The sequence below is a fragment of the Aphis gossypii genome, chromosome X (genome assembly GCF_020184175.1).
Source record: "Aphis gossypii isolate Hap1 chromosome X, ASM2018417v2, whole genome shotgun sequence".
NCBI classification, from domain to species: domain Eukaryota; kingdom Metazoa; phylum Arthropoda; class Insecta; order Hemiptera; family Aphididae; genus Aphis; species Aphis gossypii.
Genome location: NC_065533.1, coordinates 8,784,929 through 8,857,017, shown reverse-complemented (window position 1 = coordinate 8,857,017; position 72,089 = coordinate 8,784,929). Strand labels below are relative to the sequence as shown.

The following is a 72,089-nucleotide window of genomic DNA, read 5'->3' as shown; positions in this document are numbered from 1 at the left end:
CAGTATATATTATTAATATATATATTTTTAAATATTTGAATCTCCTTCACCTTGAATAATACAATTAAAATAATAAAATAAATTTGTGAATAATTAATTAATATTACACACGAACGTTACGTTCTACCCATATACCAAATTAAATAACTGAATAACTGAATCTACACATAGGTATAAAATTAATATTAATATTTTAAAATGCTTTATTAAGTTTTCATATCGTTTTTTTTTTTTTTTTATGATGATATGATTAAATATATTATATTTATTGATTATTATATTATACTTATTTTTATATTATTTGTTATTATTATTATTATTTTTTTTTTACGAATAATAATGAATTATTAATATTAATATTAATTTAACGTGGTGATGATGGTGCGCTAAATGGTACTTCATCATATATTTCTGAAGCAAAATTTCCCCTTCTTAGTTCTTACATTTCGTATTTGTGATCTATAGTTAGCCAATCTTCTTGGTATATCAATTACTTGGCGATTGCTAACGTATCTACATTTTAATAGTATGTATATGGCTATTATTAATATAATAGATAGTATAGCCAAAATTATTGTAACATACAAAAGATTTGAATGTATGAACTGGTGTTTTTGACTTTGTTCTCTAATAACTTCTTCGTCTATCATTTGCTGAATCTCATCAAGTGATTTTGACACACTGTGCAGATCTGTTAATTGTATTTTTGATGTATTATTCCATACATCGCTCAATTTATTTATGTATATGTTCAGGTATTTTATTAAATATATTTTGTATTTTAGTATTAGGTACAAAATCTTTATAATTTGTACTCGAAATATCCTCTATAGGAGTCAACACTGCGTCACGTGTGAATACTTGACAATTTATGTCTAATATAGTTATTGCACCTGAAACCTTAACTTCTTGAACAAAAGATTCGGGTAAATCTGTGCAACTTATTGTCAAAGTATCATCTCCAGCATGTATCCATGTGTTTTTATTAAGAATTCTGTGGTAAATGTTTCTAAGTAATGAAAATTTGTTGATAGTACATCCCGTTTGAAATGCATCCGGTGCTTTAAATATTTGCATTTCACATGGTGTATTATCATTGTTATCTAACATTGGCTGTGTAGCCTTGCATATTCTGTATATTGCTGTTTCAATGCAATCTTCTATCTCTTTTTCCGTGTAGGTAGTAAATTGTTTTCTATCCTTAGTTATTGCAACGTAAGTATATGTATTTGTGGACATATACCATGAGTCAACTCCATCTTCAATATTTTATTGGTAAAGGTATTATATTATATAATGAAAGTTCTATGTCGACAACCAATGGTATTCTTGTAATAAATACCAATTGTTCATTTTCATAGTATACGCTTATTTTGTTATTTTTAAAAATTCACTTAATTCTGACGCTTCTGTTCCCATAGGTATGGCATATTGTTTTTAATTGTTCGTTCTGCTGTTTTCAATGTTGATGCAAGTTCTTGTGGTGTCATAAGACTTGGATGTATTAACCCCTCTCTTGCAGCTGTTATTATCTGTTCCAACGTTGAGGTTTCATACGCATACTGATTAGTTATTATAGTGTATAGATTATGGACTTCGTCAGCCATTAATAAATCTAATACGTCATCAGTTACATTCTGTAATTGCATCATTCTCTCATGTAATTTTGTTCTTTAGTTGATATTTCTTTATATAGTGCCTCTGTTTGATTTAGTGAACTAGCAATCTTTTTAACTGCTGTTTTTACTACCGTTGTTTGCGATTTCACTATATGTAAAATATTAGCTCCTGTTTCTTCTGTTTGTTTGATTGCTTCTCTAGTTTTTTGCACATTTATCATCACATACACCAAATAATGTATACATTGCGTTACCCACAAAGTTTATTAATCCCCTTTTGTTTCGTTTATTTTCTTGATATACATCGGTTTGATTAACTCTACCTCCTAATGACATATACAATCGTTCTTTTTGATTAGTTATTTCATCATATAAATCAGTTATTACTATTTGATATTTCCCACACAAATCTATATGACGTTTGTCAGTGCATATATTTGTTATATTTTTCATTTTCAAACCTAATAAGTCGTACTTTGTATTATATTCCTTAAGTGAAAAATACGTAACCAGTTTATACTCTGCTCCTATCACCTTAGTGGGGCCTAAATTTTCATAATAAAAAACCTTGGATTGTTCATAGGGTACATATGTATAATATTCCGATGAATTTATTTCATTAGCACTGTTAAGTCCAACCATCATCACCAATCTAAAAGTAAAATTATATCTTCATTATAGTACTACTTAATAACATTAGTTATATGGTTTGTTAGTTTATTACATATCATTAATTATTATTTTTTTTTTTTTACAAACTCCCTTAATCTATTCATTTATACTATATATTTTAATTAATCATTTGCTTTATCATTATAATACCGTTTTACATTATTTTTATGTACGGTAATGCCTCGTCGGCCACGTTGTATAACTATATTTTCATCTCCTATTACTTCAATTACTTCATATGGTCCTAACCATAGTGAATTAAGTTTGTTTTTATGTGCGTTATCTTTTAAAAGTACTAAATCTTTCACGTGTATATTTACAGGATTCTCATTTTTGTCATATCGGTCCTTACTTTTTACTTTGTGTTCTATTAACTTCTCTCTCGCTAATTTATGCGACACTTGCATACTCTGTTTCAAATCATATAAATAATCATCATAATTATATTGTGGCTCTGGCTCGGATTTTAATTTAATTGGTATTTCTAACGTACGCCCATACACTAACGCGTATGGTTGAAAATTAGTTGATGTATGTACCGTTGAATTATATACAAAAAATGCATATGGCAACAAATGATCCCAATTATTTAAATTCTTATCCACATAATGTCTTAAGTACTCGGCCAAAGTTCTATGTGATCTTTCGAGACCTCCATTTGTCTGTGGTCTAAAAGGACTAGTATTAACTTTATTTATTTTTAACAGTTTGCAAACTTCCGTAAATGTTTTGCTAAGGAAATCCGTTCCCTGATCTGTCAATATCGTTCCCGGTATTCCATGTACACACACGAAATGTATAACAAAAGCTTCCGCGACCGTGTTTGCCTGATGATTAGGTATTGGTACTCCTAGCGTGTATTTAGATAAGTCATCTTGCATTGTTAAAATATAATTATTACTAGACAAGGTCGTTGGTAATGGACCTACAATATCTAAAAATATTTTTTCAAATGGTTTTGAACTTGTTGATGTAATAGCCATTGGTTGCTTTACATGCCGATTTGAAATTTTATTTACTTGACACGATGTACAATTTTTTACGTACTTTTTAACATCATCTTTCATACCCTTCCATCTAAATTGCTTCTGTATGCGTTTAATAGTTTTATTAACACCTAAATGACCTCCTAGTTTAGAATCGTGAAACTGCTTTAATATAGTTACTTTCTCTTCTTCCGTATATTCTACGTTCGCACATACCATAATTTCGATCTTAGTATTACGAAATATGTATCTTAACATTGACCTTACTTTTTCCCACTGTAGATCATCATTCATACCTAGTTTATTCATTGCTATTTTATCTAAATTATTTTCCTCACAAAACTGTTTCAAGTTCACTAACGCTATATACATATTCTCGTACGTTGACCTCTGACGATCTTTATTTTTCGTTACTAGAAATATTATATACCGGTCATTCTGTACTACATACGGCGTATCGCCTATCACTTTACTAACTGGTAAAAATGAAGTAATTCCAAACTTACGTTTTATTTCGTAATTTATTCCTGATGTTAAATTATATTGTTTCGCTATTTCTGTCACTATATGATACTCTACTGGCGACTCCAAAAGTGTACCTATAGCTTCTTTTACATTGCTATTAGTAATTAACTGTGTTTCCATTTTCCCAAGAAATTCCTCGTACGACTCGTTTTTAATTTCTTGTATCGAATACATACGACTTAACGCATCTACGTTAGAATTTTGCACCCCAGGTTTATATCGTATCTCATAATCATATTCTTCAAGTTGTATTCGCCAACGTGCTAACTTCGATAATGGATTTTTTAAGTTGAAAAGCCACGTCAAAGGGCGATGATCACTAAGTATTATAAATTTCCTTCCATATAATATGGTCTAAACTGTTTTACCCCAAAAATTATAGCTAGACATTCTAACTCGGTTGTGGAATAATTATTTTCACTTTTATTCAACGTCCGTGACGCATAAGAGATTGGTAAGTCTTGACCTATTTCTCCCTGAGATAATATTGCCCCTAGTGCTTTATTACTCGCGTCCGTAGTTAATATGAAAGTCTTAGTGAAGTCTGGATATTTAAGTATTGGTTCAGAACATAAAGCTGATTTCAATTTATCGAATGATTTTTGACATTCATCACTCCATAAAAATTTAATGTCTTTCTTTAAAAGATTAGTTAAAGGTTTCGCAATTGCACTATATGAATTTATAAATTTCCTATAATACCCACTTAAACCTAAAAATGATTTTATATCTTTTACATTAGTTGTTTTGGAAATTCTAACACAGATTTCACTTTCTTTTCATCAGGTTTAATTCCATTTTCTGATATTACGTGTCCCAAATATACACATTCACGTTTTAAAAATTCACATTTATCTGGTTGTAACTTCAATTGTTAATTTGTAATCGCTCAAATACTTCTACTAACTTCTCATTATGATCATACAAATTTTTCCCGTAAACAATTATGTCGTCTAAATAAACTAAACATTTTATTCCTATTAAACCAGCTAAAGCTGAGTTCATAACTCTTTGAAAAGTTCCAGGACTAGTTTTCATGCCTTGAATCATGCGTTTAAAATGCCAATGACCTTGATTGGTTGAAAAGGCTGTTAATTCTCGTGATTCTTTTTCTAATTTGATTTGATAAAACCCACTAGAAAGATCGAGAACAGAAAATAATTGACATTGTCCTAACTGGTCCAATATTTCTGTAATATTAGGCAGAGGATGGAATTCATTTATGGTGACTTCATTTAATGCTCTAAAGTCTACCACTATTCTAAACTTTTGTTTACCTGAATTGTCAATTTTCTTTCGCACCAGTAAAAGAGGAGAGTTCCAAGGACTCCTTGAACTTTCAATAATATCGTTATCCTCAAGTTTCTTAATTTGCGTATTTATCTCATCTTGTTGTGCATGAGGAAGTCTATAAGGTCTTCGGTATATAGGCGGTTGGTCGTTTTTTAATCTTATTATATGAGTTCCCGCGTTGGTGAAGGTTAGCATGTCCCCTTCCATATGAAATATGTTATTATACTTCTCGCATATTTTATAAATAGATTTTTTCTCATCTCTCATCCATATGATCGGTTCTTATTATTTGTCTCAAACGCGTTATACGTTCATTATAATTATTTTTTGTTTCTACCGTATATATCTCATATTCACTATCATAATTTATCTTATTTATATCGGTTACGTCTATGTCTTTTATCTCCTCAGATATATTCAACATACTAACTATTGCTTTCCCTTTATTCACAGTAGACACCGTACTACTGCAATATACGTCATTTGTAATTTGTTGTTTGTGTATGTATATACTTTTACTTTCCACGACTGGATCAGCTATTGCTATTTCTACGACGGTTTCCGTACGTGGTTGCAATTTAAAAACAACAGAACCGCAATGTTCTTCGTGCAAGGTTGCTTCATCATCTTGAATAATTAACCTATTTTTGGCTACGTCCACCATTACTTTGTTTTTTAGTAAAAATTCATGTCCTAATATACCGTCCTTGGGTATAGGAAATAACATTCCCACTACATAAAATTCTATGTCTATATTCTTGTTATTTATTATAACTGGTATTTTTATCTTGCCTATTGTTTGTATTAACTCCTTATGAATGCCTCTTAAATTAATTTTTTGTGTTTCATCTATATTTAATTGTCCTTGTAAACAATTTATTTTAAGTATATTCACCTGACTACCTGTATCTATTAATAAATTTAACTCGTTTGTTTTGCTCGCAGGTGATATACATGTTATGTGATTGTTTTCTAAAGCAGCGACGATGTGGTAACATTGTGCATTTCCTCCGCGATTATTTGGTTTATCGAACGAGTACCACGGTCCTCGCCCGACACGTTCACGTTTCCCGAATTGTGGTTCCTACTTTCATTATTACGTTTTTTATAACATGCACTTATATCATGGCCACTTCGTTTACAATATGCACATGTGGTTGCGCGTGCGTTATAATTTGTTGGTGGTTGAGTAAAACTATTCCGATTAGATGGACGATTATTATTACTTGCAGGTTTATTTCTACATTGAGCTGCATAGTGATTACCATTACAGTTATAGCATTTAATAGGTGGTCTATTAAAATTATTTTGCTGAGTGTAATTATTTGTCCGTCCTTGATAACTCGGTTTACTAAAGTTATTTGGTTGGAAATTCCTATTACGACTATTCGTATTATTATTTCTTGTATTATTCACACGTTGGAAATTATTATTATTTTGTCGTGAAGCATTATAATTGCCTTTATTAAAATCGTTCCTGTATCCGTTATTTTCTCTTTCTGAATTATATTCTACTTCTTCTGCTTTTGCCAATTGCTTAGCTACCTCTAATGTTTTAGGATTTCGTGCCTTTACAATTGTTCTTATAGGACTTATTAATCCTTTTATAAAAATATTCAGTGTTTGTTCTTTTAAAGTTTCGTGAATTACTTTTGCTTCTGATTCTTCTTTATTAAGTGTACACGCATTACATAATTTATAATACAATTTTTCTACTCTATGACAATAATCATTGACGTCTTCACCATGACGCATCTTAATGGAATTTAATTGTATCTGCAAACTTGAAGCAGTTGTCGTATCTTCAAAAGCATCCGATAAATAACTCTTAATGTATACCCATTTAGCAACATTTTTATATTTTATCATTTCTAATGCTCTACCGGATAACCTAGTTGTTATATATTTAACTAAAGTCGGTGCGCATTTTTCTTCAACCAAATTTACTGCCATATCACATGCATTCATGAACGGATAGATATCGTCTTCTCCCGTACACATAGGTATAAGCTTAAATGCTTCCTCTAATTTTATGGTAACCATTTTCTTTACACGCGGTTTTCTCCCGAACGTTAACTCAGTATGTTCAAAATCGTCCGTAACCTTGCTACGTGTAACCTTTTTATTGTCTAAACTTAAACTTCTCTCTAAGCTGTGTTTTATTTTCGCGCTCTGGCGTTCACTTTGGTTTCTAAATAAACTAGGGCGTTCTTTCGGGCTTTCAATAGGGCTAGGGCTTTTACTAGGGCTAGGGCTTCTACTAGGGCTTCCCAAATCAATCAACTGTTGGGTTTTATTTAATACTTCTAAACTCAAATCTGGAGTTTCTAAAGACGTCTTATTCGATGGATTAGCTACTTCCAAAGGAGATGTACCTGTGTTCTCCATAAATTGCTTTCACACTCATTTGATACGTTTTACAAACAACTATAATAATATAACTCAATAATAATCTCAATAATATATGCCCTTTAATAATTCTTAATATAATCTCAATAATTCAACAATATGCCCTCAAAATAATTCTCAATAATAATCTCAAAAATCAATATGCCCTCAATAATAATTCTCAATAATAATCTCAATAATTCAACAATATGCCCTCAAAATAATATAATAATTCAATAATAACTCAAATAACTCAATATGCCCTCAATAATAATATAATAACTCAATATTTCTCAATAATAATTCAAATAAATCAATTGCCCTTTAATAATCAAAAAAAAAATTCCTAAATAGTTTTTTTTTTACGACCTACTTAAATATATTCAGTTACTTAAATGATATTTCTTAGGTTTTATATTTTTTTAACATATATCCGTGTAATAATTTAATTAACTATTCACTCACAATAATGCGACGTTCGTTGATGTTGTCATCCTGTCTGATACTTTCTGCAAAATTGAATTGAATGGTCTTCTCTTCTGGAGTATCAACGAGGTAGACTGCGCAATCTTCCTTGTTGATGGTAGCCTTTGACGGTTTGCCTCCTTGAAAAGTGAATCCTACCGACTGCGCCAAATTGTTGCGTGCCAGTATCAGATTTGAATCCAAATGGTTAATTTGAATGAAAGTTAAACTTAATAACGTAATATGTTTTATTGCATACAAACAAAATACATGTAACAAATTAAATAAGTGGCTGAGTGACGTGAAAGTGCTCTGTTGTTGATAGCTTTGGTACATCTGCCGTTGCTGGTCTTCGGGCTCCCTTATATATTGTGGTGCGTCTCTTGTTTACGTCGTGTTTTCGCCTTCTGGGTAAAACCAGGTGTCCTTGTTGTTGTTGTTGCAAATTCGGACACGAATTTGAGAATGTGCAATAACATCTCAAATGCATCATTAGTGTACTGTAATTATTGGTGCGCTTACTATCCCGACACGTGTCATGGTCATAGTAGCATCCGCATTACCCTTGACACGAGGCATGGTCATACTAAACTTAGCCTTGTAGTCTCGTAGATATCTTATAGATATCTCGTAGCCCATAACACTGTGCACAAAAGTCATTCGAGGCCAGATTAATTCTACTGAAATTCCTGAGTCATTTAAGGTATGTTTTTAAATTTTTTTTAACCTTTGAATGTAAAATACAGTTAGTTATTTTGTAATTAGTGGGTTAATCAGTTAATTTAAAATTTTTAAATTGAAAGTTAAAAATATTTTTTTTTTTATTTGAGATTTAGCTGAATTTCATATTATCTTAAAGACAGCATGCATTTTATATCTAGACCTCTAGTGTAAAATAATAATTATTTAATTTACTAAATGTAAAGACTAAAAGACTTAATCCAAACCATAGAAAATATAAAGTCGTGTAGAAGATTTTCAAAGGAAAATATTTTGAATTTTAACATTTCATTATTTTTACCTATTACTGGTACTTATTATTTATGTTTTTTTTATAAAAATTACCCAAATCCATCTTAATCTTATATTAATAATTATTTATTTTTATAGTTCAAACATCCATCAATGCTTTCAAAAGTTGAAGATATAATTATATAAAAAACTAAACAAAATATTGAGTCTGTATAGTGTATATACTCCTAAACAAATGACATTGCCTTCATTTAAAAGCAGTATGACAAAAAATCATGTAAGTTAAATTTACTTATTGTATGGGTATATGGGCATACTAAGTCATTAAATGTTTAATATAATAATATGTAATATACTAAAATGTAATATAAAAATAAATATATTTATATTATATCATCTGTGTTGAATACAAGTTATTTTAAATTTCGCGCGGTCATGTCGTAACAATAACGTGCCGTAATGTCACGCCGGAGCGTTGTCCGTAATCCAACCTTTGGACCCCCGATATCGTTGTGACCAAGCTAGCCGTCGCCGGTGCCCCGCCGCCGTCATTTTTGTCGTATTTCTATTTTCTACCGTCAACAGAACTGGTCTACGATCCGGTGTCCCGTCGCCGTTACTCCGCCATTGTTTCTGTTTTGGCCGTCTGAGCTCATCCGAGCTGATCGTCGTTCCGCGCCTTTTCGTATTCGCGATCGTAGTGTTTTTTGGCTCGCTTGCCACCCGACTTATTGTATTTTGTGGCGTCACCCGTCCGTATCTATGCAGCGCGACCCAAGCCGGTCTGCTCACCCACGTGTCCTTTGCCCGTCCGTCTTACGCAGTGCGACCCGTGTAGTGCCCCTTTTTCGCTTTTCACGTATTGTTCGCCTACGACGTCGATTTCGCCACGCGAACACATTAAAACATATTCAGTCATTTTGTCACTTTTGCCGCGGTCTACGCCGTGACAACGGATGCCCACACTCAACGGTTCGTGTCGTCGAGTTCGCGACCGTTATTGCCATCCGAGCGCAGGAGGTGTGCACTCAATAGATACAAAACCATTCCCATACTTATTAGTAATTACTACATACACCGGTAGCGCGTCGTTGATATCATGGAAGAATGTGTATATGAAACTTCAGCTATCCATGACGAATTTGATAAAAATTATTATCATTATTCGTTTATAATCAATAATCATCATTATCAATGAAAATTCAAAATAATAATAAACAACAATAATAACATAGAATAATGATTAATTCATAATATTATTATTCATATTAATTATTATTTAATATTAATATTATGACCATAGAATAAAGATAATGATTTATAATGATTATTACATTCAAAAGTAATAATATTGTATTATCTTTATTCTATGTACTTGTATACCAAATATATGATAAAGATAAGTACCAAAATAAGTTAAATAATTTAATGTATAATTGTGATTTGTGGTATTAAATTATTTTTTTAACTTCATAGGTAATAATGCCTTCCAAAAATTGTGTAGTAAAAGGTTGTAATACTTTAAAAAGAGTTATTATGCATCGCTTTCCGCAAAAGTCTCCAGAGGATTTTAAAATATGGGTAAAACGAACTGGTAATGATGCTCTACTTGGATTGGAACAAGAGAAAATATACCAATCGTTTGTTATATGTGAACAACACTTTGAAATGTCATGTAGAAGTCCAGGAACAAAACGTTTGAAATTCAAATCTCTGCCTACACTAAATTTACCAAGTACCAAAATAAATAAAATAAAAATATTTCATGTTGTATGTACATTAATACTTATATGTTTGTGTTTATATGTTTGTATTTATATGTGATTTTGTGGTAAACACTTGGAATGGAGTTTTCAAGCCAAGTTAACAGAATTTTATATTGAAATTTTTAATCAATTTTGCTAACCTAATGGGTAATTACATATTTCATGATCTAATTAATATAGTTTTTTTTTTTTATTAACAATTAAATATACATACATTAATTTATATACTTTGTTTTGCTTAAATAGCTCTGGGTAATGATGTTGAAACTGACGATGAGAGAACATTAGATACTATTTCAAATTTTGTTGATGAGAAGACTGGCCCAAACAATGTTCTCTATTCAACTGGTAAGTAAATAGTCATATTTTTTTTATTTACAGTTGAATATACATACATTAATAAGTATACTTTGTTTTGCTTAAATAGCTCTGTGTAAAGTTGAAGAAATTGACAATGAGAGAACATTAGATACTATTTCAAATTCTATTGGTGAGAAAACTGGTCCAAACAATGTTCTCCATTCAACTGGTAAGTAAATAGTTGTATATTTTTTTTTTTATTAACATTTGAATACAAATACATTGCATCGGTAAAATAACTTTGGTCGAACTAATAAAAAAATATTGAGTATTGTGATTTATGTTATTTTCCAGTAAACAAAAAATCAAGGTCTCTTTTGAAAATGGCTGGTACAACCAAGCAAAGTGACTTATGTTATCGAGCAAAGAAACTATATGCTGAAGCAAAATTATTGCAAAAAAAATCCCAACGAATAAAAAAACAAAATATAATTTTAAAAAACCGTTTAAAATTAGCAGAAAATTTTACAAAAAGAAAAGATTTTCAACATTTTTCCAAATATTTAAATGCTTCAACAATCAAATTTTTTGAATCACAAGTTAGATGCCAAAAAAGAAAACCCAAAGGTAGAAGATATGATGTAAACGACAAAGTTTTAGCATTGTCGTTGTATAAAACTTCACCAAAAGGCTATAGATTTCTATCAACTTTATTTGCACTACCATCACGAAAAACCTTGTCTGGATTATTAAATAAAGTACCTTTTCATCCAGAAATTAATCCACATATTATTGAAAACCTAAAATGTCAAGTAAGGAATTTAAAAGAAGTTGACAAAACATGTGTTTTATTATTTGACGAAATGGCTCTAGAACCTGGTTTAACATATGATAAAAAACATGACATTATTTTTGGATTTGAAAATTATGATAAAGAAACAACCTCAGCTCAATTCTCAGATCATGTTCTTGTTTTTATGTTAAGGGGAATAAAAAAAAAGTGGAAGCAGCCAATCGCATACTATTTTTGTAACGGTACAACGAAAACTGATCGTTTAGTGTTATATTTAAAACAAGTTATTTCTAACATCTTTACAACTGAGTTAAAAGTAGTTGCTACTGTGTGCGATCAAGGTGCCACAAATGTTGCTGCTATAAATAAACTAAAAGAAGAAACCAATAATTATTGTATGCGTCAACAAATTGAAAATCGGTACTTTGGTTTTCTTATAGAAGATGTTGAAATAGTACCAGTTTTTGATCCGCCACACCTGTTGAAGTGCGTGAGAAATAATCTTATGACAAAAGATGTCACTTTCACTTATCGAGGTGAAAATCATAGAGCTTCATGGAGACATATTAAAACTCTATATGAATTTGACAAAAATAATGAAGTGAATGGCCTAAGATCGTTACCATCGTTAAGGGATGAACATATTTATCCCGAAAAAATGCATAAGATGAAGGTGAAATTGGCGGCTCAAGTATTTAGTCAGCGTGTTGCATCAATACTAAGACTCTTAGTGAATTATAGTAAGAAATCAGTACATTGTATAACTTAATAAAAACCAAATGATTTTGTTACTTTTTTTTTTTTAGTACCAGATAATAGCTTGGGTGATGCCAAAGGAACGTCTGAGATCTTATACTTTATGGACCAGGTATTTGATTCAGTAAATGGATCAACTGTAGTACCTGAAAAAGGAAAAACTTTAAGATGTGCAGTGACAAAGACTTCAGCTCATGTTGAGTTCTGGACTGAAGCAATAAAAGTTTTCAATTCAATGAAATTTGTGTCTAAAGATGGAAAATTAAGCACTCCTCCATGTGTTAAAAACTGGGCTATTACATTACGGTCGTTAAGGTATATTTGGGATAAGCTAAATTAAAATTTTAAATTTTTATCACTTAGGAATATCAACCAAGACCCGCTTGAATGCACATTTGGTGCAATCAGTAGCCATGGAGTACGCAATATAAATCCAACAACTATACAATTTGTAAGTTCGTTTAAAACATTGTTGATCAATAATTTTTCCTCAATTAAATCTTTAGGAAATTGTGAAATTACTGATACTGGTGATGTCTTAGATAATCTAAAACAATTTCTCACAATTAATGAAAAAACCAATTGCAATTTATATTTTAATGACACAAATTAATTTAATTTACCCTTATTTCAAAATATTTCTAAATCAATTATTCAGATTGGTGTTATGACTATTGGGTATGTAATTGGGTATTTGGATTGTTCTATTATGAAAATTGTAAAACATTGTAGGATTTGTAAGAGTAAATTGATTAATGGTGAAAGAACAAATCAATTAATCGCTTACAGAGCAAATACTGTAAAAAGTTTAACCGATCCAACTGAAGAATTTATAAATGCAGTTAAGGATATGCTTAACATATGCACTGACATTTTACCAAAAATATGTTTTCAAAAACTAATCGGACAAAAATTAAATTTTCTATTTGCAACTTATTCTGATTTAAGTAGTTTTAAATGTCCTATACATAATTTAAAAGAAATTATCAAGTTAAAAGTTGCACAATTTGTACTATTTAATTATTGCAAAAAAACAAATAAAATTCTCAGAGGCCTGGATAGAAATTTTGATAAAAGTATTTCCACTAATTGTATACCATATAATTACTATCTGAAGCATAAGGGTAATAAAAACAAAAAATGAATAACTTAGTTTCCCTTTTGTATATTTCTATTTTCCATTTTTACAGGGCTTTGATATATAAATGTACCATGTACCTACCTATTATATATTGGTATGTTTTATATTTATTGGTATTTCTATTTTATAAATATTGATATTTTTGCTATTAAATTTTAAATTGTTTAAATTGTTTTTATTATAAGAAAATTACCATATTTTATCATTGCTCATAATATTGTTTTGTAAATATTTTTTATGTTTTTATATAGTATAATTATTATAATACCATAATTATTAGGAAGTACCTATTGCAGTAATGAGTAAGTATTATTTTTTGATTATCTAACATGCTATTCAAATATATATAATTATTATATTTTAAATAAATAAATAAACATTTAACTGTATTACATTTTATTCATTTTATAATATACCTAACTATGATCTTCCTTTAAATTGTTAATTTCCCATTGTCCGTGTACATCGTACCGTGGCCTGGTGGGATTGTTACGGTGATGGATGTAGAGTATGTCATACCAGTAGACGATTCAAAGCTCTCTACCGCCGATTATAAATTTTGCACTTTTTTACATGCTTAATACTGACGACAAACACCGGGAGCGCTAATGTTACAATAACAATTATTACCAACGAGTGTCTATTCTATCTTATCTTTATTCTATGTCCGAGAGTGCGTCGTCCTGTGGTTTTATGTTTTCCACGCTCGCTCTATTCGAGTGATCTAACGTACACCCGTACACATCGTCGTTGCCCCGTTTTTGTCGTGATCAACATTCGCGCAGTTGTCGCAGCTCCATTCAGCGCCCCCGACGGTTATCATCACAAGAGGATTGAGAGCAAAATTCAGCGACCAATCAGAAACAAGTAAGGATTATTATCATATTATCATATAATTATTATGAAACATATTATATTACCCGCGTATAATATTGATAATGGTTAATGGAGATTTTATATTATACCTACTGTAGTAACCAGTTGTTGGCGCCGCATAAGCATAGACATATTATACGCGCTTTCCGGTTTCGATAGCTGTCACCGATCGACGCACACACACACACACACACACAAACACTCGCATGCCGTCCGCTATATTTGTTTTACTTTTTCTATTGTATTTATGTTATCTTCGTTTGTTAATTATTGTTATATTATTTCGTCGATTGTGAATTATTATATAACATTATAATGTATAGAAATAACGCGATCACGGAATTGTCCGTCGGCTGTATAATATTATAATTAAGTTAGTCTCTCTCCAGCGTTTCCGCAAAACGCGTTTATATCGCCGTGTTGGTTTTTTGTTAACTGTGTTAAAGTCGTGGGCGCGAATCGCCACATTTATATTATATTTTGCTTGGACGCTAATCGTCAACCCTTTTTATTATTATATCATATTACATAGTGTGCGCTAATCGTCACCTTTTATTTATTATTATATTATATTATATATAGTGGCGCAGATCGTCACTAGTTTTATTATTATACTCATTTTTGGTGTGAGCGCTAATCGCCACTGATTTTGCTTATATTATATTTTTATTGGCGCTAATCGTCACATTTATATTATTTTTATTGTTATATAGGTGCTAATCACCTTACTTGTTTATTTATTTTGTGTATTATTTCAAATTATTTCGTGTGTGTGTGTGTGCAATTATTATATAGGTGTTTTTAGGTAGCGGCTGGCCAGCAGTGCACCGACAATTCTGTGAGTTATTATTACTATTATTTTTTATACATCATTGTTACAGCTCTAATAGCTGATTATTATCATTATTTATCATAATCTCATTATACATTATTATTTTATTATTGGTTGTGCCGAACCGGCAATCTTTATATTACATTTTTATACATATTTTTACTTGTTGGGCCAAAAGGGCCGTAAATTTTATTATTATATTATAGCTTTTACCATACCTCTAATTTGAGTTACCATTTATTTATTATTGAGTTACCTATCCGTCTAGCATATTAGTTCATACATACACACAATAATACACACTTACACACACCACTTCACACTAGCACTCTTAGGTCTTGCTCGGCGACCCCGTCCACTTCCTTAGAGTCGCTATACACACCTACACACACATACACAGGTCGGTCGGTGTGCAGCGCGCAGCGCACGAAGTATTTTGGTGACCGGGCGCGCGTATTATCATTATATGCTCCCGGCCCGAACACCAGTGATGGTTGCTGCACGCTTCTTTTACGACGAATGCACGTTCCGTCGTAGGTTGGAGAGATGAGGTATATAAGTTAAACAATAGATTAATAAGATAATTAAGACGTTTATTAACTTGTTAAAACAATAAATGAAAAAGCTTTCGTTAACGTAAGCACAAGTACTTAACTACCGGAAAGCAAGTGACAACACTGACTAAGTCTAACTGACTCTTAACTAACTCTAATTAAATCTATGATGAGGACTCATATTTATATGGAACATCTAATATTTAATTATAAAAAATAGTAAAAAAAAAAATTATTTCTTTTTCGTTTTAAATAGAACCTAATAAAAAATGATTTTATAAACACTTCAACATCGGTAATATTTAAATGTTGTTGAACTAATATGATTACAATTTTAATTAGTTTTCCATTTTATTATTCCAAAATAATTCATCATATTTTATATTCAAATGCGAGTCCATGATTCAGTGTGACATGTCAATGATAAAATAACATACATTTTTACTTACAGCACGCGGCGCGATCGTTTCTAACGCAAGTTACCATCATTTTTTTATTAAAGTCATGTTTACTTAAATATGTAAGTATATTTATAATATACCAATTATATAATGATAAGCGAAAAATTATGATTTTTCGTTAATTATATTACTAAATAAAAATGCATAAGTACAGCTGTTTTATGATTTGCCATAAAACCAAATCTAAATATTATAGTTGAAACAAAAAACAATAGTTTATACTTTATACTCGTATTATTTGAGTGCGATCCATATTAGATCACTATTATTTTAGCTATGATTTATATTATAATGTATGCAATATACATTTCAATTTTTAAAGTTGTTTTCTTATACCTACCTAAATAATTATATTTTCATTCAGTATTATTTCTTTTTTTTAAACCATTAACTTCATATTTTGTTGGGCATGTATTATGTGTATTGGCTCTCTGATATCGGTTATGAGAAGTCTTAATTTTAAAAGTGGATTAACAATTTCCGGCAACATACACTCTAAATAAAATCTGTAAAAAATATAAGTAAAATTTTTTTTGAGATATACTTTTACAAGTATGGATTTAATAATAATGTAGTAATCCGACCATATTACTATTGTATTACTTTATTTTTTATTACCTTTGAGCTGATACTATTTGCAATAATTTCATATATCCAATTTATAGATCTAGTATTATATTCTTGTTATATGAATTCGTAGAATTAAGATACGTATATTATTTATATTGTTTATAGAGCTAGTATATGAAATCTTTAGAAAGCTAATACGCATTTAATAATCGTGTCGTAGTAAACACGAACTTGTGTTCCGGTTTACCATGACACAACTATCCAATGGGTATACAAGGATACTATTCGGGGATAGTCCATGATTAGTTTTTATATAAAAAGGTTGTGGTAGTATTAAGTTTCAGACATAGTTAAGCCTCAAGTACGCATGGACCGGTGGCGTTGTTCTATACTTAACAACACATCGGGCTAGTCTTAATATTTATTTTACTCTGTCTCAGTTAATAATAACTTGATTTTCAAAACTTATAAAAACCGAGTTGTTTATTTACTACAAATTTCTTACGCTTTCCGAAGAAGATAGACGACAAAGTGGACTTCGTCGTAAAATCGTGTTGAGCCATCTACACCAGGACCGGCTCACTACAATAATAAAAATAATAGTTACAGTTTAAGTTTTTCTACCATATTATTAATCCAAAACTCTTCTCATATTTTATTTCTTGAATATAAGTCCAATTTGTAGTGTGAATTACAAAATAGCATATTTTCGACTTGGTAATAGTAATTATGATTTTTTTTAAATTCAATGTTACCCGTTTTGTCATTAATACTACAATAATTCAACTAAATATAATGTATCATTGTTTAGTCATGTAGTTATTAAAAATTCTTTTAAAATTCAATGAATCACGTGACTTACAAGTTTATTTTGCACTGCTTCAGTGGCGCACAATGTATCTTTAACCACGAATGGACATTTAATTTCCAAAATACTGTCTTCACCAACAAGACCATCTAAAAGTAAAAATAAAAATTGTGATTAATATATTTGGTAGAAATTCAGGTCCCTAGATTATAATCAACAACTAATTATAATTTATAATGTGTTACCAGGACTTGCTGCTAAATAAGGAAATTCGTTGTCTGTAAAAAGTCCACATAACTGCACTGTTTTACTAGTTAATTCTTCAAATGAATTTCTGGCTAAAGACTCCGTCTCAACTCATTGACAACATCATTTCTTTTGATAAAAAGTTTGGTTTGTATAATAACGAGTATACTTTTTTCTGACACCTCGTATTTGCTCTTATTTTGCAAATGTCGGCAAAATTAGATGCGTCAGACTTTTTTTCTTTCATTATGCTATTCTTGGTTATGGCCCTGTTCTACAATACGGAGTAGTAACTCATTTCTATCAATTTTGCTTAATTTTTTCAAAAATTCAGTTTTTTTTTCATTTAACTCATCCAAATCATCTTCAATTGGCTCTGACATTCCATAATCCTCGTCGGGTCTATTAAAGCGATTTACACTTGGTTTACTTCGTCTTATGCCATTTTCAAAAAGTTTTCTTCGTCACATTATTGTATTTTTTCGTAGTCTATTTAAATTATTAGAATACCGTTTAGCTTGCATACCTAAAATTAAAAAGATAATAATTTGTAATACAAGATTTGTGAATATTATGCATTAAAATAATATTCACATTTCACGTGCAGTAATTTAAATGCATTAAAGTAAGTTCCTAAATATTATATTTACCTGGGCTAAAGGATATAATTTGTTTTTGTAGGTATTGTCCGTAAATAATTGTTGGAGTTGAAAGCTACTACTAAGCTAACTACTGCAGCCTCAACTCTAGTCTTATAATTATTTTTTTAAGTGAAGTTTATTCTTTTCCCCCTACATGCTTATTTATCAAACTATTAAATTGCTCGCAAGGGTTGTTATCTGCATTTTCAATAAGACTGTAAGCGTTTACAATCAACTGATATATTATATTTGTAATTTCTACCATCTCCACTTTTTTCCTTTCTTTTTTCTGCTTCAAGAACCAATTTGCCGTTCTCCTGTTTTAGGTCCAGTACAAAAATAGGTAGCACAGTTATATGCTGACCTTATATCTATGATACGGACAATTTGCTATATCTTTTTTCAAATCTAAATATAAAATTATGTTTACAATAAATTATACAATTTAGTTGTAATTCAATAAAATAAAATTACCTTTCACTTTTGTTCAACGGATGAATTATTTTTTAAATGATATTTAATCGCTTTTGTAATGTCGGATCGAAAACGTAAAATATTGGTAATTATAAACTTTCTTATAGATATGGGATAGTCTGTTCGTTTAGCAAGTGCTAATAATTTTGTGCAAAAGTTTCTCAACAGATGGTTTCTGCATTCAATTTTTTTAATAATGAAATCGTTACCATATGATTGAACAGCATTTAATCGTCTTGACACACTACTGTCACCATCACCTTTTATATATATATTTATTAATATGCAGCGCCGGATAAGGAATGAAAATTTATACATAATATATAAGTACAGATATTATTTTAATAATAATTTGGTCTTATTACCGATTAATTTATTGTATTTTAAACCATGCATGTATAAACTAATAGAAAATCCTTCCACGACAGCATCAGCCTCCATGGCAGTCGAAGATTTCTTCCAATTTAAAAAACACCTGTGGGTCGGTGGATTTTGGTTTTTTGTGAATGATTATTGACACACTGAACAATATTTATTACTAATCCCAATGAATAAAACTTTTATTGTATTACAATTGTACACATACGACATACAATAATATTCTTTTCTATTAGAATATCAAAAAATAAATTATGTTACATACAGCTCCAAAAAATGCATTAAACTTGGTTTTATAGGACCGTTTTGACCACTGCCCGTGTGCGATTACTGTACACATAGGTATTCCATCTTTATCCACATTGCCGTTTTCTAATGCTATCCTTTGTTCTTCATCGCCGGTTTTTGCCATTTCTTCGATAGCAGTGTCTTGAATTACATCACTTATGTTTGAAAAATTTTTAAGATACGCAGTAGAAGATATCAACGGGACTTCAATTGAAGTTGATAATTGACTGAGTTGAATATGGCTTATGCCTATATATGTCATTTATAATATAACTACAAAAACCAAAATGTGTCAAATTGTTTTGTAGCTAAAAATTTAAAAATAATTATAAACTAAAGTCGAACGTTATTTCGTAAATATTTGTTTAAAACATTTGAAGTTAAAGTTTGTATAAGACTCATCAAAATAATTATGTTAAGAGGACGCTACCAGAGCCCCTCGACTCAGTACAAATAATTGGTTCCAGTCAATTAATAGCGAAGTCAGTCCCCGGGAGCGCTAGTTGTTCAATAAATTGATAAAGAGAAATATAATATGTACTTTTCTATTCATGATAAAAATAATAAATATTTTAAATATTTTGGCTCCAATAATTAATAAAAACCGAAATTATCAAGTCAAAGTCATAACAACTATAAACATTGCTTATTTAGCAATTAGCAAACATAGATAACATAATATATAGCACATAAATAAGCATATTATAAATCAAATAAATTGATAAATAGTATAGTCTTCACAAACTTTTTTTTATATTGTTAACTATTTGTCAATTTTTTAAAATGCCATCCAGTTTGTGCTGTGTCCTTAATTGTAATAGTGGAAAAGGGACTACTAAGCATCACTTTCCTAGGGATGATGCTCTTTTTAAATTATGGGTTGATCGGACAGGGAATAAAAAGCTAGTGTCATTTACCAAATATCACATATTAAAAACATGTTGCATATGTTCACTTCATTTTCATAAATCATGCAATAGTCCAGGACAGTCTTGCCTAAAGAAAGGATCTTTGCCAACTCTTAATTTACCAAGTATTAATTATCATACCAAATTATTATTATTATCTACCTCAGTGGTGTGCCTGATGATCGCAACATTTTATTAAGGGGGTTGCCAATAATTAGTATTATTTGCATCTCTATAACAAGACTGCACAACTCAAAATTCATCAATTTTGTGTTGAGTCAGGCTCCGACTGGTAAAAAAGGGCAAGGGGTGTTATATAATTTAAAGGGCAAATAACAAACATTTGTAGGGCAAATTGAAAATATGTACATTATTATAAAATATTAAATTTTTTATTTTATTTTAAAAAAAAATATTGAAAACATAATAACGTTATTAGGTACCAAGTTATAAAGTCAACAAACATTAAACAAAATTGTTCAATATCAGATTAGATGTATGGTAAAAAATTAAAAATAAATTGGTGGTCTGTGATTAGACATTCAAGTATTATATTTAATTACCTTAGAAATATCATAAAAATTATTTTAGCGATTGCAATATGTAGATATATGACTAAATAAAAATACTTATAATAATTAATTTTAAAAAGTCATATTGTAAAGAATATTTGCAAGTATTTAAGTTTTTAGCTTCAAATGCATAGGTAGGTGAACAACTCTTTCAAATATCTTAGATTAAAATTTCAAATCAATTTTTCTAGAAACTAGAAATGTTGAGTTGTGAGTCTTGTTCCGGAGGTGCGAATTATATTATACACTTACATAATATTCATAATATTGGTGAGATGGTAGGATACATCATCAAAATAAATAATTGTTTAGGGTCATGAATCAAAACCGGTTGCACACCACTGATCTACCTAATAACATACTTTCTATCCATAGTAAATAGTTATACGTGTTAAATGTACCTAAGTGTTGTAGTATACTGTTACTGTATAAGTACATATTGTGTAGTTTTGTAAATGCATGCATTTTATGTATATAAAACTTCTTTTGTTATTCCTATCTGTTTTAATTTATCTATAGTATAATTAAATTTATATTATTCAATTGTATTGAAATAAATAAATTTACATCACATTATCTGGAGTTTTTATAATTCAATCCACTTTATAGAAGTTATACGGTCAGGACTACGGTTGAGTTGAACCTATTCCTTTACTGGAGGGTTAATACTGACAGTTAATTATTTTAGAACATTAAGTAATAGATACATTTATTACAGAACATAATGTAAGCATTAATTTGAAGTACATATTATATAATGTGATATTTAAAAATATTTTGTATTCTAACAAATAGTAGCATCAACCAGTATTAATTGTATAACATGTAAACATTAAAATAATAACTATTAACATATTTACTTTGAAAAACAATAGTTTAGAACGTATCTATTATAGTTTAATTTTCTTCATTGGCAATCTCAAAACAGAGATTCTAGGTTCGAGTCCTAGCAGAGTATTTAATATACAACTTAATAGAACTATAGAAGTAATATTATACTCTGGTCATGGATGTTCACTATCATATTCAAGACTGTTTAAATCTAATACATATTAATAGTAAGTGTAATAAACATTTTCAATAAAAATAATGAGTGAAAACACTAAAAACACTTTTTTTTTTTTAATTCTATAGATTATGTTGAAACTGATGAACAGGGTGTAGACTATGAAATACTAGTTACCTCTTTAGATTTAGATGGAATAATAGCACCAACAACACTTTCTGAACCTTGTAGTAGTAGCTCAACTAAAATTGAAAAAAAAAGTATGTTTAAAAAAAGAAATGTAATATTACATATTAATAGGTACTGTTAAACTATACAAACCTTTCTGTATGTTTTCTATAGAAGTCAACAGAAATATTTTGAATGACACTGGGTTTCAGAAAGTGGGACAATTGACTCCAATCAAAAAAAAATTGTATTACCAAGCTTTGAAAATGAAGAAAAGAGTTAAACGTATGGCAACATTAAAGGTATCCTTCAAAAAAAAATTACAACTTATAACTAAAAGTCTGAAAAATAGTAGTTACTCACAACTAAGTAATAAGGTGAATAAGTCAACTTTAAACTTTATTAAAAGTCAAATAATTAATCAGCAGAAATCTCCTAAGAGTTGAAGATATAAATTGGATGATAAAATATTTGCACTATCAATTTATAAAACTTCTCCCAAGGCTTATTCATTCTTATTCAACATGTTTGCATTACCTGTCGAAAGCACATTAAATTCTCTATTATCAAAAATCCCGTTCAAACCCGGTGTTAATCCTCACATAGAGAATAATATTATGCACCAGGTATCAAAATTAAAACCTATTGATAGAACATGTGTTTTAATGTTTGATGAAATGTCTCTTGAACCAGGATTGAAGTATGATAAAAAGAATGATTTGATGCTTGGGTTTGAAAATTTTGGAAATGTTGTAACTGATAGATTTGCCAACCATGTTTTAGTTTTCATGCTCAGAGGTATATGCAAAAAATGGAAGCAGCCATATGCTTATTACTTTTGCCAAGGGACACCCAAAACACCAATGATGATATCGTGTATTAATGAAGTCTTGGAAGTGTTTTGAGACTGGGTTAAAAGTAGTGGCAACAGTTTGTGACCAAGGTTCCACGAATAGAAGTGCGATAAACCAACTGATTAAGACAAATAAATCTGAAACCAATAATCATACAATTGGTTTTAATATTAAAAATGTAGAAATAGTTCCAGTTTATGATGTACCTCATTTAACAAAGAGTATTCGGAATAATATGCTTGATAAGGATGTAGTATTTACTCTGGATGGTAAGGAGCATTATGCCTCTTGGGATCATATTATTGAATTGTATAATATTGATAAAGACAATGAAAATTATGAACTTAGAGCTCTACCCAAGTTGACAGAAAACCATGTATTTCCGCATAAAAACAAAATGAAAGTTTGTTATGCCACACAGGTTTTTAGTCAGAGGGTAGCTGCTACTATGAAACTGTTGTCTAGACCAATGTACAAAAATGATAAGTTGATAAACTCTGAAGGCACGGTTGAATTACTACTATTTATGGACAAAACATTTGATTCATTGAATGCATCAAAACTTGTGAGTGATCCAGGTAAGCCATTTACAGGAGCAGTTACATTGAATCTGAGTCCATCTATATAAATCACTGGAATAAGGCAATTAAATTATTTGAATCGATGAAATTTATTGATAAAAATACAAAGATTCCAGTGAAAAGACAGCCCACCATGTATAGCTAATTGGGTATTTACACTGAAATCATTTAAATATCTATGGTTCAAGTTAAAAAAACAATTTTTTTAAGTTTTTACTAACCAGAAACATCAACCAAGATTCGTTGGAATGTTTCTTTGGAAATATTCGGAGTCATGGTCATAGAAAATAATCCAGATTGTTTCAGTTTGTTTTATCATTCAAAACTCTGTTAATAAACAATTTAACACATCAATCAAGTCCGCTGGAAACTGTGAATCGGATAACTCAGAATTACTGGATAATTTGAAAACAATTGCTTTACATACTCACCATTATCCATTTATGAAGAAAAAGCAGATTTGATAAATATCCCAATCATACATGATGTCTATAACTATGTTTCAACAATGACTGATATGAACATTGAATATGTTGCAGGATATCTTGCTAGATATATTTTAAAAGCTGTAAATAATTGCAAAAGTTGTAAAGAGTACTTAGTAACTTCAAAGAGAACAAATGCCCTATTCTTGCTAGAGACTACACTGGTAAATCATTGGTTGATCCTAATTTTTCTTTTTCAACACTATAAAAGAAATGCTACACATTTCAAAATATATAGTTCCAATAATAATGGAACATTCAATAGGATATAAATTAACTAAAATATTAGATATATATTTTAGAACCTATAAATTATAGTTGTTCCGAACACAATTTAAAACATATTTTATTTCAAAAGTTTAAAAGTTTTTATTTCTTTACTCTTTCGAAAATATAAATCGTATTTTAAATGGTTTAGATTCTAGAATTTATTCAAATGATTCACTAAAAATTGCAGCTCGCCAGTATTATTTTAAAAATATAAAATTAAAAAAAATTCTTGTAAACAATGTTCTAAATTATTCACGTGTAATTTCATAAACTCCAACACTTCCAAAATAAAATGTTATATTTATTCCAATTTTTTTAACAAAAAAAAAAGATCAACATAATGAAGTTTATATTATTAATTTTTATACACATATAAACATATAAATGTCATGTTTATAAAGCAAATAATTTAATATTATCTATATATAAGTTCCTTATTATTATTTCTCAAGGTTTATATATTTAAATAAATATGAGTTTAACTGTTAATAATAGGTAGTATTATTTTTATATTATTATGTTAATAATTATAATTCAATGCATTTTTTAAATTATATATACCTTCTTATATTTTAAATTGTATTTCTGTTTAAATTTTAATAAATGTAGGATTGCTAAGCACCTATTAATTTTTTGAATAAATTTTAATTATATTGATTTGAAATTATAATATAACAGTAAATGTGGTATTTTTTAATTTGTAACTTATTAGTTCCTTAATCAAATATAATAGGTATCTTACTTACCTACTACCTAGGGTAATGGTTTGTTGAAATTACTTATTAGTTATTATGTATATCCATTATTCTATCATTATATAATTCAGAATTATTATTACAATACCGTTATGTGTACTTACATTAATTGTATCTTATTATTAAAACTCTGAACTCATTAATCAATAAATTAATAATAATAATGAAACTCAAGGAGTGAATTCGAAAATTAAATACTTATCAAAAACAATGATAATAATATTATGTTATATATTATATCTATATTCTGGTTGCTTAGTTCAGAAGTGTCAGCCGTCGGGATCGCTGCGTATGCGGAACGATTTTTTCGTCTGAGTCGGTCATCTATTTTATATGTTATCTATGGACGCTACACCGAAAGCACGCGACGTTTAAGCCGCGCCCACTACTCGTCGGCGGCCGGCCAACGAATGTGCTCATTCGGGAGCGACGTTTATTATTTTCTCAACCTTCGTCTGTGACGGGTCGAGTAAATATACAATGCATACACAATACACATATATTATGCCGCATTGCCACCGCGGCGCGCCGTAATCATTTTAATATTCGCGCGTACCTACGTAGCTTGTATTTATTGCATTATTAAATACTTATTTCATAAAAAATATATTCAATACAGTAAATAATATTTAATTTATAACTAACCTAAACTAGTATTACCAAAATATCTAAATATTAGTTTTTTAGTAGGTAAATTAATTGAATATATTATTTTACGATATACTGGTATCGCATAGGTTAGGTTATGTGTATTTCTAAACATTAGACGTTTTAAACACATCAGTCATTTATTATTTATAAGCTTCTACCTATCTACCTATCTTACTTATAATAATTTGAAACCTACTATTTACTATCAACTAATAAGTAATATTTATAACCTAATTACTTTTTAAAATAAAGTAAAAATTATTTTATAGTTGAAAATTCATTAAAATTTTAAGTATTTATATTTATACCAAGATTTGAAAATTTGGTACCAGGTTGTCCATAATTTTTTCTTCGAATATGTGTAAAAAAAACTAACGCACAAAAACCAAAAATGTTTATGAACGATTTATTATTTATTACGAAATCACGTAAAACAACGATTTAGCCTTAAACGATTTTTGATATTTATTTTTATTAAAAAAGTATAAAATACATAGAAATTTGAAACTTCTACCAGTTGTTTAAAATGACATTTTCTTTACTTGATTTTTTTTTCAAAATAATTCGTTAAATTTTCTGCTATTAATAGGCATTTGAAATATTAGATTTTTTTTTTTTTTGTTTTTTTTTTTATAAATGTCGATTTAAATTTTTTGGTCTTGTCAAAATACTTGAAAATTTTATAGAAAATAAAATAAAAACTGCAATATTACCTATTGCCTATTGGTAATCACATGTCAATTATTTTGGAGTAGAACCATATAATTTTTTATTTAAATAAAAAATCAAATTTAGGTATAATTAATTAAAATTATATTAATAATATACTATATATAAATATATAATCTATGTATAATTGTTTTTTTATATAGTTCTATATTTTAATTATTTTTTTTTTCCTCAGCATTAGCTTGTATTATTCTGTGTGATTCTCTGATATCTGACTTTAACATCCTTTTTGGATAACGTGGGTCCACAATTTCGGACAGCATACATTCCATATAAAATATAAAATTAAAAAAAAAAGTGGGCAAGTGGGTACCGTTCTGCTGTACATTAGGGGCGGGGTTGACCTCGGACTAGGGTAGGTTAAATTTGAATGTAATGATAGGTATCATTGTATACGAAAAACGATTCTGAACGAAGATGATTTGTCAGCCTAGGATATAATTTCCAGTGGTTGGTGAAAAAGGTGGTTTATGTTTTAATGGCCTGAATACACCAACATTTAAGTTCTTTTATAATTATTGTAAACTAACTTATGAAAATCTTGTATTAAATTTTCAACTCTTAGCTACCTATAAAAACATTTTTATAAAATTATACCTACAAAATAATTTTGCAAATATTCATAATTTTGACGAATGTTGTCATATTTGAACTTCAAATGCTAATAAAAAAAAAATTGTGCTTATGTATTCTTATAATTTTTAATCACTATAAGAATAACATATGAGGAACCTTTGTATAAAATTTTCAAGTATTTTGATAGGGCCAAAAAAAATTTAATCGACACTTCAACAAAAATATTTCAGAAAAATTGAATATTTCAGTGTCTATAAATAGTTTAAAAATACTCAAAATATTTTGAAAATTAAATCATGTAAAAAAAAATGTCAATCTAAATAACTGTACAATTTTCAGTATCTACGACTTATACTTTTTGAATAATAACAAATTTTAAAATCGTTTTGGATAAACCGTTGTCGTTACGCTATTTCGTAAAAAATTAAAATACAAAACGCACATACAATTTTTCCTATAATGATGTTATGAGTTTTCTCTATAGCTACTTGAAGGAAAACTTATGGAAACTTAGTGTTATAATTTTAATCCTTGTTATGAACACAAAAAATTTTATGATTTTTCAACTTAAAAATTACTTGCAAATTTTCGCGTTTTCGACAGAGTTCGTAAAAATTTGAACTATAAACGCTTATAAAAAAAAAATTGTGACAAACGATTTTTAATTTTTTTTAGCTACAACAAAAACAACTCATAAGGAACCTTGTATTTAATTTTCAAAACTTTTTGGTCATCCAACAATTTTTTATCGACACTTAAAAAATATTTCTCAAAAAAATCGAAAATTTCAGTGGTCTATAAATAACTCAAAAAAAGTCAAAATTTTTTGAAAATTTAACTATATACAGATACCACTGACATTAAAATTTGGTGAAAATTTCAAGTATTTTCAGTGATTAGTTTTTGAATTACAATCATAAAAAAAATCGATTTGGTCGAAAACTGGTTTTGCGTAAAAATTGCCGTTTATCCGTCATTTTTTTTTTGTTTTTCTCGATTTTTTTGAAAACTGTTGGAAAATGTTAACTTTTTACCTCTATAATGCACCAAGGATATTCACTTTTACATCGGAAACCACCCCCATAGTTTGAAATTGGAGCATTATTTCGACTAGTTATGCTCTACAGTGTACACAGACACAAAAAAAAAAAAAAAAAAAAACATCATTGTAAAATCAATACATTCATCACTTCGTTCAGAATCTAAAATGACATATCTATTCAAATTGATCAATGTAAAATATGTTGGACAGTTAATATTAAAGTTAAAAATTATATTCTTTTTAATTACAATTTCAATTGTTCTTCCATTTTAGTTTTCCAAAATGACAAATCAAATTTAATTTTTAAAATTTGAGTCCAAGAATCAGTATGAATAACGAAATAACATAGATCCCTCTTTGTAATTTTAAGTTGACGTTGAACTTGATATAAGTATAAACTTTGAACTTTTAATTTTATTTCATCATTTTCCAAGTACAAAAATATTATCTAGAATCATATATAGGAATATTTAATTTTTAAATTTATTTATAACCTTTTTATCTGAAATCGCGTCTCGTATATTAGAATAATCTTTTACAGAGTATGGGCATTTGATTTCTATAATTGCTGAATCACCTATTAAACCATCTGAAAAATAAACAAATATAATATATTAGATAATACCTATCTATATGCAAAACTAATTATGTATAAGTCACTGCATAGTAATTATATTATAATTTCATATTTACCTGGTGTAGTTGCAAGATAAGGAATATCTTCATCTACAAATAAACTACAGTTTTGTATTTAATGGTTGATTAATTTTTCAAAACTAATTTTGGCTAACGGTTCCATTAGTTTGTCATGTTCCATAGCCTTACACGTAGTATTTTGCTATAAAATATCATAGACAGTAGACTTGCATGATGTATTTTTCCTCATTCTACATATTCTACCGAAATTTGATGCTGTCAAGTGATTTCGACGTTCAACATGCCATAAAGTTGAATTAGACTGATCTCTCCCTGTGTGCATTTTGAAGAACATGACATCTCTTAGATATCAATTTTGTACTTCGTATTAACTCCACTAATAAATGTATACTAGAAGTAAATTAGTGGTTACAAACTTACATTATGGTTTTCCTAATCATTATACATCTCTAGGACGAGTTCAGTAAGTTGTGTATAAGAGGTTCAACATAAATGTTACATAAACGTCAACCTTAATAATATTATTAACCTCTCCATGATGTCTCATGATAGGTTTATTGCGATAATAGATATGACCATAATATATATATATACTATAATTTAATATAAATAATATGTTCTATAAATAATTTATGGCTGGATAATACGTCACATAGACTTCACAATGTGCTATGCAGTAACGCACTTCCGCCGAGTGCCGACCGCCACGGTGCGCCGCAGTTTATCGATACGCGCGCTTTTATTATTATTTTATTATTATTGTGTCTCAGCAGTCTCATGATATAATTTACTCATCTCTCCATACAAAAAAATTTTCAACACGCGCGGAGTTGCGGAGACATTGAGAGTGCACGTGCTCATATTTAATTACAGCCATTGCAGGTTTTACGACTTCATCGATAAAATCGTCAAGACACAATTATAATAATGGCAGCTATTCAAAAACTGCAGGTAATTATAATTATGTAACAATTATTATTATAGTAATAATATTTGATTTTATTTTTATTTTGTACCTCTACCCGGGTAGGATGTCTGCGCGATGTGATGATACCCACCTGCTTCTTGTGCTTATAACATCCAATAAATTTCTATAGACTATAAAGGACAAGTCTTCTTCGTACCTTATATATGTTACTCAAAATGTCTTTATACCCCTCCTGCTTAAATAAGCTTCAGATTTGCCCCTAACCTATACTGGTAAATAAAATTAATTTTCAATCGCTCTTTATGTATGTTTAAATAGTAGGTATCTATATCCAGTGGCATAATTGCGGGTGGGGGGGGGGGTCAAGCGGGGGTTCCAGAAATTGTTGTGGGGGACAAAGGTATCCTTCCCCCCCCAGATAATCTAACAATACAAACCTTTGAATCTTCTACAAGCGTTTAAGCTTAAGCAGCTTGACATCATAACAAATTCAGCGAACAGTGCCAATTGATTTTGGTACAATAATTGATGAGATTTTTGAAATGGAGTAGAATGCTATAGGAAACTAATTTTAAAATAATAGCATACCTATTCTTTTATTTATTTTTTAAGATTTGTTTAATAAAGTAATTAACTACTTATAGCACATTTTTACTAATGAACTCTTATGTATAGGTACTCAACACTGAAATACTACTTAACAATAGGTGTACCTAGTACCTGCTACTACAATAATTTGTTTCTTCTAAACCATCAAATTTGTTTTAAGAATAATCTGTGGGGGGATCAGGGTTTTGATTATGGTAAATAAATTATATTACTTCCCTAGATTTTTATCCAGTTACGCCACTATTTATAATTTATATCAGCAAATAATAGTTAAACATGAATATCCGTATACTTTGTATTATGAAATTATAGATCATATTATATTCCTATGCACTGCCCTACTATCTACATCAATTTTTAAATGAAGGTAATAAAATTAAGTTAAATTTGATGGATAATTTAAATTGGGTTACACATCCTCTAATATACGTATTATGTACATAGGTAATATAAATAGTCAACATTTTATAAAATATAATTTTAAGTTTAATTATATAAGAAATAATAATTTGAAATTAAATAATTATAAAAAAAACATATTTACATAGCCGGTAATTATAGGTATTAGGTGAGTTATTACTTATTATTAATTATTAACTGTATACCTAAGTAGAATTTATTTTTTATTATATTATTTTATATTATTTATTATATTTATTTAATAACACATCGAAATATTATGTTAAAAAACTGTTGGCAGGTTATAGTTTAATTTGGGTAATATACTAATATTAAAATATATACATAAATAACCAAATTAATTTTAAGCATAAATAGTACCTACCTATATATTATTATAATAATAATATAGGTAATATTGTTTTTACACCTATAATGTTTTACTTTACAGTTTACCTAAATATTTGACTATTTATTACATGTTGAACAGGACTAAATGAAATGAAAAATTAGATATGTTATTCTATTCTATTGAATTGTTAAAATATTGTTGCGTCCCGACTAGGTCGATTCATGCATCAACGTACAAAATGAATACGTCGTGTTGTTCAAGTATAAGTTAATTGTTTATTAAAATAAGTCTTGCACGAATACAAATATTATAAGCTTAATGTAGAATATATAAAATAAGATGGTGAGTGGTGTTACGACCTGCCTCAGAAACTGATATCAAAAATGACTTGAGTGGTGTTACGACCGGACTCTGAGTGTCATAGATATCCCTATTCGTTGGTTTTACAGTAACCGTCTGTCGAGCTCTTGTCTCGATCCCTCTTATATATAATTTCTTACAAGAGTGGGCGGTGACTTCGTCATACGAGGGGTCCCGGAACGACTGCTTGTGTATTCTTACCCATGATTCTTATCGAATCGTTAAGACACCGAGTTTCGACTTTTGCAAAGAGACGTGTGAATTTACTTTAATTGTCAAATTATTATATTAATATAATATTCTACTCTCTCGTGTCCTGTACTCGTGTGCCTGTGGTATTAATTTTACAAGTTAGGAAATTTGACATTGTATGATCTTATGCATATAAAATAATCGATACGGACAGTATAGGTCCGTAACAATATATACCTAGTTGTAATTTCTAACGATTTCTTAGTTAAAACTAATAATTAAGTAGGCAGTATAGGTATTATACTAAAAACCAATTGAACAATTTAAAAAATGTTTCATATGAAATATTTAGGTACATAATACTGACAATACTAAATTTGTATTCAAATTTAAAACATTTTATACTGTATTAGGTATACCATAATTATTTATTTCAACAATTCAACATTTAACATTAAATTTTACACAAAATAATATACAAAATTATACCTGAAATATATCTCACTCTGGTTTTAGTGGCTTATTGGATATTTCCGTGAAGAAAATCAATATTCAGTTGTTCCAAATAATTGGATAATCCAAAAAGATGACAATAAACTGTATTGTAAATGGCCTACAAAACAACGAGTTACACCTTCCATGTTATCTTTAGCTTATGATTTATTGACAGATTACATGTTATATCCAGTTGAAATTCTTGAAAATTATGGTATGTTATAATATTTGTGTGCTTTCACTATACTTAAACACTAAACTATTATTTTAAAATAAATATATTAAAGTACTTATGTAATTGTAAAATAGATACATATAATGCTGCTGCTAAACGAGAAAAGGAAATTTTTTTGTCTGGTTCTGAATCTGGCAGGAGTTTAGGTCGGGGCAAACGCATTAAAAAACAAAATCAATTCATCGATCATAGAGATTCTGAAAGTGATTCTGGTAATGGTTTAAAAATCTATTTTATTATGAAATATCTAAATGTTAATTTTTTAGAATTAGTTATTATTTCATTATGTTGCACATAAACGCATTACATAAATTTTCCAAGACTTTCAAATTATATCTTATAATTTATAATATTGTCATTCATATTCCTCTCTAGTGTATTTATGAATACAATGTAACTCATTTAGGCATTTATTTTTTATTTTGTAGGTAGTATTAATGATTCACCATTAAAAGTGTATGGCCATGGGAATAAGATATCTGAAGAAAATTTAATAAATTTTCAAAATAAACTTAAAAAAATAAGTGCTCAAGAATTTAATTTAAGTTCAAATGTAGTTTTACAAAAAAAAAACAACTGAGGAGGTATTCATATTATCTCCTCCGAGTAAATTAAAAAAAATTGATTCACAAGAAGTTAATTATTCAAGTCCAAAGAATAACTTAATTTTGAATAATCAATGTTATGATGATAATATTGTAACTTGTAAGTGTCCACCTAACTATTGAATTTAGTTAAATATAATTGTATTTGTTAATCATGTGCCACTGACTGATTAAACAAATTGTCTAATAATTTGGTCATACTAAGGTTAACAATTTTTTTTCTATAGCTGCTGCAGTATTTGATACGCATAATAGTATTTCTGCAGAAAATATTTCAAACAAAGTAACAGTTGATAAAGTTAAACAGGCTTCTTATTTCCGCAGACCTTTGTTTAATGCTATGATGGCATATAACAATAATTATGAAAATATAGAATGCAGTATATTTAATGACAATTATGGTTTGTGTCACACTGTCACCATAACTAATGAGTAAAAAATAATAAATATATATGTACTCAGTTATCATACAATTTGTTTTAGGAAATCAAGATGATATAAATAACACTTCATTAAATATTGATGTTGAAGTATTACCTCCTGTTAAAACTTCTAGTATGAGTAACAATTTAGTTGCTTGCTTAGACAACAATGAAATAGACAAAAGTATAACACATCTTAAAACTAATTATTTAGCATTGCTTATACTATTATTAAACTTAATATATAATATATATTTGTTTTTAGCTTAAATTAAGTTTAGTAATAGTAATAAGAGAGAGGAACAAATATTTAGAAGTTAGAAATGTTTCTATGCGTGTACTAAAATAATTACATTATAAATTAATTGATAATTATATTAAATATTAATTTTGATGATTTTAAATAGGTAACATATCACAAATGTTAGTTTTATTAAAAAACATAGTAGAAGATAATGTTACAACTATTGCTTATATGAAAAGATTAGATGGAAGATTAGACAAAATTGAAAAGGCAATGAGGGATGTGACTTATGGTCGTAATAATGTTAATCAATTAGATGATGACTTTTTAACACTATTTCCCATACCTGATATTGACTGTTTAAAAAATATTGAAGAAAAAATTAAAAATGATGAAGAATTTAAACTAAAATTGGTAGTTTTTCAAGATTCTAATTTAATTTGTCATGTACTTGTTTGATTTTTTTTTCCATTACAGAATAACTTGGTTATGTCAATTGATGGCTCAGATGTGAAAAATTTTGTAAAACGTACAGCTATAAGTTTATTTAGTAATGATTTATCTTCTAAGTGTTCTTGGTATGGTCATAAAAATAATTTTAAACTTCAAAATCTTGGAATTATTAATATAATGAAAGGTATTAAATAATGATCAATAGTTATAATTCATGAATATGGTTTATTTCTACACAATAAGTACCTACTTGATTTTTCATTTTGTTTTTCAGAAATATCAAAACATTATTTTAAAAATACAGATATTGTTTTTGAGACTAATATCAAAGAATGGTTTAGACATGGTGCCCAGCGGGTTCAACGTGATAATAAAAATCATAATTAGCTTATAGATTATGTTTAGAAGAGATTTGTAATTAACAAAATTACAAATTGCATATGTATTGTACTAGGTTAGTTACATACAGTTAAAATGGTTATATTTTAACACCTACATAATAATATGGTACCTATTGTCAATATTTTTTATAAATATGCTTCATCTTTAGTTTTACATTTTTTATACATGGTTGGTTAAATAAAGTAAATATTAATTAGATATCTAATTATAAATAATAACTTTCTTAGTTACATATTTAGAAATAATTTCTAGACTTAAATATATCTTTTATATTCCAATGAAATTTAAAATTCATAATATTTAAACCGACTAAACTAATTAATTTCTAGGTATAGTTTTGGCCTAATAAATACACAAAAATAAAACACTGTTTATATATTATTGTACTACATACAAGTAGTTATCAACTATAAACATTTTAAACTTTTATTTATATATTTATTTTTATTTTATTTCAGTTGAAAAAAAGGAAATCAATATACAACATGTCTAAAAGAAACTTTGAAAGGATTATAGAATCTGAAAAATGTTCAGTTTATTCAAATATTGTAAATATAACCACAGCTACATCAGTAAAACAAAACAATACTATTATTTTTAACAATATCAAGGATTCATCAACTACTCAGATCCTAGCTTCCACAAATGTAAGTTCCAGCATACCTCAAACATATGTCTGCTCAAATTTTAATTCAATCTCTAATAGCACAAATAACTTGTTAACCAATATGAGTGTACCAAATAATTCTAACTATGTAATACCAAATAATTTAAGTTTAGAAGAAAACCTTAAAAATATAATTATTAAATATCATGTTTCACATAATTTTGTAAACGAACTATTAGAAATATTAAGATGTGAAGGATTAAAATTGCCCAAAGATGTCCGAACATTACTTAGAACTCCAAAAAACCATGATATAATAGTTATAGATCCTGGTACGTATATACATTTGGGTACAGAGTTTATGTTAAAACCTACACTACTCGAGTATTTTAATTATATAAAAATGTTTGATATAATAGAGTTAGGTTTGAACATTGATGGCTTACCCATCACAAAAAGTTCAAAATCGTGTTTCTGGCCGATTTTAATTTCTTTTGTAAATGTTCCAAAATTGGACAAAATAGTATTACCAGTTGGAGTTTATCATGGTAAATTAAAGAAACCAAATTGTATTACTACATTTCTAGAACGTTTTATAATTAAAATAAAAACAATTTTATTAAATGGTATTTGTGTACACAATAAAATATTTATTTTTAATATTTCTCAAGTTGTCTGTGATGCACCAGCAAAAGCTTTTATTTTAAATGTGAAAAGCCATAACGGTTATAACAGTTGTAACTCTTGTACAACTGAAGGTTCATTTATAAACAACAGAATGTGTTTTGATGAAATAAATGCACCATTAAGGACAAATGAATCATTCCGCTTAAGAAAAGATGACGAATACCATAAAGGATTGTCTCCATTAGAAGATTTACCTATCAATATCACCTCATCAGTAGTTTTAGATTATATGCACAACGTATGTTTAGGGGTAGTCAAAAGGTTATTAACATTTTGGGTTAAAGGAAAAAAATCTGTACGGTTTTTAAATAATAATATTCAAACAGAAGTATCTTCTACATTAATTAGTTTAAAACCGTACTTACCTTCTGAATTTAATTGACTTCCCAGATCTCTTGAAGAATTAGAATACTGGAAAGCAACCGAATTTTGTACTTTTCTTCTTTATACAGGAATTATAGCTTTAAAAAGCCGATTAAATTAGCAGTTATTTCAGCATTTCATGCTTTTACATAGTGCTATTAGAATTTTATTATCTAAAGAAACTTGTTTAACACTTAATGGTCAAGCCAAATGTTTATTAATACAATTTGTAACAAAGTACTCTGATTTATATGGGGTGGAGTTTATTAGTTATAATGTTCATGGGTTAATACACTTGCCTGATTTTGTGCTTGTACATGGACCTTTAGATCAATTTAGCGCATTTAAGTATGAAAATTGCTTACAAAATATTAAAAAATGTATTAAAAATTCTAGGCATCCATTATCAGATATTTATAACCGTATAATTGAACAAAATAAGCAATTGAAACCTATCAACAATTACCCACTTTTAAAAAAAGAAATGGAGTATAACCCTTTAATATGTAAAGACCCTACTGTAACTTTGTATGAACAAATTATAAATGAATGATTTATTGTTAGTTCTATCAAAGAAAAAGATAATTTTTTTTTTCTAACTGATAACATATTAGTGAAAATTGAAAAAATTATAAAATATTCTTATAATTCTATTATTAAGTTAGAAGTAATTAAATATAATAATGTTACACCAATGTATAATAATCCTATTAAATCTGATATGATTGGTTGTTTTTATATGGAAACCCATAATATAACTATTCCATTTCAAATTGAATTGAATCAATTAAAATATAAATGCTTTTATTTCCAGGTTTCTAAAATAAAAAGTGTGGCAATAACACTACTACATAGAAATCATTAAATTAAAAATATTTTCAAAGTTGGGAATTAATTTTATTCTTTGTTAATATTTGTTGATATATTTTATTTTGACATTTCTATGATTCCTGACCCTAAATACACAATTTTATTGCAGGTATCTTTTTATTCATGATTTCTATATTTCATATGTATATACAAATAAGTATTTATAAAGTACTTTTGATACTATATTTTTTTTTTTTATTATTATTACTATTTTCATTGTTTTTATTAATTGATGTTATATTTCACTTTTTTTACTTAAGTTAACATATATTTAATACTATTTATAAATGCATATAATTGTATTTGTAATACTTGCAGATATCTGCCTATATTTTAAAAGTATAAAATTAACTAATAAGTATATAAAGTACCTACTTTTAAATTGTAATTATAATTTGTTATACATTTCATTGAGTTTATTAATTAATATTAAATTTTACTTTTTTTTTCACTTGTATTTTAATTCACTTACCTATGTTAAATATATTATTATTATATATTATATATTATTATTAATATACATATTATTTATACATTATATATAAATACATAATTGTATTTGCAATACATGCAGATTTCCAACTATATTTTATATATTATATACAAATAACGGTACTTTTCTGTTATCCCTACTACCGATCGATGCCGCGACTACCGCGACTCTCAATTCTGTTATCTAGACTACCTCGCCGATGTCGCGAATACCGTTAGTTGTTACCGACAGTTGTACTATTTTAAGATAATCCGTCGTTGCGTATTTTAAAATAATTATGAATTTGTGGAATTTACCGAACAGCGAAAAAGATGCTCTCGATTTTTTCCAAGAGAAGGGTTTACTTCCAACACACCGTGAGTGCAAAAACGGTCATAAAAAAAAACTGTACATCGGAAAAAATGAAATTTTTTGGAAATGTAACGTCAAGACATGTCAACATAAAACCAATATGCGTATGGGTAATTGGTTTGAAAATAGTCGTCTGCCTTTTTTAACAATACTCCGGTTTATATATTGTTGGAGTGCAGAATTAACCTCCGTTAATTTTTGTGAAAAACATTTGTAAATGAGTCATTGTACGGTGGTTGATTGGAATAATTACATGCGTGAGGTGTGCACGATAACAATTAGTCGAAATCAACAAATAATACAAATCGGAGGACCAGGAAAAATTGTTGAAATCGACGAAAGTATGTTTTCAAAAAGAAAAAATAATGCTGGAAGGATATTACCACAACAGTGGATATTTGGGGGAATATGTCGCGAAACAAAGGAGACATTTCTTATCCAAGTTCCTAATCGTACCAAGGAAACGCTTTCAACTGCGATAAAACAATATATAAAGGTGGGTACAACCATATATTCTGACTGTTGGCGTGGATATGATACAGACGAACTAACCAGAGCCGGATACACGCATAGTACAGTCAATCATAGTAATAACTTTGTTGACCCAGTTACTGGGGTCCATACTCAACATATTGAACGTGTTTGGGGCTCCGCTAAATGGAGAAATAAAAAGCATAGGGGGACCAGACGCCATCATTTGGAGTCTTATCTGGCGGAGTTTATCTGGAGACAAAACATTGAGGGAGATCCATTCGATAACATAATGAAAAATATTTCCGAAAATTGGCCACCAAAAATAGAATTTTAGACTTTTCAAGTCCAACTTTAACTGTGATAATTTATTTATATTTATTTAGTATCGTAATTTGACGTTTTTTGATAATTTTGATGACTTTTTGTTTTATATTATATTTTTTAGACTTTTGCAACTTTAACTGTGATAATTTATTTAATATCGTAATTTGACGTTTTTTTTGATAATTTTGATGACTTTTTGTTTTATATTATAATATTTTTTAGACTTTTGCAACTTTAACTGTGATAATTTATTTATATTTATTTAGTATCGTAATTTGACGTTTTTTGATAATTTTGATGACTTTTTGTTTTATATTATAATATTTTTTAGACTTTTGCAACTATAACTGTAATAATGTGATAATTTATTTATATTTATTTAGTATCGTAATTTGACGTTTTTTGATAATTTTGATGACTTTTTGTTTTATATTATAATATTTTTTAGACTTTTGCAACTATAACTGTAATAATGTGATAATTTATTTATATTTATTTAGTATCGTAATTTGACGTTTTTTGATAATTTTGATGACTTTTTGTTTTGTATTATAATATTTTTTAGACTTTTGCAACTATAACTGTAATAATGTGATAATTTATTTATATTTATTTAGTATCGTAATTTGACGTTTTTTGATAATTTTGATGACTTTTTGTTTTATATTATAATATTTTTTAGACTTTTGCAACTATAACTGTAATAATGTGATAATTTATTTATATTTATTTAGTATCGTAATTTGACGTTTTTTTGATAATTTTGATGACTTATTGTATAATACACATTATACTAATAAACATTATTATATAAATGGCAATTCATGATGTGTATTATAATATTATATTAAAATACGTAACTATCTGGATGGTACTATAGTAGTTGAGATAACCGAATTGAGTAGTCGCGGCATCGGCGTGGTAGTCGAGATAACAGAATTGAGAGTCGTGGTAGTAGGGATAACAGAAAAGTACCCAAATAACTATATAAAGTACTTTTGATTGTAACTTGTTATAAATACATTTCATTTTTGCTAGTATTATTTATAATACATATTTAAAGAACATTATAATATAATAATTTGTTAAACTTATATACATTTGTTTCATTGTTTTTATTTGTAATACTTGAAAATATGTATTTATTCTTTATATTATATACACATAAAATACAAAAACTGTTAAAATATACTATAATATTATATACAAAATATGTTGTACTATTTATTACATTAACCAAAACCTATATAGCAAGTTCTGTGTTAGTTTATAGAAGTATTTATAATTGATATAATACTGCAGTAAGTTCATCTAAGGAATAAGATCATTGAATTATTAGGTGTGAGTTTTAAAAATGAATTTTTTCTACTTATTATTACTATTTTGACTATTTTATAAAATAATGCGTTTTATAGTAAGAAAATAGGTACTGGTTTGTTATAGCCCTGCCACGGTGGGTGAAAACTTTATAGCCCCGCCACTCAGGTTTGTTATCGCCCCGCCATTCATATAACAATAAATAAATAGAATAAATATAAATATAAAATAGTGATATAATTAAAAATGTATATTTATTGACGATATATTGATAAAATATTTAAAAAATATTAATATTAAAAAATTGAATAATAATTAATATAAAAAAGTTATATAATTAAAAATGTTTATTTATTGATTTAAAAAAAATTAATATTAAAAAAATGTATGCTTTATGTGATCCCCAAAATTCTGTTATATCTTTTAAAATTGTTTCAAACGGATCACTATTATTTAGTTTTGATGTATTTACTGTTATATGAATGGCGGGGCGATAACAAACCTGAGTGGCGGGGCTATAAAGTTTTCACCCACCGCGGCGGGGCTATAACAAACCAGTACCGTTTTTTTTTTTTTTATTAGCGTTTGAAGTTCAATTATAGGCAAAATTCAGCAAAACCATAAATATTTGAAAATTATTTTGTAATTAAAAATGTATAAACAATTTTGTAAAAGAAGTTGAGTGTTGGCCTGCAATAAAAAATTTATCTAAAGTTTAAATTTTTCGAAAACAAAAATTCGCGCGTAAAATGACGATTTACTATCAAATAATTTCAAATGTTCGTTATAGTTAAAAATTACTAATCGTAGAAACTTGAAACACACCAATTGTTTAAATTGACATAATTATTTTTCTGTATATGATTTCATTTTGGAATATTCAGGTATCAGGTCATTAAAACATAAACCGCCTTTTTCTCCACCCAGTAAAAAATATATTCTAGGCTGACATTCTGATAAGTCATCTCCGTTCAGAATCGTTTTTCGTACCTGTATAATGATACATATTGTCGTATATTGTAGACAGTCGTCCAAATTATTACTTAATATGTATAAAGAAAAATATTTTTAAATAAAACACGGGAGAGGCCGGTGAAGCAAAATGTGCTGAGGCGACAAGAAAAATTTCGTATATAAGACCGCCGTACGCACGGGCAGGAAGAGTCCCGCTGTCGCTGAGTGAGTCGGCGAGAGTGTAAGTACGACGATCGCACGTGTGAAGCGGCGGTTATAGTACGGACTAAATTTATAGAATTTTTGATTGTTTATTTTGTGTTTTTGAAGTTTAATAAAAAAGTGTTTCCGACCAGGACAACCCGAGTTGGATATCATTTAAGTCTTCCTTGCGTTCCTACCTTTATATAGGAAACAGCGCCGAGATATACGTACCACGGGTATAGGTAATCTTCGAGTCGTTTCCACTATAAAGGAGCGAAGAATCGACAAGCGCACACAATCGTACCTCGTTAGTTAACAGTGCCATTCTAATTTATTTTAGAGAGTGTCATTAACTAGTGAATACGAGGGTAAAACTTACCTAGTTGGTTATGCCGTTTATACTGAAATACTGGTATACCACAATATCATAGAATCATTGCATTTAAAATTAGTGTATTATACACACATAGAAAAGTGTAGTCGTTATAACACATTAAAGTGTTAATGTATTACACATTTGCACGTCGTTTTTCGCTCAGAGCTAAATTGCAGTTGATTTAACTACAATTTATTGTTAAAAAAATGAATTTATTGTAAATGCTTAATTTGTATGCACAAGTTCTATTAAGGGGTAGATACAACAACATTATTTAAAATAACTATGTAATTAATTACAATGCCAATTATAACAAATGTAAAAATAACACCAATTGTAGGTTATTCTAATTCCACTTATTGTCAAAATAATATGTATAAAATAAATTTAGATTTAACAAATATTTTTAAGCTCTATTAACTCCATTTGTAATAAAGATAATTTTAAAAAGAAATGTAGAAATAACATAGTTTAAAATGAATATTCACCTCATTAAATGTCAATATTAAACTAACACCTTTTACTTATTATTACCTAATGCATATATATAATGTATAGGTAATATATTATAGTATATAATACATACAAAATACCATAGAAGCAAAATTTGAGTAATAGTATCTTATTTGCAAATGTACATGTATCTACACTTGTGTATATAAGTGTATGAATTCATTAGATCTAAAAGGTAAATAATTTAACTCTCAAATTTAGTATAATTTTGATTTATTTAATGTAACATAAATACATAATATAGTAATTTACATAAATGAAATAAGTTTAATAATATAATAGGTATATGTAAACAATAAATTATAAAATAATAAAACTATCAAATATAATAATTAGCTGTGTCATTAGTAATATTCATTATAATGCATATCTTAATGACACTAACTGATATCCATTTCCTAAAGTCCTAATGATGGTAGGAGTAGGATCGTGTAAATCTGTTATGTAACAACCACAAAATGGTAGTTCAGAATTTAATTTTACTTGATATGCATAATAATGACTATCAAAACCTACAGTTATTATTTGTTTATATATGAAATATAGTATTTGTAATTCACCAATAAATATTTTTATTATTTCTCCGAAAATGCAATTATCTAAATTTACTTCTAATACTAGTATCATACCTGGTTGGTATAATATTCCTTTATAATCCAACCTTGATGTATATGATTTCAAACTCAGTAGGAATTTTATTCAAAATAAATTATGGCAATTCTTCAGTTGGAGCTATTATATAACTTTTGCCCATTTTTAAATCTGATCCTAAACCAGACATAGTCAAATATCGACTTGCCATTTGCAGTTGAATTTTATTTGCAAGAGTGTGACCAAGGTTGATTCTACAAGGAATTGAATTTGCATACGCTTTTAATATCTTATGCTTGGCTTCAAATCTAATTGAAGAAGTCAATATTGTAGTAAACCCAATGCACCTGCATTGTGTTGTATTATATTATATTATATTATATTAAGTTATATTATTAAATCATGTAGAAAATGTGTATTAATTTAAGTAATACACCTACATTGTAAGCAATAGGCCAGAGATCAGAAAAACATGTTCTTTCCGTCGATTGATAAACATTAACTCAGCGGAAACACCTGGTGATACTTACATAGGGCAAAGATCACCGGAGATACATGTTTTCCACAAATAGTAAATTTTAGCCACAATCAGCGGAAACAACATTTTAGATTCCATAATTATGTAAATTACCATGATAATATAATACCACTCTAAAATAGATCTAATTAAAACGATTAATAATACTAGTCCCCTGTACGTCATTGAGAACTCATATAAATACGAGTAGAAGACTTAGTATTATTCAGAAGGTAGTTAACTTCAGTGTAAGACTATTGCTCGTCGTGGACTTTGTCACAGCCACATCGCCGCGAGTTTACGGTCAATCCCCAGTACTTATAATTTTACATAGCAGTAAGCTATTTTAACTTTGTTTTATGTCATTATTTAAATATTTTATTTGTTCAAACTTAATAAAACATTTACCTTATTTCAATTAAAACAACAAGTGTTTTAATTTACAACATCTACCTTTCTCACAACAACTCAAGCTCAACCAAGGAACGTGCTACGTCGTTTAAATAATAATTGGTACGTAGTCGCAGTGTCCTGCACAGCGATCACTACAGTATTAATGGTCCATTTTTTATTAAAAGTCCCCCATAATGGGTTAATATGTGAAATTTAGGTTTAAGATTACTTCCGGATAATAATAAATAAAGTCTATTATGTTCAGCCACTAATTGATTCAATAACTAAGAACATTCAGGTTGAATTTTTCTTGCACAGCATATATCCACAATTTTTCGTAACGCTATATATAATTTCCAAATAGGGGTTTCAATAGGAACTAGTTCACCAACAATTAATGCAAAATATCTAACAACACAAAGCATTTCAGAAGATGACATAGTTATTTATTCTTTATTTAAATGATTTTGATTAATTGTTGGAGGTGAATTTTTTTTTTCTGTAACGCCATATTCAAATAATAATATGCGATTATTCAAATTTTCTGACGTTAAATACTTATCATTTATTAATTGTGTGATTACAACTGCCATATCATAACGGGCAACTCCCTCTGTTACATCATACATAAAATCACATACACTATTAGTTATCACATGATAATTAGGAATAGCATTATTATTTCAGCTGCATTAGCCTGAAGGATATCTAATTTATAGTTTTCTTCATTTGTAAGGGATTCTGGGCATTCTAACAGCATCTTTTGAAGGTTAGTTTTATGGGAGCGACAAATTCTACAACAATAATTGACTGAAAAACTTGTCACAAAGCCTAATATAGAATTAAGGCCCAAATTGTCACCCAAGACTAGTCCAAGAACAAAATATATCTGAATAATATTTGAATTAACTGTAATAGTTATTCCATTTTCTTGTAAATCAATCAAATCATTAATCAGAGCAGAGAACATAGTTTTATTATTGAATTTTGATAGATCTGAAGAGTGAAATAAGAATGCAGGGAATATATTATCTAATGTTGATAAATATTCTGGGGGGGGGGGAAAGCAGGAATTGTATAATTCACACAACCCATTTTATGAACACCAGAGTGTTATCCTAATGGGTTTCCTATTTCAACATCATCATAATACAAGAATATAGGAAAAACAATTTTATTACTAAATTTATGTTTGATAGACTTCCAAGTAGTACCATTAAGAAACGATGAAAGTATTTGATTTTGATCGGTAGCAGCTTCAGTATACTGAAAAGCTGTTTCGTAAACCCCAGGAAGTTCAAACAATAATTTAAGATTTTGTTTAATTGATTGTAAATGTCCTTAAACTGGTACCATTATTTGTTGATCTATGCCTGAAATAGTTTTTTTTCAATTGTGTGACCTATCACTATTGTCTTGGGTTTAAAAAACAAATTATTAGCCTCAAAAAATTTAAATCTGTGATATTCAGTTTTGAAATTTAAAAAAGGATTAGCCAAAGTATCAAACAAATCTCATTTATTTATCTCATCTATTTCATTTTTTTTTTCAGAAATACTGCAACCTTTTAAATGAGACATTACCATGTTTTTTAAAAATAAAACTATACCACTAGAAAATAAATCTGATACTCCATCAACTATTTCCTGCATTAGAGTTTCAGTTACAGTAGGTTTTTTATAAGAGGTATTTGAATTGTTTAAGGTAATTATGGAATTATTTATTTGATTTTGTTCATTTTCAGTTAAATGATTATCAATAGTATCAGATGATTCTAATACCGAAGTACCTAAATTATTTACTTCAACACTATAGTCGGTAGTTACTGGAAAAGTAAGACATTTCATTAAATGTTTTCTAAATTTATCAGACCCTCGAACATCTGTTATACAACCATCTTGTCTACATGTGCATACTGATTGGCTACCGTAATGATGATATATTTTTAAATGCAAAATAAGTTGATTAATTGTAAGACATTTTAATGAATAGATGGAACATAAATACATAATGAAGTTTACTTTAATTTACTTTGAGTAGTAAATAATAATAATAATAATAATAATAATAGTAACAATATAATATAATTATGTATTTTATAAAATATATAAAATAATAGTACTGTAGTAACCAGTGATGGTTGCTGCACGCTTCTTTTACGACGAATGCACGTTCCGTAGTAGGTTGGAGAGATGAGGTATATAAGTTAAACAATAGATTAATAAGATAATTGATACGTTTATTAACTTGTTAAAACAATAAATGAAAAGGCTTTCGTTAGCGTAAGCACAAGTGCTTAACTACCGGAGAGCAAGTGACAACACTCACTAAGTCTAACTGACTCTTAACTAACTAATTAAATCTATGATTAGGACTCATATTTATATGGAACATGCCGTGATGGAGAATAGGATGATCTACGTCTATGAAGTGGCGTGATATGTTTAATCCAATAAGGAAACGGCATCAGTGGTCCGACTCGGTGGCGTGATATAGTTCTAGGCCACTTTAGAACTACGTTTTTATACTAAAAACGTCGGTTTACTACAGTACTTATATAATAATATATAATATTAATTATAAAAATTAAGAATTTCCTATTCTTAAACAACAAAAATGAAATAAAAATTAAAATATAATAAAACAATATATAATACTAATTGTTATATAAGTCTTGTGAAATTAAAATAAATATAAAAAATTAAGAATCCACTATTCTAAAATAGCAAAAATCAAATAAAAATCAAAATATAATATAATATCTAATATATAACACTGATTGTTACTGTTAAAATACGAGTCTTGTACTCTTGTGAAGTTAAGAAAAATATAAAAAATTAAGAATTCACTGTTTTTAAACAACAAAAATTAAAATAAAAATATAAAAGGCAATTGTTATGCATTAAGATTAGCTATAATAGAAGTAGTAATAGAAATTATTTTGTCATATTTTGTGAACAATTTAAATGATTGTTGTTGAATTACAAGCCAAGTATCATAACATTCGTTGGGTAATGCACAATTAAATACAAAATATGACTTGAAACAAATTTCTAGAGCTTTTAAAGGGCAGTCAAAGCACCATAACTTTTTATTTACCCTGATATAACAGGAAGCAATGGAGTTGAAATCTTTTCCAACAACGATTATATATGGTTGAATTGTAGCTCAATATTGACTATATTTTGATCGTCTCTTATCAATATCTTCTTGAAGACCAATCAGATTCTATTTAAATAAAACATCAATATAAGTAGGTATACATTTATTCATGAACTAATTTTATATCATAAACTTACAGTACAAAAATAAGTGAATGCAGAAGAAGATTCTAATAATGAAGGCTTCCAACATTTATTTTTTCCATTAGGCAAAGTATTTTTTATTAATGTCTTAGTTGAAATCAAATAAGGAATTAAAAGTAATTTTAAAATATTAACTGTTTTCAAATCTAAAATTATAATAATTATAATAACATTAATAACAATAAATTAATCCATATAATGTAAAACTAACAATTATAATACAAAATCATAATATTTTACTTTTTGTATTGATAGACTTCTAATATATAAAAAAAACAATAATAATAATAATGTTCTTATTAGAAATATTTAATATTTTATTCTGACTATTTATTTATACTAAATTCATGTACCAATAAATGTAAATAAAATATACTGGACAGTATATTACCTACTCTATATCTATATTATACTCACTTCCATTCAGTTCAGCTAAATCCAAATTAGACAGTAGATTAGATGCATATTTATCTTTGATACTGCTTCTTCTTATTTTTAATAATGTAGTTGAGAACACTTCCCAACTGTTTACAAAACAATTAAAATCCTTGAATAAATTGTATGATTTCAGGATACCCAAACGAAAGTCTTCAACGATCTGTCCAAAATAATAAAATATAAATAGTATTAATTAGATGAGACTCATACCTACTTATATTATAGTTTTAAATATATTGAAAAATGTGTTTTCAAATACACATGAGTCTTTTTAAATATATTTTAGTATAAAAACTGATAAAAAAAAACATACCAATTCATAACCAGACGGACCCTGAAGTACAGGCCAAACTTCAAAAAAGTCTGACAAGTGTTGATTTTTAGGTTCTAAAATTTCGTGTTTTCGTAACTCATAAGTTAATTGCCATTTAGACAAAACAACGTCAAAATTTTCTGTCAACCCTTCATTTGCCAACCAACGCTTAATAGCCAATGTATCTTCTATAGCGTGTAAAATTTAAAATATATATTATTAATAAGTAATGAAAAATAAAAATAAATGATTATTTATTTGTATTCAATTATAAATACCAGAAAATGAAGGTGCTGCTCGGATATGCGGTCTACCGACATTTTTCTGCTCAGATATGCGGTCTACATATTATGTAGACCGCACACCTATAATACGCAGTTAATAGTAATAGTAGTATGTAAATAAATAACCAAATTAAAATAATAATCAAATATATTAATTATTAGTATATTAGTAAAAATCATTAAAAATAATGGTATGTAAATAAATAATACAATACGCAATGTCATAAGTCAAAAATATTTTTAAAAAAAGCAAAAAAATATTACTAAGAAAATTAAAAATTATGTAAAAAAATATTAAAAATAATTTTATTAATTATTAGTATATTAGTAAAAATCATTAAAAATAATGGTATGTAAATAAATAATACAATACGCAATGTCATAAGTCAAAAATATTTTTGAAAAAAGCAAAAAAATATTACTAAGAAAATTAAAAATTAGGTATGTAAAAAAATATTAAAAATAATTTTATGTATAAAAACCTTAACGATAAACTGCTTTAATGTCCCTCAAAAATGCAATAAATAAATCAGGTTCTTCTTTACTAGCAACTTTCCAACAATAGTGGTCGAGATGCGATTGCAAAAGTTGCATGGTTGTGCCTCTCATTGTTTTCATAATTTTTGTTTTTGCATCCAACCATGATCTCTCTATGCTCCGAGTGTGAGCTTTCGTCAAAGGATCAACGTAATTTTGCTGGTGGTTAACAGTGTTATGAATAAATCCATTATCTTTCAAACATCTATAGGCTGCCCACTCGTCTGAATGAATAACAGAGCCAGCTTCACACTCTTGTAGAATAATTGGTAGTAATGTGTTTTTGTCTCTTCGAAGAACATAAAAATATCGGCAGTCAGAACCATTTTTAAGTCCAAAAACCCAAGTCCCATCAACTCTTCGACCATGGTTTCTACCGTTGTGTATTTCAGCATCACTGTCTTCTGATGAAGCGGGTTGATCACCATTAAGTAACCTTCCACGATTATATTTTCTTTTTCCGGCAAATCTTGCCTCATCAATCTGTATTGGATTTATGACAGTTCCCAGCATCTTTGGTCGTTTTTGAACAATACTTGAACATACTTCACGACACATATTAAACCAGTCAGTAACTGTCTCCTGGCACCTACCTGTTAGTGTGGCTGTTGTTCTAAGAGGTATGTCCAATACAAAAAAAAAAACCAATTCTAATATTTCCGTCAATTTTAGTTTACTATTAGACTTGTTGTTCAAGTTCTCATAGTGAAAAATTTATTGCCTTGTCGTACACTGCGTGAAGTCTGGCACCCTTTTTTTTTGCACCGAAGAACCGGACGAAATTCACCTCCGCGATCGCGTTTTCTACTATTTACCATTTCACTACCGCACTTATGGCATGGTAACGTTTCGTTGACAGTATCTAATAAGCCATGCTCCCTTAAAAATGCAGTGGCATTTTCTTCACTACAGGCGACGGTCGAATAGAACTCTTTTAATTGCATGATGAATATACGGTTAGGTTACTGATCGACGGCTGTTCGATTATTAACAAACTTAATAAATACACTACCACACTGTGATATATCAGTGATTTTGTCATTTAGTACCCAACAATAAATATAGTTGGAAAATACAAAACTATATCGTAGGTATACATTATATTACAGCAAATTATATTTGGGTCAATTTTATCTTTTAATGTTTTTTTTTTATCGCTGCTCAGATATGCGGTCTACATGCATGTTAGTAGACCGCGTCCCGTCGGTAGACCGCATATCCGAGCAGCACCAAAATGAAATATCTGTAGCTGAAAGTTGTAGGTTTTTTACGACTGAAAAAGAATTTATTGCACCAATTGCCTTTAAACGACGAGCTACGTTCTTCCACCGTTCTATAAGTTTCCCTTTAGCGTGAGTTTGAGTAGGTCCCTCAGACCTTGCTGGTATAAAGTAAACGCTCTAAATTCAAATTAAAAATAAAAAGTATTTATCTAAACTAAATTAACAATTTAGTCTATAAAAAATTATGCGTGTACCTTATGTTCTTTGGGAAATACTTGCACTATGAAATCAGATATTTTACGAAAAAATAAATCATTACCCCTATAATATTTTAAAATAGTATCAATTTATATATTTTAAATATAATATAATAATAAATAACTGTTTTATTCATATTTGCTCTGTTCCTGAAATAGGTAATTTATTAAGAGTTGCGTTAATATGTTTTGAGCTTCATCAGATAAAAACCCATCATTTTTTTTTGAATCTGCAAGTACCTACATATCTACCATCAAATTGTTGTATGCAATTTTTCTAATATTGTTTATTATAAAAATGTAATTGTTACAAAATTTCATAAATAATTTTTATTTTAATAAGTTTAATTAAGAGAATCTAGGACGGAAATATAGTCCAAATTTATAAAATATTCTACTAAATTTTAATTTATTATATACCTAGGTGGCTAAGTATATACTAGATAGTATAGACCTATAAGTGAAATACAATATAATTAATATTAAATTTAAGTAAATTAAATTAAATTTTTTTTTGTACATACAAGTGCATATACATTACTATATATTTTTTTCATTTTTTATTTTTAAGAAGGTACAAGGTACAGTTTATATATTTTTTTCTTTATATTATATTATAATAAGACATTCCTGGCCTATGAAGGCTATCTAAATCTATACAAATATCCATTTAATATCCACTTGGAAAGTAATTTTAGGTGAACTTGTAGGTTGATTGTTATCGCTTCAGTTTAAAATTAAAATAAATATAAATTAACAAAAAAATCAAATAAAAATTTAGAAATAATAGAATATTTTGAATTTTCGGAATATTTATCTGACACTAAAAATAGCACATCTTTTTGTCTGACAATAAAAATTGAAACCGAACTTTTTGTCCAACTCATTTTAAAACTTAGGTACTTTTCAACCGATCACTCAATTATATTTTAAATTATTTCGTTCTAAAAGTGTGGGTAAAAGCAAATTACTATTGTACACTATTTTTTAAGTTATTTATTTTTCAAAACACAAAAATACATGATTTAGTATTAAAAACATCGCAACTGTAATATTTTTTTCTAATTTAAAGTTTATTGATGACTGGTATATTCAACATAATGAAAAACATTTTAGTAAAATCTTTAATTTAGTTAAAAATAGAAGTTAAAAGATCATTTATTCAACGAGATAATGAGATTTGACGATTAGCCGCGTCGACGACTGTGCAGCCGACTATGTTTTACGTGTAAAAGTAGTTTGATTTATACAATGATTTTAATAACTTAAAAAATAGTATCAGAATTTTATTTTCATAATCCTAAATGTACTTATTAGTATAATAAATTTATATACTTATATGTTAATATTCAATATACCTATCTGTATAACAATACCTATCTACATTAAACTATTACCAAAATAAACAATTTTGAATAGTATATACGGACGGATAGTGTTACGTCACAAATGTTATAAATCCTTATCAAATGTCCCAATTGGATCCAAACAAGTATTTCGTACTATATGAAAAACATATACTTTTAGAAAATTTGAACAAAATTTTAGTTTAAACTTTCAATTTACGCGATTTTTCATTAAACTAACTATGCACAGTGCATTAGTACACATAAACCTTAAGAATTAAACAATTCTACTTAAACAACGTGTAAAATGTTAATTTTAAGCGATATTATTACATTCCGTGTGTTCCGAAACTCATAAACTAATCTAGCTGATTGTTCAGCGGATTGATTGGAGTTTAGGAACACCTTTTTGGGGAATTGCGTTGTAACAAGTTGGTTAATACGTTTGACCGCCATAAACCGCTATGATGTTATCATAATATCAATTATCAATTAAATTCAAGCAAGATTGTCGATTTTTATGAAATAACTAACAAAATAAGAAATTACAAAATATTAATTGAATAAAATTTTAATTGAAAACTGTGAATTAAATCTTTAAAATGAATCTTCAAAACATATCTAATTATATATATTTTTTAAATCATCTTCAAGAAATGAATACTTGTTTGGATAAGAAAAAAATGTTATTGTTAAATTAACTTAAAAATACTAAAGTCCGTATTACTAACTTCATGTTAGTTACAAGTTTGTACAATGACTTAGACTTTAAAAGTCATTTTAGACTTAACAGGAATTCAGTTGAGGTAAATATTTTTAATATTAAAATAATATTTCATTTTTTTTATTTATTTTCTTTAATTTTTTTTTTGTCATAGGTGTTGATGTGTAAAGTAAAACCATTTTATATTTCAGTTGATAAAATAGGAAGACCTAAGGTTGATTTTAAGAAAGCAACATTAATGACCATATGGTATATGAGTAATACTGAGACGTTTCGGTAGGTACCTAATTAACACATAAATCCTTCTATTTATTATGTATTTTTAATTTATAGGCTGTGATATGCTATTATTTGATGGTAATTAAGTTGTACATTTTTACAGCCAAGTTGGGGATCGTTTTGATTTAAATAGGGGTCTATCTTGCCGTAAAATTCACAAATATATTCGGGCTATTTCAAAACTTATAGATGATTTTATCATATGGCCAAGAGGAAGTTTTGAAACTGGTAGCTAATATTCATTTAATTGACTGAAAATGGAAAATTATTTATTTGTTTATACAGAACCATACTTCTTACAAATTATATTATAAAATACATAAGTCTAAAAGCTAAAACATTGGTATAACAGATATGTATTTATAAATATAATCCTATTTAATAAGAAGTATTAGGTATACTTATGAAGTATAAGTTATTTTATCATACCTAGAAACCGTATAAAACTTCAAAGACTTAAGAATTAATTATATGCCAAATACTGTTGGGTGTATTGATGGTTGTCACATAAGGATACATTCTCCAAAGGATAAGAGAAGTGACTACACGAATCGTAATATGTTTCAGTCAATTGTGCTTTTGGTAAGGATGATTTAGGTTGTTTGAAATGCTTTTGTTTTTATTTTAAAATGAAAAATATATTTTTATGTTTAGGCTTTGTGTAATGCTCAATTAGAGTTTACATACATATTTTCTGGCTGGCCTGGAAGCTCACACGACGCAAGAGTATTTAAAAATTCCTCATTAGGAAACACACTTTTGAATAATCCACTTGAAATAATTTCTAAAGAACTTCACATACTTGGAGATTCCGCTTTCCCATTACTTGATAACCTTATGGTACCGTACAAGGCCACTCATGATTTATCAGACAGAGAGAAATTATTTAATAGGAGATTGAGCTCCACCCGTGTTGTTGTCGAACAAGCATTTGGTTTATTACTGGGACGTTTCCGTAGACTTAAGTAATTCTATTCACTATATTAATTATGTATTTTAAATGTTTAGAAGACAGCAAACATTCACATAATTTTAGGTCTCTAGAAGCTAAATCAATTGAAATTATGAGTCTTACTGTGACTGCAGCTTGTGTTTTACACAATTTTACTTTAAAAAATAATGACACAATGGAAATAAAGGATATTGATCAATACTTTTTGAATGAAGAAATCAATCAAGATTTTGGTAGTTCAACAGCAGCCACTCAAAGACAAGGAATTAATAAAAGAAATGACTTAACTTCTTGGTAATTTTTGATATTAAAATAACTTGACTTTTTTCGTTTATGTACAAGTGATAACTGTTGCATTAAATTATGCAATGTTTTCTTTATATTTTGTTTTAGGTTTTATGAAAGTTAAGCATCATACTGGTGAAATACATTACATGTGAAATATTTATGATGAATAACTCAACAGTAATAGCTCAACAAATCATAAAACGAAGAACAAATTTATAAATAATGAAAGTTAAAATATCCATTTAAATAATATATTAAAATAACAAAGTGAAGTGTAATAACAAAAAACAAAACAATAAAATAAATAGTATAGTAAACAAACTTGTTTTTTTTTTTTTATAAAAAATGAAGTTAAAATATTCATTAAGTGTAATAACAAAACAATTACTTAATTTTTATATAATATATTAAAATAAAGTAACTATAAAATAAATGATCACTGTTGATTTTATAAATAAAAAAAAACATATTTATTATAATTTTTCTAGTTTTGCCTTTTCTATTGAAATAAGTGTTTCCATGTAATTTTCCAATTTTTTTTGAAACAGATCTCTGGACTTGCGGTCTTCTTTGAATTTTTCCAATAACACATCTTGAAAATTTTTTTTTTCTTTTTTTTTGGCATGATGCTAGTTAGTTCATCGTTTTCTTCATCATTTAGTTTTGATAGTATGGTGGCTTCTTCATGTTGATTATCATTTCTAGTCTTTTTACAATTAGTTAAACTGCTTTCGTTCAGAGTGATTTTTTTTTGGTATTACGGAGTCTTTCTTTCCAAAATATTCCTTCATTTTACTGTAATACTCTCAGTTAATGCAACCTTCTCCAGATTTATTAGCCCTTTGAAGGTTGTCTTTGAATGTTACCATTAAGTTTTTGAATTTGGTATTGCAGCCTGGCCCAGAAATATCAATACCACTCTTACGTAATCTTTCTGATATTTTTTCCCAAATCTTAAAATTCTTTTTATTTCCATTGAACTCTTGTTCAAGATCACTTCTATTTTCAATAAGAAGGTGTATAGCTCTAGAAGTCCACGTTTTTATACACGTATTAGATATAATAGAGTTTGAAATTACTGAAACAAATTTTATTGTTGAAAAAAAAAATATTAAAATCCAAAAATATTGTTCATGTCAGTTTTAAGCCAAATATAAATAACATTATTAACAAGTTCATACCAGTTGAAGATTGGGTGGAATTGGTGGATGTGTTTTTGAACGCTTGCTTTGTGTCTTTAAATGTTATATCATAATTCATGGCCCTAAACAGTTCAAATATTATATAATTAGTTTTATTTGAGTAAAATGAAATAACATGTAGGTAATTAAAATGTATTTTAAGCAAGATTGTAAAAATTAGGTTTTTAAAAAATATAAATGTAAAGGGTTTATTAAAGCATATAAATATACCAAATAGATTATGCATACCATTCAGGAATTTCTATAGATATTACATCATTTTCTTTTAGCACTACACCATCACTCGCTAATACTGATACTATATTTGACTGTATAGTATTGTCATCAAGATCTAAAAAAAAAATAAACAGATAATTTATTACGAGAGTATACTGAAATAATATATTATACCATAATAAAATGAAAATACTAACTATGATCAAATGATGTACAAATTGTATTTATGTCTAAGTATTTTATGTAAGTACAATCATGATGAATAAAATGAAATTTTCATTTTCCATTTTAACGCAGTCTACTATCGAGTACTACAGTGCTCGTCACTCGATTAGCATATAAATGTGAAATACTGAAATGTCTTGCAAATCACAAACGTCTTGAATAACTAATAACTGCAAATACTGTAAATATCATTTACAGATAACTGTTATTCTGTTTTTCACTCTCCTGTCTTGTGCACGATTAAAGATATTATTATTTATTTATTATATCTTTAATCGTGGTCTTGTGCTAGTTGTGTATGATAAATTAAATATGGTGGTCTTGTGTCAATATCGATAATTATTATTGATAAATTATTTATAATTAGAATTTGGCGCGTAGTTTTTATCAAATCCATCTGGTTTTTTGTTTGTAAAGCTGGATAATTACGGATTCCTGATAAAGCAATCCGCTTAGTTACCTCCCCTCCACCGGATTGAAGAAACGCTGAAATTAGGAACACAAAATCCTAACGGTTGACCAATCTGCTGAGTTTCGGAACACACGGATTGTAATAGCTTTTGTTTGGATCCAACGAATCCATTGATAAGATTTTTTTTTTTTTTTTGATCTATTTATTTTTACAACCCGGCATCATAGGCCATTAGTTACAGTTTTTTTTTTGTGATACTTTTGTTACATACTTATATTTATATTTACATTTACATTATATTTGTTCTATTAAATTAATTGATCTTAAAAAGTTAAGTATTTTCCTGTTTTGAGCGGGATCCGGACCGAGTAGTGAATCAAGTGTTCCTGTAATGTTGAAGTTTATTCGTTCCTGTTGATAGAGTTGGCATTCCGTTAGTATGTGTTTGATGGTGAGGGGGGTCCCACATCCTTCACATGTGGGAGGTTCTTCTTTTGACATGAGGTATCCATGTGTTAATCTGGAGTGCCCAATTCTGAGTCGATTTATAGTGGTTTCTTCTTTTCGGTTAAATTCATGATTTTCCCAACTGAATGTTGTTCTTTTTATCTGGTTTAGTTTTGTGTCTTGATGGTTCCAGAGTAGATGCCATTTTTTCCTTATTTGTGTTTCAACTGCCTTTTTGAAGTCGTAAGATTTGTACGTATGATAAGAACGTGTATGACGTAAGCACTATCCGTCCGTATATTACGTGTGTGAAGTTGGGTGACTAAAGTTAGGTGACTATTTTGCGGACGATTAGTGATAAGAAATCCCGTATACTGTGTTGCGTTTAATGAAGTTTCAGGCGTACAGTATTATTACATTAAAACCATTAGGTAGATGTCGCCTTATGTCACACAATAATGAATTGTTTTAAAAGTATATAAATAAATTCCTTTACCACGATATTTATACCGAACATATTGTATTCATTACATATTTGAAATAATAATAATAAAAATAATAGAAAGTTAGGTTATAAATTGCTCTAGTGCTCTAGTGTTGAGACTCAAGTCTGAAATGGTAAAATCGTTGTTCTTGACTCATTCTTCTCTATTCGTATTTCTTTCTAATAAATTAATATTGTTGTCTTTTTAGTTAATCCTAGCTAATTAAAATTTTAAGAGTACAATTTGTTAAAAATGAAATATATAAATCAATCACGTTTTTGAATAAACTAATTGTGATTGCTTGGATATATGTATCAAATTATGAATACTTAATTAATGTTTATATATTAAATGAATGTAAAAACATAACTAATTTATTAAGTAAGAAACATAGTATCCAGTAAATGTTAGAAACTTTGAAGAAGTGTTCATGTTTTGAATATTTCAACTCACAAGCTGTTCCAAAATAAGTTGGATGACATAGGTTATCTATCAGGAATCATTACCCAAGAAACAAGTAAATATTAAAAAAATTAATATAATTTGCTCTTGAAGTATTTAATTCCTTATTGTATTTATTTTTCCAATCCATTTTCAGATGGTGTTCGATCTTTTTGACTATCGAGTTACCACCGTCGGCTGTCGCGCTGTGTGACCATGGTCATGTTCGTTACGCACCGTCAGCCGCGACGCTATGTTGGCTAGACTGTCGTTAATGGCGTTTTGCCGCTGGCGAACCGGTGCGTTCGTTGTCGTTTGTCGTTGGTTCTGTTCCGTCCGTGAAAGAGTACGCGTCTTTGCTCGTCCGTACTTTTCTTACGCTAACCACGTTTTTTGTGCCGTTTGTGCTTGACAGCCACTACTTGCGTTGTGTGGTTATTATTAGCGTTTCGTTGCTCCACTTGTATTACTGTTGTTGTACAGTCCAAGTTCCGTTGATCCACGAGTTCTTTGGTTGTTGTTGTCAACCGATCGCCCTACGCTCAGGTGCACTCATGAAAACCACGTGTCAACTCGCTGCTCCGCTACGTATTCACTTGCTCGTGAACGTGTTGCTCCACACCAGTGTCTGATCCGACAAAGGGTTTTGCCGAACAATCGCTTGCTTGGGACATCCAGCAGTTCAGCCGTTCATCACCAGCTCAAGACATCCAGTCACAGTTGCAGCGGTACAGGCCAGACGGTGATCCCCGCCCCCTCCCCTTGTACCTTGTATTGTAATATATATAATATTGTCTTGTTGTGCGTGTAGCAAATTAATACACGTATTCTTTTGTATTATTAGTCATTATTTTATTTGCCCTACCTACATTAATCCCGAGGACTATGTGTCAGGCGACAACCGTTTATTAGGATCGCCGACGCAAACAGATGGCATCCAGTCAACATCTATTGTTCTAGTATTATGGCTCAAGAATGTATTATTGAATCTATTAACAAACTCAGTATTATTGTATCCTTTACTTAAAACCTTAATTAAAATGAAAATTGTATAATAAGTAATATTTATAGGTTATAAATGTTTGGAATATAACAATTATCAGCTCAAGCCAGGAGCGTAATTACGGGGGGGATATGGGGGATAGATCCCCCCATGAGCTGTATTTATATATTGTCTTATACCTACAAATATTTCAAATACAAAATTATAAATTATAACGAAACTAAAAAAAAAAAAAAGCATGATTTCAAAATATAAGGTCTGATTCCTTTTAATTATTATCTATTAATAAACATTGGGTGCCTTGCCACACAATGTACCTAATTTAGAACAGATTATATGGTAAGTAATCGGGTAATCCGATAATGGAAAAAACCACCATTCCATAAACATAATATAATAATAAAAATGTAACTTCAATATTTATTTTCGTAGAACGAATAGCCATAATATAAAATATTATGTATTAGGTTCTATGAAAACGCGCCGACACAAAGTATCTACATTGATTATTGCGATTTCATATAAGCACACGTCTAGGACTCTAGGTTAATAGGTAAACACCGTCACACAGTGTCATTTTCTAATAGTCACAGTGTCAGTTATATTTGTATACTTTAAAAGCAAAATGGAGCAAAAAAAAAAGAAAATTACCATCAACTTATAGTACTCTATTGAATTTTTTTTTAAAAGAAGGCTGAATCTGACGTTAGTATACAATTTTAAATTATTTAAAATACTAAACATTATTAGACCCGGAATTAAATGTTTTAAAATCGTACAAAATATTTAAATATATATGACGTATTTTGTACACTTATTATAATTAGCATTACAACTCGCGCTAAAATTATGCAAAATTAAATAAACACCATTTAAAAAATGTATTAAAATTTAAATGCAGTCACTGCAGTTTATTCAATAACTATTATGTCAAATTAATTATTATAATTTGCCATACAAATTTATTTTGATCCCCCCCCCCATGAAACATTCTCAATTACGCCACTGGCGCAAGCATCATAGCATCATAAAATAATAAATAGAATTGTACAAAAAAAGAAATTATAAAATAAAGATTTATATTAAAATATACGTTTATTTTCAGTGACATAATTTGTTAATGGTAATTACTTTTTGTTTTCAATTAATAATTATCATGTCTTTTAAATTTTTGTGGTTTTAAAATATTTTATTTGATTATGCATAAATGCCGGTGTGGCATTATCAGGGGCGTAGCGAAGCCATTTTTTTTAGGGGGGAACTAAGTCCATTTGGCCGACTGACTATTAAAAAAAAAAAGTTCATACATATATAATATATATTATTAAAACATATTATGTTTTATTTTTTATCTTTTTTATTTTACAATATTGTCAATGTTTTACTTTAAAATTAAAAGTTATAACTGTTAAAACTTATAATTACTATAATGAAGTTGAGTTTTGGAGGATGAACTTACACTAAATAAAACAATTGATATTAAAAGTTATTAAATACAAATTCTTCTTTTTTTTAAAAATTGACCATTGTTTAGCAATAAGATCTAACTTAATATCGTCTACTATATCCTTTTCCGAGGAAAGTAACAGTAAATCTCTTAAACGGGAGTCACTCTGGGTTGTTCTTAAGTAATTCTTTATCAATTTCAATTTGTTAAACGAACGTTAGTAGTATGTTTTGGTCGGTTCTGGGTCCCCCGCAAATCCAGGCGATCCAGGCACCCCGCCCTCCCTATCGTGCGCGTGCCATGCTCCGTCATTCCTATCGGTGCCGTGCCCCCTCCCCTCCATGCCATGCCCGGCCTTGCCCCTCCATGCCGTGCCCGGCCATGCCCCTACCCTCCATGCCGTGCCCGTTCATAGCCTTCCCCTCCATGCCTATCGCATACCTGCCCGACCATGTCCCTCACCTCCCATCCATTCCTATCCACTCTATCCCGACAGATGACAGTACTTAACATTTCTATAGCACCTTGTTGTTTTTAATTATATACTTTTCCCCATTTAACTAAAAATCATTAGAAAAAGACAATTTATTATGTGTAGGACATCACTTTCCATTCCAACATACGGAAAATAAATATATCATTTGTTTATAGCTATGTGAATGTGGTAGATGTTTAGTAATATAAGAGACCTGATTTCATTCAAAAGAATCATACTGTTCTTCAAGCTCCTCCTTTCATCTACAGGAGTTATATAATATACGAGAAATATAAGATAATATATGCCTAAAAGAAAAAAATATTTAATTAATAAATGAATATTATATTATTCATCGATATAATGTTTAACACTGCTTAAAACTCTTGAAAATGTTATTATGAAAAGTGAGTGTTTCACTTTTAATTAACCTTTAATGACTATTGAAACATTAACGACCTCTGATTATTATTTCTATTATTATGAATTTTCTCTTTTACCTTTCGTTATTTAATAATACAGAACTATTAAATCATGATCATCTATGTATTCTAAAATAAAATATAATATAGAGTGATATTTAAATGACATAACCATTAACAATAATATAATGAGCAATATAGGGAAATTATATTAATATTAGCATGATGGGATAAGTAGTTTATTAATATTTAATTATATATATAATAATATGTTGCGATATATTACCTATGAAAGACATAGTATATACAAATATATAAATATATAGAGTTAATATTATATAAAATATATACTTAAATGAAATAATATAACGTAAACTGAAGTGGATAAATATATTTATTATATTATCGAAGTGTACAACAATAATACTTTATTAAAGAAATAATGTGTATACATTTATTACAACTATTTTATTTTAACAATTCTATAAAACTTATTATATAATCGTAAAATCTTATGGTATATTCTATTACACTAAAAATATTGGCAATGTTTAAAATTATTATATATTTTTCTACTATCATCGAAATTCAATTTATCTCATATACTAGAGGAATATTATTTAATTAAACAGTTATTAATAATTTGTTCACATTGTTGAATAGTTAGCAATGGATAACGCCATTTGAAATCTTTTACAGAGTTTTCAGTATAAATGACAACATAATAAAATGAACAACATGTACATCGATTAATAACCCTATATATATACGACCTTTTTCTTGAAAAATATAAATATATAGAGTTAATATTATATAAAATATATACTTAAATGAAATAATATAACGTAAACTGAAGTGGAAAAATATATTTATTGTATTATCGAAGTGTACAACAATAATACTTTATTAAAGAAATGTGTATACATTTATTACGACTATTTTATTTTTAACAATTTCTATAAAACTTATTATATAATCGTAAAATCTTATGGTATATTCTATTACACTAAAAATATTGACAATGTTTAAAATTATTATATATTTTTCTACTAACATCGAAATTCAATTTATCTTATATTCTAGAGGAATATTTTTTAATTAAACAGTTATTAATAATTTGTTCACATTGTTGAATAGTTAGCAATGGATAACGCCATTTTAAATCTTTTACAGAGTTTTCACTATAAATTATATCATGATAAAATGAACAACATGTACACCGATTAATAACTCCATATATACGAGCTTTTTCTTGAAAATTATTATCAATCAAATTTTCAATTAAATTAATATCACATAACATAGTTAATGATGACGTTACTAACGTTTTGCAAAATTTAAATGCCATACTTTTGTTCAAGTGTATAATTTTTGAACTTCGATTAACATGTTAGAATTATATAAATGTAATAATCGAAAATTTGTTTAGGTTAAATTCTTTAATATGTTCGCTAGATAATTTTAATTGTGTTAAAGGACGTATGAAATTTAAATATTGAATTCTGTAATTAATAAACTGTTCTCGTAAGTAAAGTAATTTTGTTTGTAAGACATCCCGATAAAAGATTATATTGATCGCATCATAGTCGTGTATTATTATATTCTGTGAAGTTACCATGTCGAATTTCTCCTCTGATCTCCTCTTCGATCTTTTGTCAGCACTCTGTACAGTTTTCATCTTGTTTTCTTCTCACTATATGTATTAACTGTAAGTCTGCCTTGATAGGTCTTACTAGTGTAATATATTAGTGAAATATACTGTGGAATATACAACAACTGAACAGTCATTTTATAGCTAAATTTTCAACATTAAATATGTTTTCAGTTAAACATATTAAATCCCGATCATCTATGTATTCTAAATATAATATAGAGTGTTTAAATGACATAACCATTAACAATAAATAATGAGTAATATAGGGGAATTATATTCATATTAACATGAATACATGATGGAATACGTTTTCTAATATTTTAATTATATATATATATATAATAATAATATGTTGCGATATATTATGAAAGATATAGTATATATAAATATATAAATATATAGAGTTAATATTATATGAAATATTATACTTAAATGAAATAATATAACTTAAACTGAAGTGGAAAAATATATTTATTGGATTTTCGAAGTGTACGATAATTAAAGAAATGTGTATACATTTATCATAACTATTATTTATTATTTATAACAATTTCTATACCTAAAACTTATTATATAATCGTGAAATCTTATGGTATATTCTATTACACTAAAAATATTGTCAATGTTTAAAATTATTATATATTTTTCTACTGTCATTTTATAACCAAATTTTCAACATTAAATATGTTTTCAGTTAAACATTTGTCTCATTTTCGATGATTATATTTTTAATCTATTAAGGACTATAAAATATATTAAAATATAATAAAATATAATAATAATATATAATTAGTTCAATGAAAAATAACTATAATAATATAATTATACTAAAATAGATTTTGAATGAATCTAATAAAGTTTTAATTCGTTATTTCGTTATCAACTCGAGAGTCAATAAAATGCTTTGGACATATCGATGTTGTAAACATATATTATATCTAAATATCAGTATCCTATCGCAAATTATACCTAAAAACTGTTTATTTATAGTTATGAATATATAGTATATGTATATACTTATATAGAATAGGAAATAAATCATTTTTTGTTATTTAATTATAACTTATAAGATATATGGGTGGAAGCTAATTTCACATATAATATTTTCTTCTCTATTACAATTGATTTGATACTATTTCTCACTGACGATAACATTTTTTATGGTACAACACATACATGACGTATATTCTCTGCTCAACGTTATTCATTTATTCACTATAATAACATTATACTATAACACTATGATGTAAAGGTTGTGAGACCGTTGTTGTTGTTTTTGGCATTCTAATGATGGAAAGTAGACCGCTTCTAATGAGAGAGAGTTTAATGCCTTTAATGAAACGATACGTTGTCGACCATTTCCACACACCTCCAGGTTCGTGTATATTTGTATAGCTAATAATTCGAGTAGGGTATTTTCAATCATATAAATACGGGTTGTATCAGTATATTCGATATCACTCGTTTACTACTCGCAATCGATAACAAGTGCTCTAAGTACGACTGTTGTACGGATAAATACGAAAAGAACGACGACGACGACGACGACGACGACGATAGAGACTACTACGAGACTTAGGAATACGAGAGGGAATCACCTTCATTATTTTTTTTTTACGAAAAATTGAGTGAGTACTATATTTTATTGGATAAACATAAAAACATATACGTGTTATAATATATATTTATATATATATATAGGAGGGTTCGAGGTATAGTGAGACATATTTTTTTTTTCTTTTACTCACATCATTGAAAATAATAATTTTCATGATTTCATGATTTTATGTACCGGTATATACGATTTATTTTAACAATTGTCTTAAGCATTTAAATTATATAATAATATAACTCGTAACTTAAATATATTTTAAGATATTATCAAAGTAGATAATTTTAAATCGTTGTCTCACCGTACCCCAGCCCAGTTCCCCCTATACCTATTATATAAGAGATGGAGGGCATATTAATATGACGTGTAACTCTTAATCATATTCATAAATCATATATTAACTATATCATTAATTAACAGGATAATATGGAAAGTTTAAAGAAAAGCTTGACGACGCAGTCGAATACACGATTCATGTCCGTGGGGGATCTGACTATTAACTTTCCATACCCGATCATACGAATGGAAAATCGGGATACTCAATATGGACTGACCGTCCACTGTGTACTAGAGTGCGGTGAAGATGGCGGACTAATAGAAGTGTATCTCCCAAGATCCATAAAAATCGGCGATGAGGAGGTGAGGGAATTCAACCGGGGCGGAGAAAATAGGATGTTAAATCTGATCTTCAAAGGACGGCGAGGACGGTCATTTAACATCGGATTTCAATAGTTCACTATAAATAAACATGTATAAATAATTATTATTATTATTATTATTATTTATTTTATTTATTATCTATTGTAATAAACCAATCACATTTAATTTAATTGAAAATATGTTTTATCTTATAACCCTCACGTTATGTTCATACTCTCATTCTATATAATATGTTAGAGGAAATAGTGTTTGAAATATATATATATATATATATATAATATATATATATATAATATGTAAATGAAACAGTCAAGCGTAATGTGAGTATAATATGGTATTTCTACTACTAATAGAAAATAAGTTTACTAAAATACTATTTTTATTATTTATTATACAGTGAAATATTGTTTACCAGTGGTTAAAACTCTTGAAAATATTTTTAAGAAAAGTGAGTGTTTCACTTTTAATTAACCTTTAATGACTGCTGAAACATTGACAGCCTATGATTATTATTATTATTATAGACAGTCGAATTTTCTCTTTTAGTTTTCACTAAACAAAGCTATTAAATCATAGTTCTCTATGCATTCTAAAATAAATATAATATTGAGTGATGTTTAAATATCACTATCATTAACAATAATATAATGAGTTAGTATCTTTCTGTCGAAATATTCAAACGAAACGACATTAAGAAAATTATGTATGATTAATGTATAATTATGTATAATAGAGTTTAAGTTATTTCAATCTATATGTTGGAGGTGATAGTATTTGAAAATATATAATATGTAAATAAAACAGTTGAGTGTAATGAGAGTAATATGATATTCTACTATTAATAACTATAAATATTATAAAGCTATGGATTTAGTAGGAAATAATTTAAAGTGATATATATAGGATATATCTTATAGGGTAAATATCATTCGTAAATAATGTATATTTCTGAAAGCATGTATTACTACCAAATAATATATAATATATCCCGTCATATATTATTATTAATGTAATGAAGTTGTCGACGACGGAGGTGTTTTCCCTATCCGATAATCAAATATTAATCGGCTTATCAGTATATTTTTTCTTTATCTATGTATGCTGTTAATTATAATCAGATACAAAAGTATATTGTTATAGTTAGAAGATAATGCAAATATAATATATAAACTAGATACAGACATTTAGCGGTGAACTAATGATTTTTCTACCGTCCATAATAATTAGATAGTGTGTGAATAACCTGATAAAGGAATTTGTTTTCAGCATGTTAGATAACACGGTTATTACTAAATTTTCGTTTATGAGACATCACCCCGCCCATAACCATACACTTTAAAATTATAATATATATATATATAGGTAACTATGTCATCATGCTCGAAATGTTATTCTATCACGAAGGTGTCTATCCTACCCCGACCTCACCCCGCATCACATACTTTACATATCTATTTCGTACACGTTACCCCACCCGACCGTCACTATCACCCATTCTTGTATATACATATATATAATACAATATATATACTCGTATGATACGAGTGATATTAAAATAGTTCCAGTGGTCGCTCGGTAGTGAATCTGTTCGATACAACGAATTGGGTGTATTATTACGAAAAATTCTGTAACCTGGATTCATCTACAATATTATGATATCAGCTATTTTAGACGTTCATTATATTCTCGGAGTCAACGGGGAGTACTTTATTAAAGAAATGTCTGTAATAGACATTGAATCATCGTTCAATCAACACTGGATATTTAGACATACGTCTTTGAAACAAGATGCGAGAAGTCTAAGTGTAAACAGTTACCTTCATCGGTCGCATCACGGTTTATCGTTAGATTACGGCGGAGTAGAATATGAAGAAATACATAAAATATTCCAATCGTTAAAATTCAGGGGGATTTACGTAAAAGGGAGGTGTAAACGACGGATTATCGCTGACTTTATGCCGCATGCTGTCATACTTAATTTGGAAGACTTTGAATGCCCCCGCATTTGTCGGTTGACCCGCGGAGAAACACTGCCATGCTGTGGTTTTCATTCAGATTTAATCCACAACAATGTACATTGAATAAAGTTTTTGCAATGAGAAAATGGTATGTTAATAATCTTTAAGAATACGGAAATTGTTCAACCACGTATAAATTATATTTTACATCACGTATGGTTTTAATTGCTATACATTATAAAATATAGTTATAAAATATTTATATTTTTTTTTTTTAAAAAAAATAATTCTTAAACCCCTAATACAAACCGTCGTTCAACCGCTCGAGGAACGGCACTGTCACTCACAGAACGGCTCGAACACTCACAGAACGGCACGGTCGCTCACAGAACGGCACGGTCACTCGCGGAACAGTCACTCTCGGCGGTCACGAACTGATTCAACACAGATCCAGTTTAACATAATATGTATTTGCCTCCGTATATATATATTTCATTTCATAAATTACTATTAGGTAAATATATTAAATGTATTTTTACCAAACTGTGTATTTGTATAATATATATTATATTATATTTTTATTTTTATTATATATTATATTTATTTTATGTATAATCACACATAATACTATTATATTACAATATTATTTACATGGGTCCGTGAAAATACAATATAATTACAATATATTATTCAAGTGTACAATATAAAACAAAATAAAGACATACCTATATACAATATAATATCACGCGCGTAGTGCGTAATGGCCGTACGCGCGCGTACGAATCCGATCGTCGGCGACAACACGTTTGTCGTCGAAACGATTAAGGGTCATTTTCATGGTCTTAATCGTTTTGACGCGGTGCTCGAACGATCGGATCGATACGTTTTCCCTATACGGTGTGTACGGTGTATACGTAGGGAGTGGTGTCGGAGTGAATTTCACGCCGGTAATGACGGCGACGCTAGCTGCCGCGGCATTCCCGTGTATCGTGTCGACGACCGATCGGGCCATCAGACGCGCACGCCGTCTCATCTCCTCATCCTTTAGCGTTACGTCATCGTCAAAGTTACCCTCCATGTAGTCGTCATCGTCGTCGTCACCCACCTCCTCACTCTCGTCACCGTCACCAGCGTCCTCGACCTCGAACAGACAGCGCTTGTGGTCCTCGAACGTCATGTGATTTCGGACCACATGCCCTCGAATCCCCTTGGCCACGAGTTTTTCGTCCCCCTCGATTTTGTACGCGTAAGATTTAGCCCGGAGTGCGATGAACTCGTGCATAGTACGCCCAGCCGTTTCGTCCTTGAACAGTCCGGGGATCTTCTTACGCGTACCAACGTAGCAGGGGTGTGTGGCGGGGAGATTCGAGGTGTCCATCCGCTCGAGGAGCGCGGGGTTGTCGAGCAGGTCCTTATAGAAATCCTCCGTATGTATTCGATAGATCAGGGAATCTATAAAGACATTATATACGTTAGATATTATATGAGTGTAAAAAAAAAAAAAAAATATTATTTATTATCTCGTAAATACCTGTATCCATATACATCAGTCTAATCGAGTCGTTATAGTGCCGCCGCATCACGTTGTAATGGTAGTCATACATTAACTCCTTGCTTATTTCCAGCACGGCGAACCCTACGTAAATAGGTTTGGAGAAACGTATGTCACTCATTTGCAAGGATACGGCGGCCAGATTCTCAGTGTATGTGGTAACGTGTTTGAAGGTGGGCTTGTTTATGAGTTTACGCATTCGTCGGGGACAGGACACCAATTCTATGGAAATACGATTCCTAACGCATTCCATAGTTTTCCCTGAAAATTCATATAATATTATAGTATACAATGATAGTGTGTGTGTGTGTGTATGTGATTGATAATGACAGACTAATATTAATATTAGAGATATTTACCGAACACAGCGTTGTTCAGTAGTTTAAAGAAATCACGTTCAAATGCGTTGTCGGCCTTCTTTCTCATCTCCGTATTAAGATCGATATATTTCGCAAGCCATCCCGACTGTTGGAATTCCAACACCCTATGGACCTATAATTTTCGTAAGGTTAATATTAAACGTTTTTAGGTGAAAACATATAATATTATATAATACCTTTTCCACAATCAGACCATTAGCGATGGCCTGCTTTAAATTTCTATAGTGAACTATATAACGATCTTTCCGCTCCAACGTAGCCATTAACTTGTTCACCTTAGAGCCCGGGGGTACAGCGTTCCGTGGCAGGAAGGGGAGATCGTTGTGCGCATCGTGTAGGCCGTCGGGGTAGGTGATATCGACCTCGTAGATACGCCCAACGTCGGATTTGTCAGTCATACCGTCCAACAGCTCTAGAGAGCGATCCAGATCCCCCTCATACCACTTGAACCCCCCGTAGGGCATGTACTCTCCCATGGCGTACCCGTACAAGTTGTTACCTGCAAGAATAGGTTTAAAGTTAGTAATATAATTAATAATTGTATAAGCGTTGTGTGTATATTTACAATCCTGGTAGACGAGCCACGACGGTGGCTTCTCAGCATCGTACCCCGGCGTCTTGGGGTTGTTTGCCCGGCAGTACCGCTCACTGGCCTGGACCAACCCTCCCCTGATCCCCTGTTCCAAGAACAGGACCATGTCGTATTCGGTCAGCAACTCCAGCGAAACGCCCGTATACCTTAGCATCGCGTCGAACGTAAACCCCGGCGCTGTATAATAATACACGGGGTCGAGGTTGTACGTTGACATGCAGAGGTCGCGGAAGTTCTCCATGACGTCGGACAGAAGGAGAACGTCGACCTTCAGGTACAGGTCGCTGTAGTCGCCGAGGGTCTTGCAATTGAAATGACGCCATACCTCCGTCGCGTGTACGTAGTCCTCGTCGGTCACGTGCTTCTCGAGTAGCACACTATAGAAGTCATGTTTCGGCGGTAGGGCGGTCTCCTCGAGTCTCGACCATCTGTCGGTGTACTCGTACGGAAACACCCCTTTCGCGTGACGAGCGGCATGTCGGCGGGCCGGAACACTTTGGCGGTCTCCCGAAACTTCTCAAAGTCGCCGGGTTTCGTGAGGAGGTTCCCGGCCAACTCGGCCAGGCTCGAAGCCATGAACCGACACGAGTCCAAGAACCTCACACTGAAGTCGGGCATGACGCGCTTCGAGAACGATATGTAGTTCTCCTCAGTGTTGGGGATCACCGTTATCGACTCCTTATCGTAACCGAGTTCGGTTACGATAAAATGTGCGTCATATTTCGAGAGGTTGTGTAGGAAGCACGGCACAAACTTGGGTGTGGTGAGCTTGAGGTTGCACGGGGCGCAGAGTGTATGCCTCAACCGCCCCGACAGATGGCAGTGGTCGGCGACTTTCCACCTGGTCTCAGTGAACCCTAACTTACACATATCACACACACTCTTCGCGTTATGAGCACGTAACTCCTCCACACCCATCGAAATCGGCACATTAGTCGCCTTCAGTAGATCGCCCAACTTGATGGTGAGCGCGGTCACACTGGCGACAAAGTGTTTGGCCACCTCGTCACGCGATTCCGACCCGCGATATATTACAGGCGTTTGCGGTATGTCGTATTTCTCCATAAGCGCTACGGGTACGTCCGCAGCCGCCTTGACAAAGTACCCGTAGCTCATTGGATGATGTACGTGTATCCCGTCAGTGCTCGCCCCCACCCGCTCCGTCTGTTTTTTGAGGAGGGCTTCAAAATCAGCGTATATCACAAACGGATGACGCTGCATGCTAGCCCACCCGTTAAACCCTAGCACTTCTCCCTCCTCCGGCATAACTGGTAAAATCGGTTTATTAAGCCCGCATAACCGCATATGTTGTTGGAGAGCCTCATTACCGCATAATTTATTTTTTTTAACCCGCTCATCGAATGAGGTGAAACACCTCTTGCATATAAAAAGTCGACTTTCATGCAACGTTTTCTGACTCCGCACCAGTCGTGAAAAATTTGAAATATACGTGTAGTGCATCCGTTCCGAGCCTTCAATCACGAGAAGGTCGAAATGTTCGCCCTTCTCGTTTTCGACAACCCTGATTGGATACACTACACTCTCCTTACCCACTTTCCCCTCCTTACTATCTTTAACCCCCTTACCCACCTTACCAGGTTTCAATCCGTATACGTTTACCGACACCCCCCTATTCAGTCGTTCAAATATACAGATTTCTGATATTGGTGTCGGGGAGGATAATTCGGAAAAATCATACCGATGCTCCTCATTATAATAATTTCCCCCTACACGACTTTGGTTGACTACTGGAACGTGTCTGGCTAGAATAGCCCACTTGAAACAATCGTCATCAATATTCATAGGATTAATGACAGCCTTTTTCCGTCTGATGTTTTCCGGGAGTGGAATATACGAAGACCCTCCAAGAGGGGTATGCTCATAGATACCTAACAGCAAACCGTCTATAGTAGATAAAGTGAAGCCTGACCCCTTTTTAATATACCTATCCTCCTCTGACATGAGCGTCGCGAAGTCCTCATCGACCATAGCACTCACATCGCTATGTATATACACCTCCCTCGACACGGTTTTAAAAGCCCTATCCTCGGCTGGTAATTCCCTATGCGTGTAAACGGCTTCCAACTTCAAATTATATTTGATCGGGTTAATACGCACGCAATAATTGATTTTTTCAATCAACTCGAGTTTTATCGATTCTAAAAACACCTGATAACTCACGCAGTTCTCGGTATTCCCCCTATAATACCATACTACGGTTCTATCGAGTGCAGAGTCGAGCTCGATAAAACCCGGCGTATTAACCATTCCTATGCGGGCCTTTTTAAACTTCACAATGTTACGCACCGAGTTGGTTTTAGTACGTTTAACTGACGGAGAGGGAGGGGTGGGGGCTTGTGACGGAATGATAACATTCGCATTTGACGAGGACGCTACACAATCTACGATACCCGAACCTTATAAAATAAAATAATAATAATAATTATTATTATTATTAAGCTTAATACATTTAAATAATATAATATAAATGCTACTCACTAAATGACTGCTGTCCGATCGTAATACCCATAGCCAAATTATATTCAGAACCGTACTTAACAAAACCTATTAAGAATGAATTATAGAATAAAAGATTTTTCTTATATAATCTAAACTAAACATACGATATATTATCAAATCGGTCCAGGGGTTGTTGAGTTATGCGCTTACCAACACATTTTGCGATTCATTTTATATATATATATAGATTAAATATATATATTTCAATATTTAAATTATTTATTCGTTAATATTTAATTACGCGTGCTAAACAATTTTATTTACATATAATATTACTGTAACAATTTTATGGAAATGAGCGTTATTAAATAATTACGGTTACTATATAAAAATTATAGTAAAGAAATTATATACTAAGCTAACGTGGGATTATTATTATTTTAATTTGAACTAGTATCGTTAAAAATTTATATTATTTTTCAATATAAGTATAGAGGATTATTATTATTCTAATTTGAACTAGTATCAGTTATTCGTTTATATTATTTTTGAATATATAGGAAATTCGAAATTTATAAGTATATTTAAATATTCTTCATTCCTTAATATTTAATTACACGTGCTAAACAATTTTATATTCATATAATATTACTATAACAATTTTATGGAAATGAGTGTTATTAAATAATTACGGTTACTAATATAAAAATTA

The 72,089-nt window shown here is 29.3% G+C and overlaps 4 protein-coding genes, 2 long non-coding RNA genes and 4 pseudogenes across 7 annotated transcripts; 6 read left to right on the top strand and 4 right to left on the bottom strand.

Moving 5' to 3' along the window:
• Window positions 1-21,992: 21,992 nt before the first annotated feature.
• On the bottom strand, window positions 21,993-25,594 carry LOC126552694 (uncharacterized). 2 transcript variants are annotated; one of them, XR_007606111.1, is made up of 4 exons: window positions 25,395-25,594; window positions 24,325-24,459; window positions 22,612-22,995; window positions 21,993-22,532 (listed from the first exon to the last, which is right to left on the bottom strand). It is a non-coding gene; the product is annotated as an uncharacterized LOC126552694 (long non-coding RNA). The 2 variants fall into 2 exon arrangements; XR_007606112.1 differs by having other exon boundaries at window positions 22,612-22,765.
• On the top strand, window positions 22,926-24,263 carry LOC126552693 (uncharacterized). The gene has a single exon (XM_050207410.1). The coding sequence runs from the start codon at window positions 23,341-23,343 to the stop codon at window positions 23,938-23,940; it is 600 nt and encodes a 199-aa protein (XP_050063367.1). The 5' UTR covers window positions 22,926-23,340; the 3' UTR covers window positions 23,941-24,263.
• Window positions 25,595-29,748: 4,154 nt separating the features above from the next.
• LOC126551909 (uncharacterized) lies at window positions 29,749-34,756 on the top strand. The gene is made up of 9 exons (XM_050206300.1): window positions 29,749-30,009; window positions 32,415-32,607; window positions 32,703-32,840; window positions 33,057-33,333; window positions 33,461-33,634; window positions 33,717-33,839; window positions 34,063-34,313; window positions 34,377-34,536; window positions 34,627-34,756. Exons 5-9 carry the CDS (start codon window positions 33,574-33,576, stop codon window positions 34,737-34,739), a joined length of 708 nt encoding a protein of 235 aa, XP_050062257.1. The 5' UTR covers window positions 29,749-30,009; window positions 32,415-32,607; window positions 32,703-32,840; window positions 33,057-33,333; window positions 33,461-33,573; the 3' UTR covers window positions 34,740-34,756.
• A 1,383-nt stretch (window positions 34,757-36,139) lies between these two features.
• On the top strand, window positions 36,140-37,099 carry LOC126552941 (uncharacterized; annotated as a pseudogene).
• Window positions 37,100-38,342: 1,243 nt separating this feature from the next.
• LOC126552313 (uncharacterized) lies at window positions 38,343-38,933 on the top strand. Its single transcript, XM_050207003.1, has one exon. The coding sequence runs from the start codon at window positions 38,343-38,345 to the stop codon at window positions 38,931-38,933; it is 591 nt and encodes a 196-aa protein (XP_050062960.1).
• A 7,750-nt stretch (window positions 38,934-46,683) lies between these two features.
• On the bottom strand, window positions 46,684-51,947 carry LOC126552312 (uncharacterized; annotated as a pseudogene).
• Window positions 51,948-52,093: 146 nt separating this feature from the next.
• On the top strand, window positions 52,094-53,855 carry LOC114133108 (uncharacterized; annotated as a pseudogene).
• Window positions 53,856-54,207: 352 nt separating this feature from the next.
• On the bottom strand, window positions 54,208-55,413 carry LOC114133107 (uncharacterized; annotated as a pseudogene).
• Window positions 55,414-63,063: 7,650 nt separating this feature from the next.
• Window positions 63,064-64,507, top strand: LOC126551950 (uncharacterized). Its single transcript, XR_007605807.1, has 2 exons — window positions 63,064-63,791; window positions 64,196-64,507. It is a non-coding gene; the product is annotated as an uncharacterized LOC126551950 (long non-coding RNA).
• A 2,482-nt stretch (window positions 64,508-66,989) lies between these two features.
• On the bottom strand, window positions 66,990-69,032 carry LOC126552163 (uncharacterized). Its single transcript, XM_050206795.1, has 5 exons — window positions 68,891-69,032; window positions 68,502-68,824; window positions 68,305-68,437; window positions 67,925-68,206; window positions 66,990-67,845 (listed from the first exon to the last, which is right to left on the bottom strand). Exons 1-5 carry the CDS (start codon window positions 69,021-69,023, stop codon window positions 67,136-67,138), a joined length of 1,581 nt encoding a protein of 526 aa, XP_050062752.1. The 5' UTR covers window positions 69,024-69,032; the 3' UTR covers window positions 66,990-67,135.
• Between the last annotated feature and the right edge of the window lie 3,057 nt (window positions 69,033-72,089).

Coding starts and splice junctions, on each gene's coding strand:
- LOC126552693 (XM_050207410.1), top strand. CDS start 23,341: ATGAAGTCTTGGAAGTGTTTTGAGACTGGGTTAAAAGTAGTGGCAACA.
- LOC126551909 (XM_050206300.1), top strand. CDS start 33,574: ATGATGGCATATAACAATAATTATGAAAATATAGAATGCAGTATATTT. Junction 33,840..34,062: donor CAACAATGAAATAGACAAAA/GTATAACACATC, acceptor GATTTTAAATAG/GTAACATATCACAAATGTTA. Junction 34,537..34,626: donor AATTATTAATATAATGAAAG/GTATTAAATAAT, acceptor TTTGTTTTTCAG/AAATATCAAAACATTATTTT.
- LOC126552313 (XM_050207003.1), top strand. CDS start 38,343: ATGAGTCATTGTACGGTGGTTGATTGGAATAATTACATGCGTGAGGTG.
- LOC126552163 (XM_050206795.1), bottom strand. CDS start 69,023: ATGGTCCTGTTCTTGGAACAGGGGATCAGGGGAGGGTTGGTCCAGGCC. Junction 68,825..68,890: donor GTGGCTCGTCTACCAGGATT/GTAAATATACAC, acceptor CTATTCTTGCAG/GTAACAACTTGTACGGGTAC. Junction 68,438..68,501: donor ATGGTCTGATTGTGGAAAAG/GTATTATATAAT, acceptor CGAAAATTATAG/GTCCATAGGGTGTTGGAATT.